The sequence below is a fragment of the Liolophura sinensis genome, chromosome 10, assembly GCF_032854445.1.
Source record: "Liolophura sinensis isolate JHLJ2023 chromosome 10, CUHK_Ljap_v2, whole genome shotgun sequence".
In the NCBI taxonomy this organism is placed as follows: domain Eukaryota; kingdom Metazoa; phylum Mollusca; class Polyplacophora; order Chitonida; family Chitonidae; genus Liolophura; species Liolophura sinensis.
Window position 1 is genome coordinate 5,912,576 of NC_088304.1, and position 71,896 is coordinate 5,984,471.

At 39.2% G+C, this 71,896-nt stretch overlaps 5 protein-coding genes across 6 annotated transcripts; 3 read left to right on the plus strand and 2 right to left on the minus strand.

Annotated features, from left to right (window-relative positions):
- Positions 1–9,457: 9,457 nt before the first annotated feature.
- On the minus strand, positions 9,458–27,083 carry LOC135476303 (uncharacterized). Of its 2 annotated transcripts, none has more exons than XM_064756291.1 (12): positions 26,964–27,083; positions 25,352–26,334; positions 23,757–23,952; positions 22,683–22,889; positions 22,180–22,271; positions 21,621–21,834; positions 19,289–19,585; positions 18,099–18,307; positions 15,749–15,866; positions 14,492–14,674; positions 11,819–11,991; positions 9,458–10,623 (listed from the first exon to the last, which is right to left on the minus strand). In XM_064756291.1, the coding sequence occupies exons 2-12, from the start codon at positions 26,189–26,191 to the stop codon at positions 10,459–10,461; spliced, it is 2,694 nt and encodes an 897-aa protein (XP_064612361.1). In that variant the 5' UTR covers positions 26,192–26,334; positions 26,964–27,083; the 3' UTR covers positions 9,458–10,458. The 2 variants fall into 2 exon arrangements, with proteins under 2 accessions (XP_064612361.1, XP_064612362.1); XM_064756292.1 differs by lacking the exon at positions 9,458–10,623 and adding an exon at positions 13,775–13,817 and having other exon boundaries at positions 11,925–11,991.
- A 201-nt stretch (positions 27,084–27,284) lies between these two features.
- Positions 27,285–31,327, plus strand: LOC135476594 (DNA-directed RNA polymerase II subunit RPB11-a-like). The gene is made up of 4 exons (XM_064756672.1): positions 27,285–27,419; positions 28,928–29,017; positions 30,372–30,546; positions 31,029–31,327. The coding sequence occupies exons 1-4, from the start codon at positions 27,367–27,369 to the stop codon at positions 31,059–31,061; spliced, it is 351 nt and encodes a 116-aa protein (XP_064612742.1). The 5' UTR covers positions 27,285–27,366; the 3' UTR covers positions 31,062–31,327.
- Positions 31,328–36,605: 5,278 nt separating this feature from the next.
- Positions 36,606–43,977, minus strand: LOC135476787 (uncharacterized). The gene is made up of 7 exons (XM_064756919.1): positions 43,843–43,977; positions 42,833–42,937; positions 42,239–42,362; positions 40,954–41,183; positions 40,168–40,232; positions 39,632–39,733; positions 36,606–37,960 (listed from the first exon to the last, which is right to left on the minus strand). The coding sequence occupies exons 1-7, from the start codon at positions 43,975–43,977 to the stop codon at positions 37,729–37,731; spliced, it is 993 nt and encodes a 330-aa protein (XP_064612989.1). The 3' UTR covers positions 36,606–37,728.
- Positions 43,978–44,654: 677 nt separating this feature from the next.
- LOC135476455 (E3 ubiquitin-protein ligase RNF10-like) lies at positions 44,655–59,718 on the plus strand. Its single transcript, XM_064756485.1, has 18 exons — positions 44,655–45,072; positions 47,577–47,746; positions 48,573–48,781; positions 49,174–49,264; positions 49,438–49,495; positions 50,053–50,179; positions 50,583–50,722; positions 51,250–51,365; positions 51,992–52,036; positions 52,756–52,890; positions 53,726–54,041; positions 54,486–54,619; positions 54,731–54,848; positions 55,016–55,117; positions 56,231–56,365; positions 57,551–57,654; positions 58,393–58,603; positions 59,599–59,718. Exons 1-18 carry the CDS (start codon positions 44,970–44,972, stop codon positions 59,700–59,702), a joined length of 2,418 nt encoding a protein of 805 aa, XP_064612555.1. The 5' UTR covers positions 44,655–44,969; the 3' UTR covers positions 59,703–59,718.
- A 7,151-nt stretch (positions 59,719–66,869) lies between these two features.
- LOC135476456 (protein HtrL-like) lies at positions 66,870–68,811 on the plus strand. Its single transcript, XM_064756486.1, has 2 exons — positions 66,870–66,951; positions 67,601–68,811. The coding sequence occupies exons 1-2, from the start codon at positions 66,870–66,872 to the stop codon at positions 68,380–68,382; spliced, it is 864 nt and encodes a 287-aa protein (XP_064612556.1). The 3' UTR covers positions 68,383–68,811.
- Positions 68,812–71,896: the final 3,085 nt, after the last annotated feature.

Consider the following 71,896-nt stretch of genomic DNA (forward strand, 5'->3'; position numbering starts at 1 on the left):
TAATTCCTCATTACTGAGGAGTAAATTATTAATATATTTCTGTGTTATGTATATTTGTAAAAGTATAAATACAATGACCATAATTGTGAATTCAATTCAATAAACAGGCTGTAATAGGTAGTCAGTACTCACTCTACCCAAATTTGTTGAGGTTTTCGATCACTGTGAGGAAGGAAGCCAGCATGAGCTGGACTTGAACTCGCAGCAACCGCATTGGTGGGGGGCTCCTGGGTCATTGCGCCGCATTGGCGTGCTAACCCCCTCACCCAGGGAGAGGTGGGTAATTGCTTTCTTGACTCAGTTAATAGGTTAAACACTCATTGCCATGGGACGGAGATTTGAGGGCTGGGCAGGAGTGAAAGTCGTACCAAGGGTGACCTTTTGCCCATTGTCCCGCTGTTAGACAGACAGTTAAGCAGGAATCCTCTCGCCAAGAAGGTGGCTGTGAACTTCTAACATTGGATAAGGTGTAGTTCATTGCTGTGATGATATGTGCAGTAAAATTTCTGTATTTTAACAGAACCTTGGGATGAGTATGTCAGCAAAATGATTCCAGCCAAGAATACAAATTGCAATACCTTGGGAGACCATAAGGCCTGCTCTAGCATCTATCACAGCCACCACTTGTAAATTTTGTACAGAAATCATGACTAACGCCAAGGTCACTGATGAGGTGGAATATGGTTTACATATTGTTTATTTGTTTAATACTTCATTGATTTGCTTTCTTTTTTTGACCAACATATACATTGGGGGCAAAATGTCAACCTTGGCTGATAATGCACTGTGTAACAAGCACTCTATGTGCTGTCATGGAGCTTGCAATTGCCCTTGATAAGAGAAGCATGACACTTATTGCCACCACAACACGGAGAAGGCAACACCAGGGAAAACTTGAAAATTCCATCTACATATAACGGTTTTGAGCCCAATAATGGTTTTTGGCCACCATCTGCAATCATACAGGTTTATGAAACACTAACACAAACAACTGCTGAAACTTGATAAATAATATGATCCATGTTTATTTATAAACAAATGGTCAATTTAGCATCAGAAAGTCCAAGTGGGATTTCTGCATTATTGTACATGTATGTATAGAGCAGGAGTCTTTACTATAAGACTGGATGTTTATATGCCGTCTTGGTTATTTAGACCAAGCTCATATCCGTACTAAATACTTAAGTCTTGTAAAACCTGGCAATTATGACTTAACAGGCCATGCAATCACAACACTGATAGTAAGTAACCACAGGCAATTTCATGTTTTCACATGTACCAGTAAAATGTATAAACATTTTCACACGTTCTGTAACTTATGGGGGAGACGGCACATTTCGTAATCCCATGTGGTGGCGCTAGTGTGAAAAAGGACTTTGAGTCATTATTACATAAAAAACTGATTATATTTGTAACTTCTACAATATAACAATGTACCGGTACATACTATTTTAAAATAGAAGGAGGGTAACTCTAAATATTGAAATCTATATTTCCCCTACTATTATGTTTGCGCCATCATCAGGAAATGCAAATAGTAAAGAATACATAGGCTTGTACAGATGTAGTTGTGTAGGTATAAAATGCATGCAGGTAATTAAGACAGCACCATTGAGTTAAACATACATGTAGTAGACGACATATATATTGATAATATGACGTCAACGTTCTGAGTTACTTCCCCTCTATTTTATGCAAAACTAATCTGTGGAACCACTGGACATATTAATTTCTACTGTAACTTTCTGTCTTTAATGCAGACCCTATGTGCCTTTTTGGCTTGTGCTTTACAATTTGCTACAGATAAAGTACAGTTGAATCTGAGGGATGTGCAGCTAAGGTCTACTTCAACGTGACATTATGATAAGCTGGGAAAGGCACGCTTGACATAAATATAATGGCATCTACAGTCCTGCCTTGCATTTGCCAGGCCACCATTCTTCTGTTTATAAGAGTTACACATTTCCAATGGCATGTAACACCTGTATGCATGTGCACAAGTTTCACCAAAAGCATACTTTTGATCAGCTTAAAACTCCCGAAAAAAAATGCAAATATAAATTTATGTTCATTGTGGCATAAAGCCATAATAAATCATTCATTCAATGTTTGAAACTGTTACACAATACATCCTGTAAACGGTCCTACTGAGCCATTCTTTTGTAAGCTTCAATAAGTACCGTAGTTTTCATATACAGTGTTAATGGTGATTTTTATACAGCTTCGTTCTCACCTGATTTGGTGTGAACAGATCCTAATTTAAGCACACACCAAATTACAGGCATTGTGCATCGTACATTTACAAAACTGTATTTTGCCTTAAAAATTCGACATAAAAATGTATTTTCACAAGCAATTATTTATTTATTTTATTTGTTTGGTGTTTTATGTCATACTCAAGAATATTTCTCTTATATGACGGCAGCCAGCATTATATGATATGATTATGGCCCAGAGACACACGCAATTAAATAAAGATCATATAGTATTACTTTCAGTGCTGAAATGTATATTTGTCCTGGAGGACACGATCCTACCTTCCACACAAGCCTCAAACCACATTTATAACGTGAAAAGATTTATAACACAACATAATTAGGCGAAATGAGTGACCTGCCGATGGACAAAACTTTCTGACAGACACAGTACAGTGTAATCTATAGCAGTAGGGTCACACATAACGACATAAATACAAACGCATCAGCACTACCTACAAACTACTCCCACATATGTAACAATTATATAAAGCTCTAAATATTTGGATATGGTGGCTTATTCCATTTTTAATGCCTATAGAGGCGGTTATGTTCATAAATAAACGGAATGTACAACAAAAATAAAGCTAACAATGTAAATTATTCATAGGGACATGAATGTGTCTTTGCACACAAAATCTGGACACAAAACACTTTAGATTTCTCATTTGCTTGTTTTCATTTCTCATGGAAGTGAATTCTTATGGACCATCAAGGAATTTTGATCATACCTTTGCACGATTACACCTCTGTTTGTTGGAAACTTTACATCTGGGCTCGTATTTATCAAGCAACTTAAGACTTGAGTCTTAAATTTCCAGTCCTTAAAAGGCCTAACTGAGAAGAGGAAGAACTTCAAATACATTTGCTCTGAATCAGTATTCACATTTCAATCTTTCCAGAGCAAAGAATTTTATTTGTAGCTCTGCTTGAATTTTTCACTTGAGTCTTAAAGTGAAAGACAGCACCTGACTAATGTTTATCTCCACTCGCTGAAAGACAACCACTGAAAGTATCTTAAATCGGCATTAAATATTTTTTTTAGATTTTTTTCAACCGAGTAAAAGTTTATTGAAACTTCGTCTTAACACAGCTTCAGCACATCTCCAATACTGAGAACAAGGTTACCCGGTACTTCACGTTTACTCTAGCTCTCCTAACATCCATGGTAGCCTACGGCAGATAAAAATTATCAAATTTCGCGATGAAAGCCCAAGTGATAAATATAGTATCTCGGAAACTGGACAAGATGGAAGAATATTGCTTCCACTGCTTGAACTGTTGATACTGTAGGCCTACTATATCATTTACAAGGAACAGCAGTGACCCTGTTTTAATATAGCCAAGCTGCAGATAAAAGGCCGGCATACAGGTATTCCTGGTTCAGGTCGTAGCCTCTGGTTGTGCTGGTACTAGTGATTTTTAACCCCTATTAGAATGTTTACAAAATTACAGTAGGATTGTTGTACAGTTAGATTCATGCTCAATACTGAAACAAATGGAAATAAATCCAAGCTCCACTGAGGCTGATCCCAGCATTTGACCGTCGCTGGAGTTTATGCTTCAATTTTGTAGTTGTGGCTCCCAAGATAAAAGCAGTGCTGACCTAGTTGAATATTACATGGCTTGTAAATCAACTGATTACACGTCTGTGCTGGTCCATAAACGATAGGCCTACAGATGTAACTAAATCGTTGTAAACGATCTCAAAATAATGTCTTATGCAGTAGTTCTGTGTTATCGTGTGTCACTTCATGGAGTGAATGGGTAAAGGCTACTTCACAGCTTAGGCCGCACAATCTGATAGCAACATATTTGAATGGATAAAATTCTCAATATGGCTACCTCGACTCACACCAGCCATTTGTGCAGTATTGTCATTTTGATCTACATGTTATTCGGTGAAATCTCATTAAAATAATAAAGTGTGATACTTTTTGAAAAGCTTGAGTATCCTGTTCTCAACTGAAATATGTTTTAGCCAGGTGCTGTCTGGTCCTTTATGATGTTTGGTAAATATGGGCCCTGGTCTGATGTAGCAGAGAGAAGACTATCGCGTAAGCAGCCAACCATACTACACCAGCTATTGATGTAATCGTATTTCAAGAGACTGTAATAAATCCAGTACTAACAGAGGCTATCACACAGATTTTGGGCAAAAAATCAATCTGCACAAATCCAATCAAATTTTACTATTATTTTAGAACAGCCCAAATTATCAAATTTCATAAAATATTTATTTATTTATTTGATTGGTGTTTTACTTATACAACAGTGGTCAGCATTACGGTGAGAGGTAACTCAGCAGAGGCCGAGGTAAACCCATCTGCAGATTGCTGGCAGACGTTCTCACAAACATTTTCATAAAATACTAGCCTCAGCTGTGAAAGCGTTATCATTCAAAATCAGTGACAAACTTCACATGGCTTTTTCAAACTATAGAATCATTTTAGCACTATAATTAGAACAAGTTTGAGTCTGATATTTACTGCAAGACAATAATTTGAGGTATTCTTGGTAATACATAAAATCTGATTAGAATACAGAGTATGAATTTTCCCCCCCAAATCTGTGGCATAGCCGCTTTAGCACCCAGTCCTCGGGGTGATATTACCCGGAATGTTTCGTGACCAGACAAAGCACACAAAGATGTCAATAAGTACAATAACGCCATTGATAATGTAAGTTAATTACACAAGTTATGTGGTGTTAATAGACAAACATAATACACAACTGGCCTACTTATTAGATATCACACAAATGTTTGAAGGACGTCAGTTCTGGATAAGACATTTCAGTTTTCCTCCATTATCAGACGTGGATATTCCTCAGGCGGTAATAGAAGCAGCTTTCCACTACTTACACTAGCTCTAATGGCGGGCTGCTGGATTTACGGGGTGGATATCTGAGGTCAAATGCTAGTGTGGACTTCACTACATAGAAAATTCATTACATTAGAGTCCTTACCAAGATTCCAAGGTCCATGTACATGCTTTATGAATGGCGAAATCTGCCAGCAAAAATCTGATGTCACCTCACTGGTCCTTGTATCGTCCGAAATGTTTTGTATTTTACTAAAATGAAAAAAATTCATCCTATTTTATGCTGGACAGTGTGTTTAATGGTTCTTCATCTGACTTCGCGTTAGTGTTTTCCTTGCCTTTAAAATGCAAATAAAAATCATAAAGTATTACTTTTAGTCCTTGAACTTACAATTTTACAGTAGTACATCATTCTAACTTAAAAAAATAAGTAAAATAAAAAACTTTTCAGAGCAATAAAATTCTCAAAATCCGGGAAAATGAATAACTCTGTCATTGATGAAATTTTAGGAGAAATACAGTAAGTCAAATATAGAACAATAAGCATACATTGTACAAGCTGGGCTCAAATGCTTAGGATGACAAGTCGACTTACACCTGGCTTTACATATTCTTAATCTATTGGTTGAGATCTGATAAACACGACCTAAGGTATGTAATCGGGCATTGTTAAAGTCTTCCCATTAAAATACTATGAGAGTTTTATACTTAAAACATGAGGTAAAATTAATATACAGGAAACTAATTACAAAGGGTAAAAGAATGACTGCAAACAGAGACAGTATGAGTAAGACGAAACAGTGCGTTAATCAATGAACATGTAAGTAAAATGAGCACAAGCATCATTAAAATTTGATGATAACAGGATGATATTAAATGAGGTATGTTTCTGACAAGCGACATTTGATTTTCATTAGTGAGGAATCTTTTAAAAAATACAATTATATACTGCCAGCATTTGCACTACCTAAAATTATTTCAGCCATTCATCTGCAATGCGAATATCTAACAGTGGGATAAAATCAGTTATATTAAATTCAATTGAAATGGCATTAAAAACTTGCCAAAATTCTTCCCAGCTTCCATGGCAACAGATACCACAACAGATACCACAAACACCACCAGGTACACCACAAACAAAATCAACAACAGCAGGATTTGAACTTGCATCATTGCATATTTAAATTGGTGAGAGGGTTGCATGTGACAAATATCAACACCAGGGACTGTTTAACCAGATGAGGTAACACTGTTTTTTGGATTGAAATCAGATCAAAAGGCTGTAAAATTCAGCTGAGACTGCTAGTATTTTTCTAACCTCTAGAAGCCAACACACCTCTCGTGCGTCACACAGGTGGAAATTACCACCACGAATACGTATACTATCAGCCATGAGCAACAACAATAACTGTATAAAAGTCCACACACATGGACAGTTACAACCAGAAATCTGTCAGCACATAAAGTAGATATGCTAAAATATACCATTTCTCCAACATGGAATAAAAAAAATATCTAGTCAGGCAAACTACTTGGAAATGTAAGAAGGCATATAGATATATAAATATATAACATTGCATATCACAGTATATATGTTCTTGGGCAAACAAGATTTCAAGCTTGGGAGATAACTATGGCATGTGGTTAGGCCATCCTTAGAATTCTTGGGGTAAGTTGGGTGGGAATTCTTTAAAGAGATAGAGATTTTTAAACAATTAGAATTAAGAGAAATATATGGATATATATACATATATATAAAGAAATCCCAGCGAAAGTCCACTACAAACTTTAATATAGTAGGCTTAGGCCCTTTTTGTTGCAGGGTTGATCGAGTTATCCTCAACAAATATAATTTTTAATGATCGCCTTGCGTGGAACCAGGTGGAACGCAACAACACAGGTAAAATCCCAAATGGCAAATCTGTTTTGTGTTATGATGTTATCAATGAAAACAGTTAAGTTCCTTAGTTAAGCTTCCTTAGCACTAAGTCACCCTTAGCTAAGTGCAGTTTAAATCTCTACAACATACGTTGTCATGGTAGTTAAGGGCTTACTTAGCTAAGTGAGCTTCATGAAACTGGTCCTGGGGCAATGATCTAACTACACATACATCTAGCGTGTAGACAACGACAAATAGTAGCTAATAACAGCAGGTCTGGCTCCACTATGTGTACATGCATACCATGTATCATGGTATTACATACCAGCTGGGTATGTATTAACATGCACCTACAGTGTTACAAAGGTATTACATACCAGCTGGGTATGTATTAACATGCACCTACAGTGTTACAAAGGTATTACATACCAGCTGGGTATGTATTAACATGCACCTACAGTGTTACAAAGGTATTACATACCAGCTGGGTATGTATTAACATGCACCTACAGTGTTACAAAGGTATTACATACCAGCTGGGATGTATAAACGCCTAGCCTACTGTGGTACCCAGGTATTTTGTAACAGCTGGGATGTATAAACGCGTAACCTACTGTGGTACCCAGGTATTTCTTAACAGCTAGGATGTATAAACACGTAGTCTACTGTGGTACCCATGTATAACATAACAGCTGGGATGTATAAATGCGTAGCCTACTGTGGTACCCAGGTATAACGTAACAGCTGGGATGTATAAACGCCTAGCCTACTGTGGTACCAAGGTATAATGTAACAGCTGGGATGTATAAACGCCTAGCCTACTGTGGTACCCAGGTATAACGTAATTGCTGGGATGTATAAATGTGTAGCCTACTGTGGTACCCAGGTTTAACATAACAGCTGGGATGTATAAACGCGTAGCCTACTGTGGTACCCAGGTATAACGTAACAGCTGGGATGTATAAACGCGTAGCGTACTGTGGTACCCAGGTATAAGATAACAGCTGGGATGTATAAATGTGTAGCCTACTGTGGTACCCAGGTATAACGTAACAGCTGGGATGTATAAACATGTAGCCTACTGTGGTACCGAGGTATAACGTAACAGCTGGGATGTATAAAGGTGTAGCCTACTTTGGTACCCAGGTACAATGTAACAGCAGGGATGTATAAACGCGTAGCCTACTTTGGTACCCAGGTACAACGTAACAGCTGGGATGTATAAAGGCGTAGCCTACTGTGGAACCCAGGTATAACGTAACAGCTGGGATGTATAAACACATAGTCTACTGTGGTACCCCAGGTATAACGTAACAGCTGGAATGTTTAAACGCGTAGCCTACTGTGGTACCGAGGCATTACGTACCAGTTGGGAGTATAGGCATGCAGAATCTTAACACAGAGTCAGGTGTGTAGTGTTATAATTCCCAGCACTTAAATGTACATGTAGTCATACAGTGAGAGGTGTAACATTTACTTACATGTAAAGTAAACTCACAGATTCAATGTTTAGCAAGAGCCAGCGATTGCAAATAAAAGCAAAAAAATAATGAAAGGTCAAATTCTTCAGGCTTTGTTTTATTATCTATGATTTTGCATTTCTGGCCCCGCAATCACAAAGCGATCTTAGACTGAAGTCAAAATTGAAATCACTTTAAAATTGTTATTTCCTACTTAGCGAGGTCAACATATTGCCTGACAACGTAAATTGTGGGTAAGTTATGGGAAATCGAATTTCAGCTATAATAATGGAAAGGAACATACCAAATATAATGACTGAAATTTTGACACTGGGAGTGTAGCCAATCGTACAATGCACTAGATGACCTAAAGATTTGACCACAAAAGAGCAGGTTTGGAGGCAAACAAATGTCAAAAGATATTACTTTTGGTGCTCACATTTACATTTTCCCTGTAGGACATCCTCCCACCTTCCAAACACCTCTCAAGGCATCTTTCTAAAATCAATTGAACTCCTAGAATCTGGAAAAGTGAGCAACTTAGTCATGGACGACATTTTGTAGGTCGTTTAGGGAAGAATGATCACCATCTAACCTGGAGATGTTATCGGAAATATGTAAAATAGTTTTTCGCTGATTATCTTAAAAGGGTACACAACAGCACATCAAAGTGTAGCAGTAGTAGAAATCAATGGGGATTTGGGATGGGTTGGGAACTGTTACTGAGTTCCATCTCTTTTGTCATCAAAGGTAAAAACAGTCCCACTAATGAAAAATGTTAGGCAACCGTCGATATTAATATACCGATCATCTCTCACCAGAGGCACAAATAATAACACCTTTTTCACAAATCTTGAACCTCTCAATTCTCTCCATTGTTGGAGTACTCTAAAATACTTCTTGTGAAACACTTTTCAGATGCTCACTTTCAAGCAAATGTGACTGAATATAGTTGCCAAAAATTTCTTACAGGCCACATGATACAATAGCACTTCTGTTACCTTTTTGTTAACGATAAAAAGAATTCATACTCCGAAGTCCAAACTCCTCTACTGTAGAGAGCTACAAGAATATTGCATAGTTTACAATGTGTGCAGACATATGGTGTACTCAGAGCGTGCTAACAGGGAGAAACGTTTAAAAGTGTCAATAGTAACTCAAAAAAACTGACTAACATTTACACATGGTAACGTAACAACCAATAAAGCAAGGCCTACAGTCAACGCACCATAAAGCTAGGCCAGACCATTTTGTAGTGACTTATGAGAACAAATACCATTGAAACTCCTTAAATGTTACGGATTCAAAAATGAGCTGAAAATTGCACGTGCATGCGAACAATGCAACATTTCTCTACACGGGTAAAAATAAACACCGAATTGTGATTATCAAAAACAAGCAGCAGATAACAGTTCATAGTGCCCAAGTGACAAGTATCACCGCACCTAAAATATAATCCACAACAACACTGTATTTGGCAAAGCAGATGTAGTCATAACGCATATTGTACGCCTGGTTTCTTCTTGTAACTTCACCAACCCAAAAGCATTCCTAATAATTCATATAAATAGATATCTTTGGTGATTAAAACTCAAGGAGACTGATCAACTCCAGTATAAAAATATTTTTAAAAATCTTCAGAAGGCTTCACACCTTGAAGTCTTAAAGCAGAGATGTATAACACACACACACACACAGACTGCCCAGAAAATAACAATACCTCAGTCACGCAGGTAGCCTCAAATTCCAGCCACATCCTGTGGCGTCCCTATCAGCGATATTTTTAAAGGCTTTGTTGTCAAACCTCCAGCTGCAACAGATGCAGAAGCTTTTCACAGTAGTCCTTTTATCAGCTACTAGAGAAGTTTTCAATAAAATGGCTCTATTTGGGAGTGTTCCCTTCATGTATGTATAATTTTTCTTCACTTTTTGCTGAAAGAATATATTCCTTGAGGGTTTGATGTTATTTATCACTGTAAAACACACCTGCTTCTTGTCAGCAATACAGGGGTGTTTAACGAGAATAAGACAGGTCTAGATGTCTAATAGAGCACTTCATCCTTGGAGAAGAGCCGGGCGCACTTGTCCATGATGGCCAGAAGACGCGAGGCAGAATTGTTTATGATGGTTTCCAGTTCCTGTGCCGTCTTGTTCGCAACCTTGGCTTTTACAGAAGACAAGTCACCGGGCCACAAAAGGCCTAATACCTGAGGATACAGAAAACACTCCTCAGTATCTTATAATGTAAGTAACAGTTTATCATTATTGAGGATTGCACTATCTCGACACAGCACCAATTCTGATAACTGCTGATAACTGGTTCTCCAACCTCTCAGGATCTGAATCGGTTCTATATACAGAAAGTACCATTACCCAACAATGACAAACCTGTTACTACAAATCCACTTTCTACATTACATCTACCAACCTGACCTTTAAATTGGTTTCATTATTTTTATATTATTTCTTCACCAGCTTCTAGATGCTTTAAAAGCCATCCTGTACTACTTTCATTCTATTTGATCATGCTTTCCACAGAGGAAGTCTATGGTCATTTTCAAAGGGTGGAGAAACCGACGTCTAACACCACTGAATCAATGCGGGCCTTCCATACATTTGATTACTGTTCAATGCAATACTCAAAAATGTTTTATATAAGCAATGATACGCAGTGTATTATGAGTGAAAGAAACCAGAGTGCCATTAGTAAAGGCAATCAGTACTGTTGGTATTACGTTGTCAAGGTAATTACGTAAACCTAGCAATACGTGTGCTTTGTGAAATGGGGCCATGTCACTTTCATATCACACTGGTGGAAGGCAAATGGTTGCCAGCAAACTTTGTGTAACACTACACCAGAGCACCATTTGAAATAATATAGACTTGTATACAACAAGAATATATAAATGTAATTCTGAACTTCCAAATCTGCTTTCAAGGAATATTTGAATAATATTTTCACGTGGGTTATGCAATGTTTTGTACAAATCTACATAATTTATTTATTTATTTGATTGTTCTTGCCAGAATAAATTTTTTTTATTTATTACAATGTCAGTTTTACAAGTGGAGGAAAATGGGGTGCCGAGGGAAACTACTGACCTTTGGCACGTTACTTAGGAACCTTCCCACATGTGACATACAGGTATGCTCACCACATTGGTTAGACTGCATAACTGCTTACGGGTCCTGACAAGCTGTTAATGTCACAAAGATCACACAAACAGCGTGAGTGCGGGATACAAATTCCCTTTCCAAGGTTAGGTTTGAACCTACATCTCTTAAGCCCTAGCGACTTAAAAGTCAAGCACTTTCATGTAAAACAGTACACTATCATCTGACATGTTCTCTAGTTTTAGATTTCCATGATCTGCATGTTGGACAGACGGGATTGTCTCTCACCTCTTGTCCGAAGGTACAGATGCGGTTGACCTTGCGGGTGCCCTCAACACACCTGAAGCATCCTAGGAGTTGAGCGACAGAGCGTGGGAATTGACAGTTGTAAAAGTAGTTGAGGATCCAGCTCATGGATAGGTTTAGGAAACCCTGGCTGGTCTCAAAGTGAACCAGGTGACCTGCGAGACAAACACAAACAGGGAAACACTTTATACGTAGACTGATTAATTGGCTGACTGTTCAGCTCTGAGACAGGATCAGGAAACTCTGGCTGGTCTTAAAGTGAACCAGGTGACCTGAGGGGCAAACACACACAGGTAAACACTTTATATGTAGACTGATTAACTGGATGACAGTTCAGCTCTGAGACAGGATCAGGAAACCCTGGCTGGTCTTAAAGTGAACCAGGTGACCTGAGGGGCAAACACACACAGGTAAACACCTTATACGTAGACTGATAAATCTGCTGACTGTTCAGCTCTGAGACAGGATCAGGAAACCATGGCTGGTCTCAAAGTGAACCAGGTGACCTGCGAGACAAACACACACAGGTAAACACTGTATATGTAGACTGATTAATTGGATGACTGTTCAGCTCTGAGACAGGATCAGGAAACACCGGCTGGTCTTAAAGTGAACCAGGTGACCTGTGAGTCAAACACACACAGGTAAACACCTTATAAGTAGACTGATTAATTGGCTGACTGTTCAGCCCTGAGACAGGATCAGGAAACCCTGGCTGGTCTCAAAGTGAACCAGGTGACCTGAGGGGCAAACACACACAGGTAAACACTTTATATGTAGACTGATTAACTGGATGACTGTTCAGCTCTGAGACAGGATCAGGAAATCCTGGCTGGTCTCAAAGTGAACCAGGTGACCTGAGGGGCAAACACACACAGGTAAACACCTTATACCTAGACTGATTAATTGGCTGACTGTTCAGCCCTGAGACAGGATCAGGAAACCCTGGCTGGTCTCAAAATGAACCAGGTGACCTGAGGGGCAAACACACACAGGTAAACACTTTATATGTAGACTGATTAACTGGATGACTGTTCAGCTCTGAGACAGGATCAGGAAACCCTGGCTGGTCTCAAAATGAACCAGGTGACCTGAGGGGCAAACACACACAGGTAAACACTTTATATGTAGACTGATTAACTGGATGACAGTTCAGCTCTGAGACAGGATCAGGAAATCCTGGCTGGTCTCAAAGTGAACCAGGTGACCTGAGGGGCAAACACACACAGGTAAACACCTTATACGTAGACTGATTAATTGGCTGACTGTTCAGCCCTGAGACAGGATCAAGAAACCCTGGCTGGTCTCAAAATGAACCAGGTGACCTGAGGGACAAACAGATAAACGCAGATTGATTGACTGTCCAGTTCATGGACAGTTTCGCAGTAAACCAAGTTACCTGGGCACAAAAATGTAAATTTTATTCAGTTATTTAAACAAATTTAATCATTGTTTAATGCCATACTAAAGAATTTTCCGCTTAAATGATGGCTGTCAGTTTTCAGACAATTTGGGACAGATTTCTGCTGTACATGGGGAATTTACTGACCAGTGTGATAATCAAGTCTGGCCAGGATGCCTGTGTTAAACAGAAACAGCCTGGTAAATAGTGGATAATATTTACTTTAAATTATTACAGTGTATTACAATCATCTTTCTTGCATAACAAACAACTGCTCTGTCATTAGTCTTTAGAGTGGAATAATCCAAACTATCAGTTAATGACTCATAGAGGTACTCATAAGGATTGAATACTTGGGGTTGAATGTCATACTTATCAATTTTCACTCAACCGACAATGAGGAGTCACTGGATGTGTGTACAGACACTGTGTCTCCTGGTGGCAGGGCGAGTCCATGCCGCCAAAATTTTGCAGCCACTGAAGTATTGCGCCAAAGACACCAGACATGACACCCCACCCAGTCACATTATACTTACCCCAGGCCGACCAATCCTGTTTCCTTGCTCTAACCTCTAAGCGCTGTATGAACATACAGAAGTCACACAGTAATTACACCAGGAGTGTTATTGCATGTTTTGAGTCCTACAGCTGAAAGATTCACACAGTGGGTAACACCGGGTTTGAACTCAGATTTCCACATCCAAAGTCAGGCGTTCCACAAAGTTAACAGGGAGTTAACAGGGAAATTCCCCTTTAGATACTGCTAGTATAAGTGTTGTATTGTGAATGTTAGCAGGCCTTACACATAATCTGTTTTAATCTGGTCTTGCAGTGGAACTGTAGGCTTGGTGACCACCTACTGTTTAATCCACCGCAACGCTGCATATCAGGACCAGTCATGTACGTTATTGTTAGAATTATATGTCTGTAAACCTTGTTAAAACTTATTTGTTACTATGCTGTATGTTTTTGTATAAAAATGTACTGTCACTTGTCAAGTGTACCCAGAGCCCCGGAACCACCGACTCTGCGATACAATTGTGCCATAGCTGAAGTTACACCAGCTAGTGTGAATCTGTCTAATTTATATGTGCATGTTTTCCTATCGTTCATGAAGTGTTCAGTAGATAAGTAAATCCTGCCTTGAGTGTTCCTGATTACAAATTGTGACCGGCATCACAATATTGGGACTATAGACCTGCTGTTGTTGTACATGTGTAACAGCGGATGATACATCGTTGTTCACTACTTACCCTTATAACCGACATGCCCTAGCTTAGGGTGGGGCATGCGTGTGAGCCACATCACTATGAAGTACTCTAGCTGTATACGCTGTTTCTTGCTGAGAGAGGTGATTTGTCGCACGTAGCTCTCGGGGCGAGGCAGAATGACCTCCTGTGGGGTGATGGTCTTTGGCTTGGGGACAGTCATTAGAGCTGTGGAGAGAAAGTTTGCTGTCAGATAACACCAATTTATGGGTACAGGTACCTGTTCAGCAGTAAACTAGAAGATTTGTACATATGTATGTATGCCTGGGGTTTTACATTGTACTAAGCAAATTTTCAGTCATATGACAACGAGGAGTCATCTGGTGTGGGTACATATACTTTGTCTTCCTGTGGACAGGCGAGTCCACGTGCCACCACTGCACCACTGAAGACACCAGACATGACACACTACCCAGTCACACTATACTGACACCTGGCCGAGCAGTCCTATTTCCTTGCTCTAACCTCTCAGTGCTGAGCACAAAATGAGGCAGCAACATGAACCATTTTTAAAGTCTTCGGTATGACCCACCCAGGTTTGGTCCCAGGTCTCCTTTCTTTGAGGTGGGTGCTCTCAACTGTTAGACTTTAAGAAGATTTGTAAGGTGTCCTGACCAAACAATGGTGACCTATGTCTATATAGACATTACAGCAGCACAGGACATTCATAGCTTACAACTTAGAGCTCAACATAAAAGATGCTCATTGTGGAGGTCAATCTTAATTGACAGCCACCTTTTTCTGATGTATCTGTTATCAGGTGCACACATACACATTCTTGAATCAATGAATCAATTGAGGTGAATCAATTCTTTGAGCCGACAATAATATATTACCACTCAAGGATGTCTCTCTTATGAAAGAGAGGCCTACTTCATGGATGTAGGGTGGCGTCCAGAGTAAATCAACACTTCCTGACATCCATTACTGAGGTGAATTTCACATTTATGCAGTACTGAGGTGAATTTTACTGTCAGCCATTACTGTGGTAAATTTTACAGTTATCCATTACCGAGGTGAATTTTACAGCTATCCATTACTGAGATGAAATTTTCACTTATCCATTACTGAGGTGTATTTTACAGTTATCCATTACTGATGTGAACTCACCTGACAGATATCCATTACTGAGGTGAATCTTACCTGACAGGTATCCATTACTGAGGTGAATCTTACCTGACAGATATCCATTACTGAGGTAAATCTTACCTGACAGATATCCATTACTGAGGTGAATCTTACCTGACAGATATCCATTACTAATGTGTGCCTTGTATGGTTTGAACCAGGGTTCTACCCAGGCTGTGGTCAGAGACCTTGTGGGAAGCTGAACCAGGGTGGTGGGAGGTACGTGGTAAAGCTACAACATCACCACAGCAACATGTATAAGTTACTCTGCCAGTAAACATGACATATTTCATTTGATGGATTAGTGTTCAGTACAGAACACAAGAACACACTTTACTATACTGTAGCTTCATAGGATGTCTAAACCCACCAGCCTTCTGGCAAGTAACTGACAAACTTAACTACATAACAGGCACAAGTTTTCACCTACCGAACAAGACCACTGCCATATTGTTAAGTTTGTTCCTCACTCAATGTTCCTTCACAATGTCCAAGTTTAAGAGTAGACATACATAAACTGCTCCATAAACTCCCACTAATGACTTTCTCTTCACTTTTTTTTTGTGTATTCAAGAACACAGTATTCAAGAAGTACATGTAACATACAGAACATATGTCATTAAAAACTAGTTCAAAAAAATATGTTCATTCAGACCAGAGTTCAGAGTTCAAATTCAAGGTCGTACCAAAGACCAACAAGAGTTAACACAACCATGCCACAACAAATGCATTTGTTTGAAATGTATGAAAGAATACCAGCAGCATTGTGGTGAGAACAACCCCTGAGGGGAATCTTCATGGGTGTTGATGATAGGTATGTGGTTACCATGACAACCGTGCAAGTGGACAAATGTGTCCACCACAAATGAAAAATAAGGCGGAACATAGTTGGAGTTGTAGCCCGGACACGAAATCACTTCTATTTATGTAGTGTATATAAGGAAAACAGCTACCCGGTTACCATGATAACTGCAAAAATGAACAAATGTAAGTCGTGACACATCATCCTTCGTGTATCTTTGTATCCACCATAAATTAACACTCTATGTGGAAAACTGTTGGAGTTATAGCCCAGACATGAAATCATATCTATTTATATACTGTGAAGTATTTAATTTTTGTGTGGAACTAATTTTCGTGGATTTCGCAGTCAATAATTTACCGCAAAAAAATAATTCCAGCAAAATATCTTGGAAGATTTTAAGATTTGTTTTTCAGTATTCTCTTAAAAAAATTAATTCCTGCGAACATATTTTTGGAGAAAATCCGCGAAAATAAATTCCAGTGAATAATAAGTACTTTACAGTAGTATACATGGGGAAAATGGGAATCTGGTAACAATGACAACCGCGTAAATGGACAAATGTCAGTCGCGACACATCCTCATCTGTTCATGCATGCATCCACCAAAAATGAAAACTCTACGGGAAAAACAGTTGGACCCTGAGCCTGGACAAGAAATTATATCTATAGATAGATATAGTATATACAAGGAAACTGGCGATCTGGTAACCATGACAACCGTGGAAATGAACACATGTGAGTCGCAATACATCATCATCTGTGTATGTATATATCCACGGAAATGAAAACTCTACACAGAAAACAGTTGGAGTTATAGCCCGAACAGGAAATCACATCTATTTATATAGTAAATATAAGGAATATGGCTATCTGGTTACCACGACAACCGTGAAAATGGACAAATTTGAGACACAGCATCATCTGTTTATGTATGTAACCACCAAAAACGAGTTATAGCCCGGACACAAAATCATAAATATCTTCATAGTATATATAGGGAAACTGGTGATCTGGTAACCATGACAACCGTGAAAAATGGACAAATGTGAGTGAAGACATAAAGTCATCTGTGTATCCATGAATCCAACAAAAATTAAAACTCTATGTTGAAAACTGTTGGAGTTACAGCCCGGACACGAATATGGACAGACGGACAAAATCACTATAACATAAAACACTCAACCTATTGGTGGGATGTATAAAAATGGTTGTTGCCTCGCTTGGTGCTAAGCACTGAGAGGTTAGAACAAGGAAATAGGATTGGTTGGCCCGATGTTAGTATAATGTGACTGGGTGGGGTATCGTATCTGGTGTCTTTGGCATGACGTGCCTCTTCATCGTCAAATCACTGAAAAACTGTTAAGTGCGATGTTGAGCCCAAGCCTTCATTCATTCATTCAAATGGCCAAAATGAGCAGATCTGCAGAAGTCTTTCTCATGCAGCAATTTCCGGCAGAGTTTCTGTACACCAAGCCCAAACTTCAATCTAAGTTGGCCACTACATGAGAATGGTCTCCAGGCTGAATTAGACAGAAAGTGAGGCTCGGTATACAAATTCACTTCATGCGATTGCTCCTTGAAAAAGGCCTAAGGGGTGTACAAAAAACATTTAGATAACAAGTTGTTTTATTTCAAACAACCTGGCCAACGTTCTTCTCACCCCTAGAAGTCTGTCAATGTAGAAAGCGAGGGCCTGAGCAAGATAGTGCTGGTCGGGTCCAGTCTGTGTCATGACCATGGCACTGTCCACTCCGTCCACCCGGTCAGTGTCAAAGGTCACCATGAACTGACTGTCCGTATCCAGTAGTGGGTAGGAGCCAGATATCTCACTACCTTTCACCTCGCTCAGCCAGGTCTTCTCATCCACACCTGCGGCACAATTCACATCAAATATGCACGTGTAATAAAGAGTACTCAACAATATTACAAAACATTCCATAGGCAGTATACTGTCAGTTCTTTGCTCACGTCCAACAGAGACTGTGTTTCTTAGCAAAACTTGAATCAAGCGCTGAAATTAAATTTTGTTTGCTTAAACAATACATGAAATGTTTAGTTCTTATTCCCAGTACTGAGGACATGATATGATCTAACATATAAAACTACAAATCAGCTTCTCAGCTTACTTCTGGGATTATTAGAGGACTCTACAGTTTTCAAAACAACTTTGTTTGAGCAAGAGCCCGAATTGGAGATGCTTAGCTGTTCATGCATTTCCATTATGTTCATCAATGGTGTTATCTTCCGAACTCTGATGCAAAACATACATAAAATATAGGGGTTATTAAGAAACTAAAAATATGTCTTAAAACCCAAATTTTATATTCTTAATTCTTATTTCTTCATTTTCTTAAAACCACACTCTTAGTTTTATAGCACCTTTTCATGTATTCTTTAAACAAAAACAAAAAAAATCATTTAGTTTGGTCCAGAGCGCTCAGTGCAAGACACCAGGCTTTGGCAAGTAACTGAGAAAACAGTCCCACACATTTTCACATGTGTTTCATACTAGTGGAAGGTAAGTGATCTCCAACTAGCGTCATGTAAGAATACCTGAACACTTATGCTTTACTGCAACTGAGAAATGTTGGTACCGGTAGTTTACAAGAAGCAAGTCTTAGTCAGACTGAAGACTTTCGCCTGAATATGCCGACTACTTTGAATGACAGGCTCTTTAGGAATGTAGGCTACGTTAATGTGAAGAATTGATTTGTTCCAAAACACAAGGTCATGAAGGTGACCATGAAATACCACAAACAAAGGTTACCAATCCTTAAATCTTGTAACAGAAAAATTTGAGTTTGCATAGTAATACATCTCGTATGATTTTCCTTCCTCCCAAGATCTTACCTTTCATTCCCAAATGAGTCATCAGTCGTTTCTCAGCTGACCGCCGTGACTTTTTCTGCTCTCTGAACAATGCCTGGCTACACTGTTTGTGCTCCGCCTGCATCTGTTCTTTCACCGCCACCTCCTCCTCCTCCACAACATCCTCTGGAATAGGCCCCTTCCTTATGTGCATTATGTCATTTTCACTGAGCTTCTGTCCATCACCTGGCGATGAGGTCTCTTTGATGAACAGTGTCACACCATCCTGAACCACTGGTTCTGAATGCACGCCACTCTTGAGCACAATTGTAAACAGCCCTGGATGTGAACGGAAAAACAGACAAAGCTTTACTACATAGAGGATATACAATGAGTGATCCATTATATTAAATTTATTAAACAAGTGGTGTAATTTTCATTTGTATACAAATGAACTAGATCTACATGTAAAAGACAACTTCTTGCTGCTCTACAAAGTTGTAAGGTAAGTTTGTAGGTGTTTAATTTCATGAAAATCTGATACTGAGGCATGCTGCTGCCGTTGACGACTGAACTTATGTTTGTGAGTAACTTGTTTTAGGTGTACTGGTACAGCATCAAGCGCTTCTTTTCCTTTTGCCAACCTTTGCTATTTTCACATTTCAAGAAGATAAATTTTAGGCCTATCCAGCATCCCAAAAACTTAACCATTTGGTTCTAAGAAAGTGCTGTCGCGTTGTAGTAAGTGATGACTGGCTGGCTTTGTTTTTTCTTAATGGCAACAAAGAACAGAAGTAGTCTCGCGGACAATTGTACTTTCATTGGATAAGCTTGGTGAGTTCAGGTTCAGGTGACCAATCAAAGTTTGGGGTTATTTATATACTGTTATGTGAACAACTGCCGTCAGCTTCTAAATTTAGCTTGCCACTGTTTACATATGCTGAGCTCAGGGCCTGCTGTCTGCCTCTGCCTTAGAATGTTCCATAATACGCTCAGTTCGGGGCCTGTTTGTTTACAACAAGTCTTCAGTAATTTTCTTATTCTAGAAAACTCCACCAGTCTATATAAGATGTATGAAAGCAGGTCAAAGAAGGAGAACGGAGAATTATTGAGAGTTTTGGATGCTTTCACTGTGTGTTACTTTAGTAGGCCTTTTGTGCTGAATTTTGGTGTCTTTATAGCCTCTGGCTTTGTTATATTTTCACCGAGCACTTGTTCAGTCTGAACTTGTATATTTAATTTGTGTTCTTGTGTACACAGTGCTTATTAGTACACGGACCCTGTCTGTGGAATTTTGTGTATATTTCATCATACACTCAGTTATACTGTGGATTTTCCCTCTTATTTGCGCATTTATGCCTGTATTGTTTTCAGCATTGTGGAATATATGCGTCCGTTTGGACTTGACACCGTTGTACATGTAAGTACTTTAGTATTTGTATAGATACTGCTATCCTTTCTTGTTAAACTTAAGTACTTTAGTATTTGTAAAAGTTTTGTTATCTGTTCTTGTTAAACCTAATAAACTGTTGTAAAATAAAATCTGCTGGTTTTGGTTACTTTTTTGTGCGGCTAAACTGTCATGTATTTCGAACAAGCCATCTCTTTATAATGCAGACAGTTTGGGTCGCAACAATATCAAGCAGAATATTGAAAATTATGGGGTAATACATGTATATAGTAGATGAAGTGAACAGAACACTATAGATGTTCTAGATGTTCACAAGGCATCACAATCAGGACACAATGCTCAAACAGAGTGGTGTCAAAAACTTGAAAAACTGTTTGACGGCATGAGTGAGTCTGTCAACATAATTCTTCACATAGAATAATTACAGCCTGAGCGATTCTGACTCAATGAGGAGACAAACTGCACAACAAACGAGCAAGGTTTCTGGAAGCATGCGAATATCAACGTTGTCCCAGTAGTAATCTTATAAGACAAAGCCACCTGACTGGCTGATTATTGATATTAAACTAAACATGCCCTTGTTTTTCATGAAATTTTCATTCCTGTCATGGTTTGAGTGAAAAACATGTATAGTTTATACTTGACCTATTCATGTTATGGGCCATAGGTTGAAGCAACACGATGATCCTCAGGCTAGTTGTACATGGCTTACATGTACCCTATACACTGTTCACTCTTTTACATAAGATCTTTTACAATGAAATCCGGCTAACCACTCCTTCCTTTTTTCCATACAGATAACATGGGAACACCTGGCTAAGGACCGAGTCCTGAAAACGTACCAATAAGCTGGTCACTTTTAATGAGACCACTCTAAATGTGCTCTCAAGTGACAATCTAAGCGACCGAGTGGGTGGTTTTTATGATAGAAATGAGCAAAAAAAAAAAGAAAATTCAACTTACTGTTGACTTCTGGGAACTTTGAGAAGGCAACAAAGGACTTGCACTGAGGTAAAGCATCACACTTTCTCTTAGCATCATCCAGCCCCACAGCATCATAGACACACCCCCAGGTGACACGAGACTTCGTACACAGGAAGTCAAACATGTTCGGGAAGTTTGACATGTCCACACGTCTGTAACGCGGTCTCGCATGCATCTCACCTTCGTCTCCCTCCTGATAAAAGTGCAATAATAACACATATATTGGAAAAGATAATAACAAGACTATGTAATAATGCAATATTCAAGGATCCATCAGTTATACACAAAAATTAAAGGATACATGGCTTTATTTCGTGACACAGAGCATATGATGTGGCCTAACGTGAAGAAAGTGTAAAATTTCTTCTTGGCAGTGCACAATGTGTAAAATGCACATATCAAATCTATCAACTAAGTCATCTGTTAAATGTCATTAAACCTGTAACGGAAAGATACCTAGGAATTATCTCAGCAAGACAACAATTAACAAGGAAGAGCCCACGAACTTTGAGAAAGCTGGAAAAAGACTGTTTGCTACCTGCATTGGGTGGTGGCCAGGTCGCTCCCCTTGTTCATCTCTTCTGTTCTCATTGTTTCCATCTCCGACATCCAAATATTCTACATTTTTAACTGTAAACAACAAAATACAAATGATCATTATACAAATTTACAAAGGCCCAGCCATGGCCGAATAGGTCAATGAGTAGAATCCAACTGTCAGTGATTTTGCTGTGGCTTTCATTCAGGAAACTTCTCAGACAATAGTTAACATGTGATGGGTTTCAACCAGTACCCCAAATTACTGCATGTAGCAGTTACTTTTGAGCTCCACACTTCAAAGTCTGCACTTCAATTTGTATCTATTCTCTAGCACTGACTACCGGTGAAGTTTATTTATTCATGACAATGCTATAAATACTCTTCTGCAGGGGTTAAAATTATGGGAGGTCGGGTGAGAACGAATGATCACGGCTTAATGCCATTAAGTAGCTTCAAACTAGCTCTTAAAATGATGTGTGGGTAAGTGGCCTAATCTCTCACCCCTGATGTTGGCCATTCGCTTGACGGTGGTGAGTAATCCCTCAGGTGTCACTCTCACGGCTTTACAATCCTGTATCAGCTTGGACACATCCTTCGACAACTCTCGGGGAAGGCTCCGTAACAGTGGTCCTATGATCACATCATAGATCTTCTTCACGTTGGATCTAGCGTTGAATCCTGTACACTGTCCAGATCCGCAAGGAATACCTGCAACGAAAGTCATCAGTGAAAATACAGTGTCTCAAGCAAAACAGTGATGTTTTTATTAAAAGATAAAGGAAACAAATAAAATAACTTCAGGAGTTCTTAAGGAAGAGGGGTGGACCTATATACATAAAACCATTTTTTCTGAGGTACTTAGTAACTCAAATATATCAAGTTTTAATCCAGAATTCCGATGAGGCCATGGAATGTGCCATGTTACGGCAGCCAGAAACACCATGTCACTCCACCTACCCCATGCACATATGGTTACAAGGAAAACCACAGTTTGGCTGCCATCAGCTGAAACATCTGCGTTCTCAGATTATGCAGAAAACAGATTAATCTCTGATTAATCAAAATTGATAAAGTGGTGCATTAGATTTTTTCAATTTTTGTGTGGTTTTGCTGTGATGTTGCATAGCCAAAATATCACAGTTCAAAATGGGTTAAGCTTTGTAAACTAATTCATGTTGGATAACTTATGTGCCTTTAGTCAGGTGTTGTTTTTTCTTTTAATATATTTCTGTGATAACACTGTGAGTACATGTATTTTGGCCAACACCAAATTTAAAAATATATTCCGACAAAGCTCTCAATATAAATAATAAATAGAATTTAAATTTTCTTCCACCTATGGGAAAAATTATTCTAAATATTTTCAGAGCATATTTTGCTTTGCTTTGAATATTTTCCATTTTCTTAACATTTAGAATTTGGGACATTTCATATCAATGCATTCTTACTTTATTTACTAGGGGCAAATGATACTTACAACGAGTTTATCATAACTAACATAATAAGGAAATACTGAAATTACCATCAGTCCAGCACGGTTTATTGAAGTAAAAGATACATTTGAACACACATTACCAATATCAAAACCAGCATAGAAACAATCTTTCTTGTCAGAACACTTCAATTCCCCCAGTCTAAGCTCATCCAGGTCAACCAGCTTAACAGTGTCCTTCACACAGACAAAGTCCTTGGAGGTCACCTTAGTCAATCTCAAGTTTCCTAAGGGGGATGACTCTAGGTAGATGAGGAGGTTAGCGAGTGACTGAATAATCTAAAAAAAAAAAATAAAGCAACACATTTATTAAAAACTAATGCAACTGATAATGAACACAAAAGATAACCACAGCTTGTGCATAGCAGCATGTATATCTGTAAGGAAAAAGTAATTGGTTTCACAAGTCTTTGAATTTTTCCAGAGGTAGTTATGGAGGCTATACTGAAGACATGGAGTAAAAATTCCACACTAGCTAATGAAATCAAATTTTCTTTGCTTGCAAAGAATATGTCAAATTATTGCCATTCAGAATATATGGTAGCATCATAGGTTTTTCATTCTTTAGACATGGCTGATATTTTGTGAAAGGTAATTATATGGGCTATTCTAACATAGTAGCAAAAATCCATTGGATTTGCTGTTCTGAATTTTTTCCAAAAATCTCCAATATAGTCTCTTTAACATGTTAGAACTTTAGTGGCATCTGTATCATGATGCAAAATTGATTGACGTTTAATACTGTACTCTGGAATATTTCACTCATTGCATAGGCAGCTTTACCCTACTCCCTAGAAGGCGCCTCCGTGCTCTAGTGATTAGCCTACTAGAACAGCTCAATGACCCACCAGCTTCTAGCCAATGCAGTTGCAGTGAGTTCAAGTCCAGCTGGATGCTGAAATCTGCTCCGGTGATACCAGCAACCTGCGGCTGGTTGTGGGTTTCCTCTGGAGTCTACTAGGTTTCCTCCCACCATAATGCTGGCGACTGTCATGTAAATGAAATATTCTTCAAGAGTATGGAATAAAACACCAATCAAATAAATAAATCGTATAACTAGTCATTTTCATTTAATTTGAAATGCCTGAAGTAACCCTCCAGCCTTTGGCCAAGTAACAACTTTCCTGCATATGACAGACAGTGATCAAAATATACTGGTCCTACTGAAACTCTAGAGTTTTTCCTACATCCACTATTGCTGTCATTAACCAATGGTTTGTCTTTTTCTCATAACCCAATGTTAATTATCAGGTGTTCTGATTCTTTCCACACTTTCCAGTTTCACCCTACACTTTCCAGTTTCACCCTACACTTTCCAGTTTCACCCACACTTCCCAGTTTCACCTCACACTTTCCCCACACGGAAGAGTGGGGATGAATAGACATTACTACCTTTATTGTTTTCTGGCCAATATCAACATTTCACCCTGAATTATTTCAACCACCCTTAAAAAATTCTTCATCTAGTGTAAACCCAATCCAGTGAGAAAAAACAGGGTCAGCGGGTTGAAAATAATTTTTTTTATTTTATTTTGCTTAATAAATAACATATGAATTTTAAAGAAATAATTTTTTTCTATCAGAATTCCGATAAAAAAACTTAGACTAAAGCCTTTTGTGCACTGTTGGTCAGATTACACCCAACTACCTTAAAAAGTTAATGCTGGCCTTACTGTACCTGTAATTTTTGCTTGACCTTCATTCTGGAGAGGAACTCCGCATGACAGGGCATTCCCATTTCTGTGACCATAATAACACCGTTACCACCGATGTAATTCATCACTGCGTCTCCACGGATACAGTATCCTAGCAACTTCGCGATGTTCGCGTGGTGCAATACACTGTGCAGGAGTATTTCCCGCACCACCTGGAAGTTCATCTCCGCGGTGCACCGATCAAAATTATTGTGGAACTCCTGCAGGCAGCGGGCTTTTGTTGTGAGGTCTCGCCATGGCACCTTCATAGCGACTTCTACCTCGTGATGCAGTCCTTTGTAAACAAGCTTCTTACTGGATGTATCTATCTCTTGATCTACCTGTATGCTATCTATGTCTCTACAAGAAAGTGGACTTTTCACATCCAAGCCATGCAGCATTTCGGATGTGTCAACAATAAAATCCTCAATGTCCGGAATCAGTGATGACATATGCGGAGACATCTTAAGCAAAGTGCTTTTGATTTGAACTAGGGCAGATTCAGACAGTAAGGAGTGGCCGATGTGATGTCTTTTCTGGTTGAACATATTATTTCCTGCCTCCTGTTCGCTCATGTCTTCGTTCAGGTATGGGTCCAGAAGACCGATTTCCCGATCCAGCATGTTAGCTTGCCGGTCAGGATAATGTGGAAATGTGTCTGACATATCGTCTTCTTGCATAGCTAACTTAGTCTTGCTCTTATCCTCTTTCTGAGAAATGCTGAACAACACATACACAACAAACACGAACACAGTGCCAATGAGTATCAAGCGCTGTTTGATGCTTAACTTTATACATCTTCTTCTGAATGCCATCGTGTTCATTTCATTCTGTCAACTACACTTCAAGCATGTCAAAGGGAAGGTTACCCAATCATTCCTGTAGCCACCAGATTAGCACTAGGATTGACAACTAGCTCTTTTTTGGACCATACACATATTAATTCCTGGCTTAGTTGTGCCCTTATCTGAAACACAGAAAAATGAACATAATACATTTGAAATCTTCTGTTTTCTGTTCAAAAGATACATGTAAATATAATCCAGGGCTCTAAATTAGAGGAAAATGTTCTTTTTTTTTTTCAATCTGTGCTATTTTCATGGACTATTTTTGGTTAGGCCAACCAAAGAACTGGTTGCTGGTTACTGGGTATGAACATTTACTTATGCTAGGTAATATTTAATGCACGTGAGAGCAGCGGTAAATGTTTCTTGTCGCCAGTCTCACATATCTGAGGCGGTTTCCCTTCGTAACTCTCGCAAATGTTTTGAGAAACACAGGGAAGATAGAGATCTATGTATGAGGAGAAGGTTATGCATGACTGAAATAAAATTATTCAAGAAATCATGAGGTGTACTTCTTTCAAGTATCAGAGTGCTGTCACACATTTGCTCCTATTTGTTCCTGTCTACCTTGGCAGCAAGTCTGGGTTTAACAAACTGCACAGAATTCTTGGCAACAGAAATGATGGTAAAACTTGCCAAAACTTGAACTGAAGTTCAGTTAATGGTCACCAAATAGATCAAGTTGCTCGCAGATTTTGGCGGATTTTGAATACATTTTGAACTCATTCAAAGTGAGTACCTATCTATTTACCCTGTCATTCCTATTGACCAAGAAATGCCTGTCTGCCATTTATTACGGAATGGTGTCACTATCGAAGACAACTTTCAAAACAAAGGTGACATAGAACCGCATTTTCGTCTGCTTCCTTCCGATGCCGTTGGTCTATTTTTAGCCACAGGTGCCCTCGTTTTGGAAGTGTAGGACGCCAATTGTTTTTATTGGTGGAAATATTGTTGATTATTATTCTGGCAAGAAAAGTAGCTACATCAGTAACAAAAGATGAAAATATTTTCGATAAATATTTTAGTCAGCAATAATTGTGTCGTGCTTTCTGTTACTTCCGGTGTAAGCTAACAAAATTAATGTGTCGAAAAAGAAAGCAAGTATTAAATTAATCAGTAAATGCTAGTAAGGACAACGAAACACCTAAGCAATGAATGCGCCGCCTACGTTTGAGAGTTTTCTTCTATTTGAGGGCGAAAATAAGTAAGTACTAATACATCAAAGCAGAAGAATTCAACTACGCAGTTTGATCCCGTGTGTAGTTAGGTGTCATCATTGAAAGACCACTTTCCGTGACCTCAACACCTTACGTGTTACTCACTATTATCATTCAGCAAAATCGATGGATTTATAAAGATTAGGTGGCTGTTTTCTTTTTGGCCTCCACGTGACTATAGAGGTCATTGTTTTCCCATATTCACGTGTTTTACTGATTTTTTTTTGTTGATTAAACAAATGAATGTTCAATATCTCCATCTCGCAGGAGCTCTCATGATACACAGTCATATATGTTCTACCAACACTAGTCACACATGACCGCTTGGTCCATCTTGGGTGCCATTTTAAAATTCTCACATTCATTGTAATGTTGAGTCCATCCCTGCCTCTCAAAAGACATGGCACAGATTTCTATGTCATTTTTATGGAATTGAAATTCTGGAATGTCGAATACTGTCATCTTAATTTACTTAATTATTGCCCCACTGACGAAAGTAATTAACTCTTGCTTTGTGCTTTGTGCCTTGTGCCCTTACAAAGGTGTACTGGAGGTATAGTTCAGCTATACCGGAGGTGTACCATTGTCTAGCTGGCCACATTAACTGACACCAAGCTCCTTGTCGTGGACAGCCATTTTGAAATGTCACACAGCGTCCTTGTGGTTTCAAAATACAGCTTAATTCTGGCATTGAAATCCTCCAGATAACTGTCTTCTTTTTGACTATACTTTTATAACAAACTAATATTGTTAGTGCAAGTAAGCTGGGTACCACCAGCACAGACCTCATTGTAATTCAGAAATTTGTGGTGATTTTTTTGGAGACGTAGTGATTTACTTAGTGTTACGACAAATCAGCATCTATACCAGAAGATGATTGATGATTTAATGTGGCAGAAAGTGTTTGTTCGACGTAGTTGTGGCCAATGAATGTGGTAAGAGTTAAATGGGGATGTGCATGTGTCACATGCTTCTGTCACGTGCACATTATTTGAAAAGGGTCTCCTCCAAATTTTTCTTGGTTCGCCTTGAAAAAGTCAGTGAATAATCACAGCAGGCTCCCAGGATATCTCTTCTGTGAATCTATATTATGGAAACATGCTGAATTGCAGTGCTACCATATGGCTAATTAAAGACTTTGGGACATAGTATTAACAGTGTAACGTTTGAAAATGATTTGTCTAATCTTACTCTAATTCCTCAACCTTTTCGTGTGTGAAAGAGCATCTTTTAGTGCAGTTTATGCAGACTTATAATTTGATTTTGGAGACAATAGTACATTGATTGAATGGGCCAATTTCAGGGCTACACAAAAAGTGTAATTTTATCAGTCTGCACAGAATAATGCCTTCAGAATATGCCTGAATAAACACCTTGCAAATCTGTGAAAAGGTTGAAGAAATACAGTACATTTTTCTGACAGGGATATTTTAGGTGTTTCAGTGGTTTTCCTAAGATTTTATAAACATGTGTGGTTTCTTATTTTTGTTTGCAGAATAACAATTGAGAAGGATACAAAAGTACCAAATGCAGCTTTATTTACTGTGAATAAAGAAGATCACACCTTGGGCAATATGATTACAACGTAAGTAGCTTGTTAAGAATACCTTGTTGACACCAGTCAAAAGAAATTAACAAAATTGCCACTTTGAAAAACATGTTTCCTCACCAAGCTGATTCTGGAGGTGAGGTACTTTTAAACTTGGTATTAAGATTGGTGTACATAATTTTCAGCTGTTGTTTTTCAGGTTTTTAACATTCTATCTTTGAACATTCACCATTCACTTAATTAGGGTTCCAAGACAAGACAAACCCCTTTCAGGTCCGGCTTTTTGCAGAATGTTGGAGGTATTGAAAATTTCCGGTTGTGGAACAGTATTTTAACGTCTGTTTATTTATGTGATTTATATTTCATTCCTCAAGACAGTAATATTTCACACACAACAGAGCCAACAAGTTAAAGTTGAAGAAACCAGGCTGACCTTGGAGGATTTACTGTACACAAAATCTTCCCAAGGGCTAACAGTTAGTCTGACACTGCCCATTCTGCTGGGTCTAGATTGGAACACTCCATCAGGGTCATTTCAGGGGGCAAAATGTGAGACATTTCTAGCTCTTGAGAATCATAACCTCAATAAAAACAGAGGTGATTCATTATGATTTAAAGATGTGAAATACATCAGACTCCATTTAGAGACATTGTAAAATAACAAGGAAGTGGATAATACAACGTACAATCATTTATGTGACTGAAATTATCATTTTTTACTTGATTCAAAGTCATATCCATGATGACCTTGGCTCATTTTGAGGTCATCATGTCTACACCTCAGCCAGTATTGGGCAAGGGGTAAAGTGGGTATTGTCGCAGTGGTAGCCTTCTGTTCATTTTCTTGTTAACACCCTGAACAGTTTACCTAAAGTTCACCAAACTTACACCAAATGTAACACTTTATCATGAGGCAGAACCCAAAGTTTCAACATCCTTGACTTATCTTTCAAAGCCATTATTGTCATTACAGTTAAATTTTATGAAAGGCTTGTTAACTTCGTACCTCTTGAAATTTGTAATCAAAGTTTACAAAACATACATACAAAACCTAGACCTGTAGATAAACCCTATTTACATATGATATCAGTGTTTGCTATCCAGTCATTAGTCATTCCTGTTATTTCCCAGTAAACACAAAGCCACAACACACTTTGTCATGAAAATGAACGCACTTGATTTTAAAAACTTCACCTCAGTGTATTGGTCACATGTCCAGTCCTTAAAGGCGCGAGAGTTTTTTTCCATGCATTGCACTATATTTTCTATCCCAAGCTCTTAAAAACATGGTAATGACCAAGCATTTTGACCCCTGGTAGATGATTAGCTGGTGATCTGAATTGATTGACATCCTGTATAATGAGATGGAATGGTATGTACATGTCTACAGGCAGCTACTGAAAGACCCCCAAGTGGTGTTCGCTGGCTATAAGAACCCCCACCCGTTGGAGCACAAGTTTGTGGTGAGAATACAGACTACATCAGACTACAATCCTAAGGATGCCATGACAAATGCCATCACAGATCTGATCAGCGAAGTTTCACTGCTGGAGGAGAGGTTCAAGGTGTGCAAGAATTCTGGGCCCTTAAGGCCATCATTAAAATGTGTATGTTTGGGGTAACCTCATTTATTTTTTCATTTAAAAAAATAAATAAATAAAAAAATTAAGTGGGTGTGACCTTAGTGTTAATTATTTTAAAATCCCTACACTAATTTTTCTCTCAGAGGGTTGTGTTACCTCAAACAAAGAATTTTTTAAGAATTCCATTGTGTTTATGTATGGACATCAGTGAGGTATCAACGCTGGAAAAGAGGTTCGGTGTTAGTAGAAGGTGTGGGCCTGTTCGTGTTTTTCCTGTTCATATGTGTTTGCATTACCTGTATTTGTCATAAACATACAGCATGAAGTTTTATTCATTTTTTTTTTTTTGGCAGCGTATCACCGTTGAATTTATTACTTACACGTACGTGTATGAAAAAAAGAAAAATTTTCTCCTCATCTGTAAACTTGAGTGTTTCTCTAAATGCCGACTTTAAATTTGACAGGAGGCTGTGAAGGAGAAGCAGGAAGGAGAATGATGGGTTTGTGTGAGCGGAATAATGCCGAGAAACCAACAGTGGTTACGAACACTTCATTCCATACCAGGAATGTTCCAACGTGAAGGATCTTCTACGGAATTTCACAGATTGAATTTGTGTCATTATCAGACCAACATGAGGGCCATGCTCGTGGCATTAAACAGACAGCTGGGTCATGTGATCCACCTGTTGTGGACAGGCTTTGGCTTGTGAGAAATTGGTGGACATTTATTCAAATTCGAAAATGAAGTACCCCTAGCATAATTACACCGTTTTCTAGTGATGCTTTGGATACTTCAGCCTGGACTGTTAGGTCTTTCCGTCGATCATAACTTAACCTGTTGTGGTCATCGTTTAGGTTATGAGAAATTTGTGCACATTGACAGAAACTCCAAATCAAGTTAACACTCGTATAGTTACCCTGTTTGCCAACGATGTTATGTCAGGTGGCCTTAGACAACATATTTCAGCTGAACTGTTTAGTCTTGCTGCAGACCTGACCATGACTTAACATGTTCTGAACATCCATTTGTGGTGAGAAATTTATGGTCACCACTTATTTCTGTGTGATAATAATTCTCATTTTACTAACGATCTATTTTTTTACCAAAAAAATGTTATTGAAACTTCAGGAGGGCATTTATTTGAACCCCAGGAAACTGCATTGAATATGAATTTCTTTGCCATCAGCATTAGTTGCAGCTGCATTTTAGTTGTGTACTTGGAAAATCAGTTTGCGTGATAAGCTTCATTGTACTCTAAAAGTCGTGTACATGGTTGACAAGGAGCTGGAAGACATACTTTTGTTTTTGTTCTTTTTTTTATGTTCTTATTTAAACATGGGGTAGATGTTAAGGTACTTTAAATACTAATGCAGGAGTTACGGGTTTGAAATCTTGAGGAGCTGAAAATTTACGAACTTTAGAAGCTCCTGAAGAAAAGAGGTGTCATTTACACATTGAGATATATGTAAACTGTTACCTAATTTCAGCAAATGATCCCTAACCTTTTTTTTACAAGACACAAGAGACAGTTTGACCATTTTTACCATCAGTGACAAAAGAGTTCAAACTCGAAACTCCCCTAGTGTGTTATATTTATTTTTTAAAGAATGGTATTTGTGCTATAGAATAGAAACAGACCCCCTGATAATTTGAATTCCTTTATCAGAATGTGTACACCTCACTGTCAACCATTTAGTCATTGTCATCATATTTAAAGATCATATAAACATATGCAATGTGTCATTTTATCTGTGTACCCTAATTCATCAACCTATTTACATATGAAAGAGCAACTTTCAGTGCATTTTATGCACATTTATAATTAGATCAGATCCAACTACATTGGTTCAATTGGCCAATTTCAGGCCTTCATAATATGCTTGAATGAACACCTTGCAAACATGCGAAAAGATTGAAGAATATTACATATAGGATATGAGTAAACAAAACATATTTTCGTTTTCTCTCATACTTGTTGTTTTGGCCTTCACTTGTATACAATATCATAATATCTCCAAGTCTTCCTCGTGGTACCATATAGCACGCCCACATTATGCCCAATCATCTTCAAGCTAAAGGAATTTAAACAACCATTCAAACCTACATTTTGATTAAAGGACACATGAAACATTTTGGTTTTATTTCTTAATGTGCAGATTATCATGCATAATAACACATAACAGTACAAATAAACCGTGTTTATGGAGTAAAAATCAACGATGACGTAATTTCTGAAAAAAAAAAAAGACTTGACAGAAAATATGCATAATATAGAGGGGTAATTAAGAGGTATAAAAATACCCATAAAAGGAAAATTTTTAAACAAATTCCCAGGGCATAGTTTTCTTCATTTGACATAGAAACATAATCCTTGTTTTAAAGTTCCTTTTCATGTATCCTTTAAGTGGAGAAACAAAAGAATATTTCTCTCTGATTTGAATTGTTGCGACCTGTCCTCAGTGAAACTTTCGTGTGTGGAAACCACAGGATTCATATAATTATTGAAACCTCTACTTACTTCCTTGCAAGTGACAGAACTATTTTCTCATGTTGTGCGTCATATTTGGCTTATAACGATATTAAGTGCTGAGCCATGGGTTTCTCCGGGCTCTGCCCAGTTTTCTCCCGCCATAATGCTGGCCGCCAAATATTCTTAAGTGAAATATTCTTGAGTACGGTGTTGAACACCATTCCAGTCTCAATAATTAAATCTAAAACTGCTCAGCCAAATATAATGATTTCTCACACAGAATCATCACTCAACCCCATTTTTATTTTTGACCTTTCCCAGGTGAGGTCAAAGTTCACATTTACTTGTTTATTTGATGTACAGAACAGATATACAGAACAGTATTAACTTTAATGGCTGACAATGCACGATTCTTTTATTTATTTGATTGGTGTTATATGCAATACTCATGCAATGTATTACTTATACAATGGCAACCATAATTATAGTGGGAGGAAACCAGACTGCCTGAGAGAAACCCACGCCATGACCATCCGCAGGTTGCTGACGGACCTTTCCACACACGGCCAGAGAGGAAGCCAGCATAAGACGAGTTCATATTTACCTTGTTACTATCATTCATGTATAGGGACATATCTAGAGTTCCAGAAAATGTTTGTGCTCTAAAACTATTGGATGGTTTATCAACAAAAAGATCAAGTTTTTCTCATTCACAGACTTAACAGCACTAAGAAAACATCATGTTGAGTTTCATTTAATAATATGCATGGCATAAGACGAGTCAGTTTGTTCCTAGATATGGCCCTGATGTACCTGCAAAACTACCGAGTCAGAGCAATGGAACTTACGGGTTGGAGTCACCCATTCCTGATCAGATTGGAAACAAATGACCTTTGACCCAATTTCTCAGGTTACAAGGTAATATTTGGCTGTTTTGCTAAATATTATGAACACAGATTCCCCAACAGTATGGTGGGCAATAATTGATCCAATCAGTGGTTTGGGAAGAGTTGTAAATCAGAAGGACTGCTTCGTTACTGGTGTACCTGTAAAACTAGTGATGATCCATTCTGTGCACCAGACAGTGCTGTTTTCAAATATTAGGCCTACCCAAGATGATTCAGTTTCACAAGGTGACTGCAATGTCAGTTTGTTTGGCACAAGGCTCTGCCAATGTCTCCCTACAGGATATTATATCATTTGCACAAGGACATATTCTGCTGGATGAGTTAAAACAAGCTTATATATAACGGAAGTTACCTCTTTGTGTGTTTGAAAAGTTGTAAATACTTGTACTTTAGAATTAATTAATTTCAAAAGTTTACTTTAAGCTGGTTCCCCCAGGGGAAACTGGTTCCAAGGTTTGCTGACATAATTCTCACTGTGATGAAGTTACCATATCAAGTCAATAAGAGTACACCAAAAGATACACTAACAGCCTTGTGCAAATGACCTACAGTACATTACCACCACTCCCCCCTCCCAAGTATCCCAATGTGTGCCTTGTTTTATCCTTCAAGGAGCTAATCTGCTGCGTGCAGGCTAAAGTGGGATGTAGACACGTACACATAAAATCATGGTTGCTTTTAGCCTCTGATTTATGATATACTCAGGTCTACCACGATTTGTGAGTGGAAGTTACCAGGAGTAAACTATTCCACTCCAGATGTAAAGCTACAGCAAAACCTCGAGAGCTGGATTTGAACTCAACCTTATAGATAGTAACTGATGGTATTTACTTGATTGGTATTTAATGCCATACTCAACAATTTTCACTTATTTCAAGGTCAGGTTTATGGATTGAGGACAAATGTCCAGATTTTAAGTCGAAGCCGCAACAGCTGGATGTGAACATGCGACCTCTTTGGTCGTTTACTTGATTCAGGTTTTATGCCCTATTACAAAATATTTAAATTATGCGATATCAGCCTGCATTATGGTAGGAGGCAGAGCCCAGAGGAATCCCACAACCATCCTCTAGTTTCTGGCAGACTGTCCCACATACGACCGTAGAGGAAGCCAGCTTGAGCTACACATTAACTCAACTGTGACTGCATTGGTGTGAGGCTCCTGGGTCCTTGTGCTATGCTAGCACTTGGGGCACAGTTATCCAAAGAAGCAAGGTATTAACTTTAGTCCTTACTAATATCCGACAGATTTGTATTTGGATGCGGCTGGTATTTAGATTTAAGACTGGCTGAATTTTAATACTCTTCTGAAAACCTGGCCCCTGAATCTCTCACAAGAAAATTGACAATTCAACCACATTCAGATTTAAACTTATGCTATTTACAGTGATAAGAAACTGAAAATTGGTGACAATTATAAGAGAAACAACAAAATTATGGATACTACATGTAGGATTTAAATGACTAACATTCATTTGTGTTTATCCAGAATAATACAATTAAATAAACTATTTAAAATGCTAAAATTTACGCAAAAATTTTACATTTACAAAATGCATAATATATTGACACAGTATGTTTTTTTTATTTCTCAAGTAACATCTTGAAAATAATCAGCTATTAATAAGAGTTCACCGTCATAACTAAAATTCCAGAATAATTTAAATATAAACAGACATAAAATAAAGAGTATCTACAATACCCACTTTTTTTTTTCAACAAAATATTTCCAGTGTATGACTCAAACCCAGTTCGTAAACCCTATATATGCCCTATACCTATATAGCCTCCTACATTTACCACTTCCTATGTGTATGCAGGAAGCTGGTTTATGGCATATATAAAGTTTACAGATTGGATTCAAGCACCTGGGGATGATACATAAAAATTGATAAGACCAAAAAGAAATAATAATAAAATACTAAAATCTAAAAAATAAACCTGCCAATAAAAGAAATAAAAGTTAAGGGGATTTTTAAATGCAAAAATACTACTTATTGTTTAACTCAAGACAATTTTCCTATTATATGATGGTGGTTGCATTTTATGGGTAAAGGAAGAGAGGGTCCATAATAAACCACCAACCTTTGGCATGTTACTGACAAACCCACATGGATGGATAAATTTCACACCCGCTTCGTTGAAGTTAAGTGATCGTCTACAAATGAAAGATTATACAAATGGCCCCAGAAGTGGCTAATGTCACTACGACCCTGCAAACACGGAGAGCAAAAGAATCAATACAGAAATTCTCTTCCCAAGGTTTGAATGAACTTGTTTAATTTGCTCCACCATGACCACTGGAGGAGGAAGTGGCCACTGACATTCGTTCCGTTCACCACTGCTGCCACCAAGTCTGACGCCGGTGAATTGGTGGCATGTATTGCGGCGCCTTAACTCACACGATTTCCGGAACATTGGGACGTCACACTGTGTCGTCTGATGGCCACTGAATCTGCCACCAGCGACGGTCAGATGGACGAATGGAACGTACCCGAAGTGAAACATTCCTGAGGATAGCTCAGTAAAACAGGAATCATTTGAACAAATGAGCCATGTCCTGCTCCTTACTTTGTAACGTGTATTCAGATTCATGCAACATTCATGTTAAACTAAAATACGACATATCTATTTCTACAAACCAACAGTTTCTATGTTTAATACTGTATGAGGCTCAGGGTAATAGATTGGCTTATAATGATACCCATTTGCCTGATTAATAGATTGGTTACTACCTGAGTGTAAGTTATAGATCAATGTGTGCAAAAAATCTACAAGAAAATCTGACCAACCAACTCATAACATGGCCTGGTCACACATGAAAAAAGGACTTCATCGTTTTTACACCATATCCTTCTTTACAAGTTGTAAAACTTTGAGCAATGAGCAGCTCTTTTGCTTGTTCGGTCCGTCAATCTGTTGGATAAATTTCTGACATCCTCTTTTTTAACATGGGCTGTTCACAAAGGGAGCACGAACGCAAGATGATACAAAATCCTATGCATGGCATATGTCAACTACCTGAACTGCAAATCTGCACTTGTTTCTTAAAGAGATGTTGTTCATTGCAAATATCTGTCTTGTCACGAACAATCAGAAGAAAATGACACAACTGTACTATGATTTCTTCAGTTACATCATAATTTACAGCAAACAGAACATGCATAATAACATATAAACAAAATGACCTCTAACATACGTCTAAATTTTAATACACATTTTTTTTCTACAAGTTAAGTTTGCTATTGTACAACCGGTAGAAATGTGTTCAAAATCATTGATGAGGACAACAGATGCGCTCGTATCTCCCTGTTATTGCACAATGACAGTCTGACATAAATATATATTATTATTATTAAGATGCTGGAAAATGACTGTACTTGATGTAAGAATACATGAATAAATGAATGAATCTTCTAATGAGAAGAGTTATTGGCCTTTGTGGCATCAAATTGACATTATGTACATAAATTTACATTTTCAATAGATTTAAGTTGGCAAGTCCAGTAAATCACCTACAAGTTCATGGAATTTTATTATCCAGTTAATTATCTTGCTGTATGAGTAGTACAGAAGGATGGTCAGTTTGTGAAAAACCATGTGACATGATGCTATTTACGGTAAAACAATAACATGCCAATTCATATAATTTTTGCATCAACTTTGGTGATTTGTTGGTTGAAATTCCACAAAATCATGGGTGATCTACTGCGCCAGAGAACTTGAATTTATATTTTGAACTTTATCATTTTATCAAACAATTACAAAGCACAGTCTCTTGCAAATTAAGGAGTAAATCCCTGGCTGTTGATGAAAGAAGTGGCCGGGCTGGTGGCATTGTTAAATCTGCCCACGGGACTTGGCGACCGCACATTGCGGAATTTTTGCTCCAGGATGTTCTGGAAACACAAATGAAGCGGGTCGTCCAAATTAAACGATGCAAGACTTGAGCCTGATCCGTGACGAGCCAGCCTCCTGCGGTGGACAGGGGTTCTGGCAGGGGTTCCCCCAGGGGATCTGCAGACATAAAGAATGAATGAATGAATGCAATGTTTCAACCATATCGTGGGGAGAACAAGTTGAAAACATGAGATGGTAATTAGTTTTCAATATCATGGCGAACATCAAAAATGGAATAAAAATGTTCACACATGTTTAAAAGCAGATAAGAAAATTCAAAACAGATAAAACTCGAAACCTACAAGGTTTTTAAAACAGTTTATCCAGAAAACTATACATGTATAAATCTGTCTGTCTGTCTGTCTGTCTCTCTCTCTATATATATATTAAAATTTATATTTTATGATATTGGCCAATGGACGTCAGTATTTTATGACAGCATAGCCAGCTATGCTATGCTATCCAACAGTACATAATATCTTTACCTCTTTCAATTAGCTTTCTATGATTCCCAAATTTATTATGCTGTATAGACAAAAGGCAGAAGAGTGAGTTACTAGATATCACTGTCTTCTGGGCATGCCCAGAAGAAATATGATCAGGCCAGGAGTATAGCTCTGGCTTCGGCTGAGAAGATTGAAGTAGAGGTTTGAAGGCGAAGAGAAGAAACTCTCTGTTCCAAGACAGCCACAGATGCAACTCAGTCCCCATCCTTTGACCCATCAGCATATATAAATTTGTAATCCGGATAATTAGCCTTGATTTCAGCAAAACATTGCTGAATTATCAGAGGATTTGTATCTGATTTTTTACGTTTACGTAATCAAATATTAGTTTGGGTTGTGGAAGAAGCACAATATTCCACAATATGGTCGCATATATGAAGACCAAACGGAGGAATCTTGTTAGGGCACAAATTTATCTACATATAACGGATTGAAAACACAGTTGTAGGCAGACTTTGTTGGATAAGCTTTAAGCTTTGTTGCATATTTAAGGCCGAGTTTGATACGTCTGTTATATAAAGAAGGTTTGTTAGCTTCTACGTATAAACTCTTTACTGGCGAGGTTGCTGGCAGACCTTCCCACTTACGGCCGGAGAGGAAGCCAGCATGAGCTGGAGTTGAACTCACAGTGACCGCATTGGTGAGAGGCTCCTGGGTCATAACGCTGCGCTAGCACGCTAACCGACTGAGCCACGGAGGCCCCATGAATGAAGGATGATGACTTTTTATCACACAGCTGAGGCAATGTGACAAAATGAAATCGAGATTAAAAACTGTCTCAAACCCACAAGATTTAGTAATATAACAGCCATATATCAGCAATAGGAAATTTCTAGTTCATCTTAAAAACTATGCCTGAAAACTGCCTAAAATCCACAGGATTAGCAATCAGCAATTTTAGCAACTTCAGAATAGCAGAAGAAAATTTTTCGGTCAACTTAAATCATACATGAATCCTCTTACAGCATTTCTGACAAAGTCAAACTCACCAGCTGTAATAACAACAAAGTTGCCAAATGACTGATAAATTTATTAAACATGTAAGAAACAAGGCCCTACAGATCAAATCACTGTCAGAATCTCACAGTATTTACCTTAAAAATTAAACCGAAAAAAAACATGTTACACGCTAATAAAGGTCACAAAATATTACTTTTGGTATTGAAAATTTTTCCAGTTGCATGTCATCTATCTTTCCAGAACGTCCTAAAAATACCTTGTCATAATCTGGCAATGTGGATAATTTAGCCATGGACAAAATTTTAGGTCAAAGAGTACTCACTTATCCAAACCTGTAGCTCTCAGTCGTTTCAGAGGATTGGAGGAGTTGAGTTCACTGTTCAGCGAGGAGAGAGATGAAGTGGAATTCCCACCCATATTAGACCTGAAACAATCATGACACTCAAACACTATTCACCTTAAAGGGGTCCAGATTGTCTACGAAATGTCAACAGACCGAGATCTTCTGCTTCTTTCTAATAGATGAATGGCTGTTTATAAATATAGGTACAGTGACTTGTAACTGAATTAAATGTTGATAAATTACAAGCCAATCAGACCTAAGTTGGCTTAATTCTACTGGTGCAACCATAATTTCAGTTGCAGCAGTCCAATGTTAAATTTCTATCTCTAACTTTAATACAAACATCAGGGGGAAAAAAACATATCATGTTCGGTAGAAATTAGGATTTAGCTCCAGGCTTTGAAATTAAGATGTCTCATTTACTTTTCCCTTTTTGTTCACATCCTGTCCAAGTTAAAATATGAACAGAACAGTTAAATGTACTCATGTAAGACGGTTCCCGACATTGGACTTACCTTAGGGCTCTTGTTACATGGGTTTTCTTTGCTTGACTAGAACTGTTAGAGGAAGCTGTGCACATCTGAAATCAGACACCCAAAGCATGTCCAGGAACATTTAACCTTATCAATAATCAGATTCACTCACTTTTACTAATCCCAAACGGTTGAGTTTCACAAGTTTACCTTTATAAGTAGTACAAAGAATAATGCTCTCATAAACCTGAATGTCTTAAATAATTAGATTATCATTAAAACTGTGTGAAAACGGCCCTCCTCTTAAAGATTTTGACAGTAGTTTCTTTTCTTTTTTCCTGTCAATGAATGAATAAATTTTTAACAATTAACAATTTTTAAGTCATATGACGAAGAGAAATTATTAAGTGTGTGTACATATACTGTGTCTTCTTGTGGTATGGCGAGTCCATGCTGCCAAAGTGCTGACACCACTGATGTATCACGCCGATGACACCACACCTGACACCCCACCCAGTCCAGTTTTCTTAGTCTAACCTCTCAGTGCTGAGCACGAGGCAGTAACAAGAACCATTTTTAAAGTCTTTGGTATGATCCACCCAGGTATGATCCCAGGTCTCCTTTCTTTGAGGTGGGTGCTCTCAACTTTAAGGCTTTAAGAAGATTTATCTTCTTCTTCGACGAGGACACTCCAACCGTTGGGCCATCGAATTTCCTGTCAATGTTAATTTCTTCACATTCACTATCATTTTTATTACCTAGAATAAAAGGTAAGTTCAACCATGGATTTTTTAAGCAGGGCCTTACACTGATGAGAAAGCCCCTTACCTGAGCATTTTTGTCTCTGAGGGGTGTCCTAATAAGACGTGATACAGGGGTGAGAGACGGGCTGCCCTCTGGGAGGCAGGGAGGGGGAGGAGGGGGTGGGGGTGGGACAGGCTGCTGAGTGTTGGTCGGGAAAATGTGAGCTACAGGAATAGGACAATTCTCATCCTGCTGAACTCCAGCATGGCCTCGCTTCTCTGCCAGCCGCTTTGATGTCCGACGACCTTTTGTTTCTGAAGTAATAAGGTGATTTCTGACTTAAGGAAAGATTCAGTGAAAAAAAGTCCATTGATTTTCATTTCATAGATTTTCATGTGGACAGACACAATAATTATTAATATTTATTTGATCGGTGTTTTACGCCATACTCAAGAATGTTTCACTTATACGACAGCAGCCAGCATTATGGTGGGAGGAAACTGGGCAAAGCTCAGGGAAACCCATGACCATCTGCAATATGCTGACAGACATTCCCACATACCACCGGAGAAGAAGCAAGCATGAACTGGACTTGAACTCACAGCGACCGCGTTGGTGAGGGGCTCCTGGGTCATAGCGCCATGCAGGCATGCACACCCCCAAGGCTACGAATTATTATTTTTAACAAACGTTTTGAAACCAGTGGGTATTCATGCTTAGAACTACACAGTATAAAATCAAAACAGCAGCATCACAGCCTGCTTTTTAGTTTTTCTTTCAGGTCTATTCCCGGAATGTTACCTGATGAAAAGAAAATGGCTTCATGTCTACATGCAACCTTCATGTAAGATTCATGTGATTCCTCATCCATGATACACTTAAATAGCCAGTGAAATATTTACTTTCTTTGCAACCTCAACGAGAGGAGTCAGGGAACTTTTTTTTAAACTCCGTGATCTCTGTGAAACTACACACATCATTTGGTACACACCAAATACATTCCACACTAAGCCACATTTTTGGAACGTGCCACAAGGACTTTTCAAAGGAATTGATTCATCATAATGTTCCACCTGGCTTGCTGACACTATGCCGACCCAAACTTGGGTGATCAGGCCATAATCTTAGCGTGGAAGGGGAGGTATGCCTTTTTTTGTTTCCAAAGGGCACATTAAATGGCTCCACTGGCTGTCATTTTTTGCCTGAGCACCAAAAGAGCAAGTACGATTATCACCTGTAAATTCTTACACTGTCACATGACCTAACTGAAGAAAGCCCCCCAGGTGGCAAGAAAAATGCTCTAAATTCCTGACAACCAGTGTGACTCCAGGATTTAAAGTAAAGGCAGGTGAATAAAATAATGACTTACCTTGAGAATAGTTGAAGACTTTTGTCATGGATGTTTTGAGCTTGGCGACCTTATGGTTAAGTTCCTCGGAGGTTACCTCACTGCCTGGGTACACACCCCCAGTAAACATGGACACCATCTTCACCTGAGTAAAGTCAAACCATACCAATCAACTAAGGCCAACCATGAACACTTGATACCAGACTCAATCATCCATCATAAAATGAGAACTGCTAACACTTTCAATACAGCGCTTTCAAGTCATGACATTCCGATAGCGTGGCGATGTCCTTTTGTGATCTGATGTTGTTGCATTTTAACATAGGCGGGTGAATAAAATAATTAATGATTTCCATAACCAATGAATTTTATTACCTGAAATTTTTTTTAGAGAATTTGCAAGGTAAGTCAGATTATTAAAGACATCACATGGCTTTCAGTTTTGGCTTACTACATTTAAAAAGAGGATGTACCATTTCATTATACATGTGCTGATGCCTAAGTAAGACAGCAGGCCGCACAGTTCTGACCCATGTCCTGAACTCTGAAACAAACCTTAGACACTTTTTGATAGTAGACCTGAAGCAGAATGTGTTTGTTAAGAATCTCCCTGACCTTCAAATAAGACAGAACTCCTGCCTCCTCCTGCTCATCTTGCTTGCGTTTTTGTAGAACTTTGCCATAAGCTTCAGGATTTCTCTCAATGTATGCCATTAATTCCTGCAACAAGAACAATGCATATAAATGCTCAGGTATTTTTCCTCATTTTCTCACATGTAAATGGAATCTTCGAAATAAAATTAATACTGTTTGTATGTCTGATAACAATTAATCTGATAATCCAAATCAGTAGAACTGTGATGTGAAATGTTTCAATTTGGCTATGTGTTAAGCTGTAAAGCCATCCTTAAAAAAATGTTTTTTTCACCTAGCGTGATCCTATATGGAAAATAAAGGTAGGTCAACTGGGAGTTACTTCTTTTCCTTTTAAATTTTTCAATTCATTCAGTTTTTAGAGGCAAACTACACCATGGATTCCATCTAAGTTACACATTTTGCCTGACCCTGAAAAATCTATGGCTTGCTTGAAAGGTTGAGTGATATTCTACTGAAAAAATCTAGCTTTTGGCACATAAAAAACATTTTTAGATCTCTATCTGCCTCTAAAAAGTGATCAAAAAGAGTACTTATAAAGTAAGGCTCAATATTAATACTAATCCGGGCCAATGGAGTTTTGGCAGGGTCAGTAGAGTTAACCAAGTACAGGTCAGAGTTAGACTGGCCTGTGAGATATCAATATTTAATTCAGTTACGAGTTATCATCAGGCCTACAGTTATAAACTAACAAGCATCTATACATGAATGATGTACAGTCTTAAAACAGCTTAATCATGATTTCCTTCATTTATCTAACAGACCATGATGATGCAATATATGGGAGAACCAATAGATCTTACAGCCCACCATTCTGTAAACACTGACTCTCGTCTATAGTGTACACTGTGCATGAAGTTTAAATTACGGATAGGGTATTTGTGAATAGAGTGTAAACTGTTAATGGAGTGTAAATTGTGAGTGACAAGTAAATTGTGAATTCATGGTGTGTACTTTTCTGATTTTTATACCTCAAGTGCTTTCTCCGTTTCTGTGGCTGTTTGCTCTTCATATTCCTCCTCTGATAGTTTGGCACAGAAAGTCTGAGTGAGTTGGGCAGGCTCATCAAACTCATCAATACTGATTATTGAATGGTTTTCTGACATGATGCTGTTAAACACACACAAAAACACCCAGATTAAGTAACTAGAATTTGAAAGGAAATCATAATCAGTTTTCATATGTGGAAATTTTGTTGGATATCAATGAGGCCAAAACGGCCATTATATACAGGTTCCTCTAGGGGAACTGTAAGCCTTTTTCAAGTGGTACTAGATTGATGAAACTAGTCCTATACCATTATGTGTGTTTCACTGACCTGGAATACCCAGCTCTAGCTTACTCAGTTTCAAATGGGTATATTCATCAGCTATTATTTGAAGTTGGGAGGTAAATCATCCATCTTCCTGCCAGATGTGTCTACTGAGGTATTTTCACGGTGGAATTCCCTTCCCAGTCCTGACATACATAGTATAAATAAACATTCACGAGAATTGGATCCTGGGTGATGTATTATAAGTTCATGAACCACAGGAACAAAAAGCTCAACTATTTCTCAGTCAACAGGCCAGGGAACACAACACAATCATCTGTATATTCAGTTAATTAGGTAGCTGTAAGCAGTTTTGACACCAATGGAATAAAAGTATAACCTGGACAACTACAGGGGCCCAAAATCCAAACAAAGTTTTCGATCCAAAACTTTTTCAAATTTCGCTGTTCTCGCGATCTCTCGACAAATCACGCATCACCCTGACATCCGGGGAACTCGTGAACGGTATCGCCATATTGAGCAATTTCTCAGGGAAGTGTCCCTGGGTGCTACTTGGCGACTTTTAAAAAGTGATATTCAGGGCGCTTGGGGGAAGAAACCCCCCGAACGCTATTGCTTTCCAAGCATCAAAACTTTCTGAACTTTGCCATAGGCGTAAAAAAAGTCTGTTGTTTAGTAATATTTTTTATTTGGTCGTGTGAAATCATGGAGTGCTGAAAATGTCGGTGAAGACGTGTGATTGTTGCTTTTCTACTTGCGGGTCGACCGTTTTGGTTGGTGCACACGACAATTTTGAGGCCGGGGGACGGTTGAGGGTGGTGGTGGATGATAGAGGAAGAGACATCTGCAGAAATGGACAGGAAAAACTCGAGTCGAACATCATCAGTTCCGCCCAAATCCAATGGGTGTCAAGAACCTAAAAAATCAGGTATAAAAACGTCATGTGAAATATAAAACGCTAGTCTGAAAATATGCAGTTAGCCGAAATTAAGAAAAATAAGACTAACAATTTGATTAGAACCTGTGAACAAAAACATTTATTACAATAGTTGCAGACATTGCCACTGTCAGTCTGTTAATGGTCAAATTCTAACCCAAGACAAGGTGTAACGGTGGCTTATGTATACTGAAATGCGGGGATCGCAGACCGCATACTTAGCCTGAGAGTCGTGGACCCAATTGTGGTATGATGCTTACAAAGAGCTAGCCCCTCGTTCAGTTCTGATGCATGCATGTTAGATTTGTCCAGAGTACACATGTAGCACAGCAATTCTGAAAACTAAAGTATTTACGCACATTTTGTCACAAAATCACTACTTGCTTTTACATCACCATTCTCCTGTACATCATAGCCTAAGTCAAAAATAGGCTTGTATGTAGCAGATCATCGCGCACTGCCATATGGTTAAAATCTGGGTCATCGAAGCGCACATGGACAGCAGCAGTTTATCTTTCCATGAAATTTAGAATGGAACAGTTTCCGAAGAGAATCCCCCCCCCCCACTTTTTTTGTTGCAAACTTAATTTGACATTTCGCACAAATTGTAGGGTCCGTCATTTTGCTCCTTGGCTTTCAGACAATTGCAAATTTGTTCCTCTGTAGTAACATGGCTTTCTGCCTGTCAGAACTGACAGCCAGCTGATCAAAACAGAGAGACGCGGTGAAAGGTCAAGCGTGGTGAGCAACAACCTGATTTATTAGCTCATGATTTAGACACGACATGTGAGAATAAGTCATAACTGTGGATTATCTTGGATTTACTGGCCTTAAAGGCTACAAAATGTGGCAGACATTGGTAGAGGAACAGAGAATGCCTTGGTGAACATAATTTATTGGAGTTTTGCCTGGTAAATGCATGTTTTGATTCATTTTGCTCGGATTTTTGTGGCGTGGAGTTTCTATGCACTAAGCCGTTTTCAAATACCGCTGTTTTAACCCGGAAGTCTCCTCGGCTGTGATGTATGCCTAACCTCATATTAAAAGATCACAGCCGAGATCCTTGGCTAGTCAGATATGTGAAGCTTTAGGAAAAACAAAACAAAGCAAAAAAAAAATGCGTGGTGACAGCTAGGTTTGATGAAAACTGAGGACTCTGCTGGTCCAGAGACCCATGTCTCGATCTCCTCTGTTTTCTATGCCAGGCTTGATCACACTGAGAAACAACATGGCTCCTGAAGAGAGCAATTGCTGTCGCCTAGCATCATGGCAATGAATTTACATACCAAATGTGAGTGGGACCGCAAGCTGGCAAATCTGCCGCTTGACCAAGACTTTGTCAAGGATCAAATCTCATCTCGTCAGGCACAAACTGTTGCCTGACAAACTTCACATGTAAATTACATAGGGAATCTTCAGAGCAAACAAAAAAATCTGGTTGGATTGAATAGGATTTGAAATTTGACATACAAGTTTCACAAGTAATGTGTAGACCTTGGGACAGCCAACAGTCTTACAGAGCTTGCCGTTTCCCTCTTGAAATGGTGGAGGTTTGTGACAGTTGTACCGATTGTTCACTTAACAACAATAAAGCCTGCATGGAAGCATCACCCTTTAAAAAATGTACATTCACCCTTCTGAATGCCTACGTGGCAACCAGATTTAAGTGCTCAGATGATCATTCAAGCTAGCATCCTGTTAATGGGACATATCACTGAAAGAAATTCAGAATTTTTGAGGTGGTTCAGATAAAAACAAAATATGAGTGGCATTTGACTCCTAACTAAACCTTAATTAAGACAATTAAAAGGGGAAATCCGTAACTGGTCTAAACTGTCCACCCGACAAGATTACTTGCAAGTAAGGCAGCACAAAGATTCCCACAATGCAATGTTCGATTGTGGATCACACATGTAAACTTTACAATGGATTGAAAGCAAATTAGAAGTCTAGTAAATCAGATACGATCTTTGCAAATCACAAATGTACCATTATTCTCAAATTGTTTGCGGGAATGAACCCGGGTTGGGTCATACCAAAGACTTTAAAAATGGTACTTGTTTACTGCCTCGCTTGGCACTCAGCACTGAGAGGTTGGAGCAAGTAAACAGGAATGGCTTGTCTGGTGTCAGTATAATGTGACAGGGTGGAGTGTCATGTCTGGTATCTTTGGCGTGATACTTCATTGGCGAGGACACTTTGGGCAGAATGGACTCGCCCAGCCATGAGAAGACACAGTATATGTACACACACCTAATGACTCCTCGTCATATGACTGAAAAATTGCGACCTAAATTCCCAATCATCCATTCATTCAAAGTGTTTATACTGGTACTCCTGATGGCAAACATAGCTTGGTGAATATACAAGCCTAGTCACTTGTGCTGTCCATGGAAACCTGGTAAGTATATGACTTTTCTGTACACCTTCATGTATCGAGGAAGGTACGATATCATAGCAGCCCATAACGCGAGTGTTTTTCTCTCTTGTTTCAGAGAATGGCAATGGTGGCCGGTTTACTCGCCACAAGAAGCGAGAGCCCACGGTGGCACGTCCCAGACAAGACAATGGGGTGGTACGCAAGCCGACTCCGCAAAAGAGTCGAGCCTCGACTGATAAGAGACCTAGATCTAGAGGGCTTTTCGGTGATAGGCAAAGGGAAGAGGTGAGCATTTTAGTTATATATTTAGTTGTGTGCAAGTACAGAACAGAAAGGACTGTTTGGTGTGGATGTTGTTCCTGCCCAGAAGTGCTCAACCAATTGTAGTTCATGGCTGCTCATTTGTGTTTTGCGGTAAATTCTTATTCGGGTTTACATAAGGTGCAACAGTTTCTTACAGGATATGCCAGTTTCCTTTATTATACTGAGTGCCTTGTTTTAATTTATTAAATGGAAGTTGGTATACAATACTTGTATTTTTCCCCCCACAATTTTGACAGGTGTCGTTGACTTTGGCTTATTCTGGAGAGATGTACAGAACACCGATCAAATAAAGAAAAAATATAACATGACAGCTGTTTTCATTGTAAAGATCTGAGAATTGAAGTGTTTGTCTTTCAGTTTTTTATCATTAGTGCTGAAAGGGCTTTATCCCCTGCTAACCTTGGGTTCAAATTTGTATTAGTATGTGTAAGTTGAAGGTCAGTGGCAGTCACTGAAAAGGGAATTCCCCCAATGAATCAGAACGCCTAAAATATATTTTGTTGGTCCATACAATATGTAAAGGGTTGTCTCCCCTTGTGTCACTGAGTGGTGCAATATATGAGTAGGCTTTAACATTGAATGTTAGGTTTCCGTAACAGTCCAGTTTAGGACTAGGGCTTGTAACTGTTCTTGTTCAAGAGTTTGTCAGGATGTTGACGTACAGGTACACCTGTTGTAGATGCCTTTGTACATACCTTAGTTCTCCCATTAGAATATGGGATCCTTGTGTGGTTATGATGAAGACTGTCTTTGTGGTGAACACCTGTTCAATTCCCTCATGTATCAGGTGAGTCCAGGTGAGGAAAGGGTTGAGTACGGCACAGCCCTGCAGAAAGGATCCCGAAAAGGAAACCTCAACCACCTACTGAACTTCACGTACGCCCCTCGCGATACCGGTGATGGTGTGAGCGGGCAGGGACGAAGCTCCCATGGAAGATGGCCACGTAGGGGTCACTACAAAACCAAGTACAACAAGGAACAGTTCCTTCAGGCAAAGTAAGTTCTGATTTACAGAATTACCAGAACTTGATGCAGCTGAACAGTTTCGGCACCCTTTTGATTGGCCAGGCTGGCAGTTTCCACCATTTTTTTTTTTATATATACAGAGAATAGAAAATATTATTACAAAATATTAACCCAAATTTTGACCCGCCAAACTCTTTTCACAGGTTTGAAATTGCCCTGGATCAGACCCTGATGACAGTTTGAAGTTTGCATTCAGAATAAAGTAAAGTTTTCATCTGCCCTTCATATTGTTTATTCAACACTTAAACCACATATTTTTTCAGTGCATTCAAAATGTGTGGTATCGGGCATGTTGTATGTAATTAGTGCAGAAGACTAGTACTGGTGATCTGTTTGGTGATGTATGTATATCACTGTTTCAGCTGTCAGTTTATTGTGAGGGAAGGGGAAGACTACTCTGTACATAGTGCTGACCCAGACAAACTAGTAGACTGGGACCTTGTCGAGCAAGTGGTGAGACTTTTGCTCTAGTTTATCCTCGTGGCGTAAGATAATCAGATTTACCATAAATAGCACTCTCATTGATGGATTAGTAAAGGCAACAGTGAAAGCACAAATCTTTGACTTGGTCTAATTCTGTATGCAACAGCAGTAATCCTAACCATCTTGTTTTTTCTTGCTTCCAGAGAGTGTGCAGCTCAGAGTTGCCATCCTGCCCAATCTGTTTGTATCCACCTGTGGCAGGTACGTTAGAGTTTAGTGAGAGTATGATTGTGTTGAATCTGTTCCAGAGAAAGGAAAGCCTAGACCAATATGATTCAGGATTTAAGATGCTGGTTGCCGTTGTATATGAGGAACCTAACCTAAGAAGAAAATGTTCTTATTGCCATTTTATATCATAAAGAAGTCTTCCAACTTAAAAACTTTGGTGGCATTCCTGGTGAGGTGTGTAAACATTTAACTCTTGTTAAAAAAGATGATGGGTGATAAACTGAATTTTTGTAGCAGTATCATCTGTTGTATTTTTTCATAGTTACCCTATTTCTTCAGCCTTTGGCATATTTTTAATTTGATTTTGGATACAAAACGGCATTGGTTGGGTTGGCCAATGTCAGGGGTTTATAAATATGATATCAGTGTACACAGAATAATGCCTGCGGACTATGCTTGAATGCCTTGCAAACATGCCACAAGGTTGCAGGATTAGAGTTTAACAGTAATCAGCTTTCATAATCTGCTCATGATGATATTGTAAGTTTTGCTACATTCTTGGCTCTAACTTGTGTTATTTGGTCTGACAGCTAAGATAACGCGCTGTGGTCACATCTACTGCTCAGCCTGTATGCTGCACTACTTGGCCCTGGGAGAGAAGAACTGGAGAAAGTGCCCCATCTGTTACGAGGCTATCCACAAGGGGCATCTGAAAAGGTGAGGCTGTGTGATTATAGGTAGGAAACTTAGGACAAGAATAGTTCTCAATGACATCACCACAATTTTTGGTAACTAGTTATGTGAAATCCAGTAAGCTTATGGTGTATTGTGCTAGCACAGCGCAGCAATGCGATCGCTGTGAATTTCAGTCCAGTTCATTCTGGCTTCCACTCCAGTCATACATGGAAAGGTCTTCCAGTAACTTCCTGATGGTCATGGGTTTCTCCAGCTTTGATTCCTCCTAACATGATGCAGACTGCTGTTGTATAACATGACAAGTTTTGTATATGTTAAAAAAAAAAAAAAAATGTTGTGAGTAGGGCATTATCAATTAGAGAAATAAAAGACAATTTCTAATAGGGCCATGATGTGACTAACTTCACTGTTATTTGGTTTACAGTGTGCAGACCAAATGTGCCCACAGCTATAAAGTGGGTGAAGAGATCACGTTTCAGCTGATGAAGAAGGAAAAGGGTAGCACCATGGCTTTGCCAAAGTCCTACTGGACACAAAGGGGTGGTAAACCTCTCTCACTTAATGGTAACTTTGACTTGCTTTCACTGTATCAGTTTTTGGGCAGTTTACAACTTCATCTTCCCCTTTTCAAGAAATTTGCTAGTCTCAATTACGTGTAATGCCTTTCTTAAATATTTGTGAGAAATTTGAGTGAACTTACATACTCGAAATTTGTAGGCTGGTATCTAGGAATCATTATGAGAAGGGCTAAATGTACACTCCCTAAAAAAAAAAAGAAAGATGGACAGGGTGGCAATTTACAATTTGATCTTTAAAAAAAAAAAAAACTCTTTCATCTGGTCGTGATTTTCATTCATCCTGAGGTGTTGACTCAGAATTGCCAGTGTTTGATATGTGGTTTTGGTGATATAGCTTAGAAATTGTGAAATGTTTGTGAAACTGCCCAGAGGCTATTTTTCAGCAGGTTTCCTGATTCCGTATGCGTGGTATTTCTGAAGTAGCAGAGTTGTGCTGTGTGCTAAGTTTTATGACCATGGCAGAAAATAGGAAGCAGATAAAGGATTTCACACCTCTGTGTGTGTGTTTGTCAGATGAGCTGGTGAGCCTGACGACAAGCCTGGTAGTGGCCACTGAGGAGGAAGTGAGACAGCTGATCATAGAGCCAGAGAGACGGGCCCTGGAGAAGCAGCTATCAGCAGACACTGAGGTGAGGCTCAAGTTGTCTTATAAATCAAGATAACACAAACTGTGATCTCTTTACAAAGTTAGCAGAAAGACTATCCTACTATTATTAGTGTACTGGTACTGATGAGTACTCTGAAGTTTACCAGTCACCAGTTATTCTGCCATTAAACAGTTTCATAACATTATTTCACAACAATTTATTGTACTAAACTGAAACTTGGTAAATAATTGCACCATGATGAGTTACAGGTCAAGGTGAAGTTTTGGGTCGTTTTGTCCATTTTCCACAAACTTGTGTTAGTTTTCGCCCTGTTTTGGAATTTAACAGTGTTCTGGACTTTTTATCAAAGCTGTGCCTATCATATTGAATGTGAAACCTTGTGCATGACTACACTGGGTTCCAGCATATTTCATTCATGTGTGACAAAATTATATTGAATTTGTGATATTCTTTTTGTTCTGCTGTGTGATATAGCTATTACTCTGGCGGCCCAAACCAGTACAGGGCTTGTATTGCAGAGTGCCTCTTACATGTAATGTTGCTTCATTGCATATGATACTATAGGAAAGCATGATATGGTTTGGCTTTCTTCATTAGATGTATTAAGCTACTACAAAGCTTTTGTTGCTTTCTTGATCTTTTGACAGGAATCAGAGACCTGCTTTATTGAATCAGCCTTGGCTTTACTGAAGGTAAGGTAGCATTCTTGTGTCTCACCTGTCGCCTGATGAAGTGTTCATTGTGGAATTCTAGGACATTTTGATACCCTTTAGAGATGCCCAAATTACAGCAAAGCATAAAAAAACCTTTTAAAACAAAAAGCCTATAATCATGGGCACTAACAGGACAAAGATGTAAAAGTAATTCTGCCTCTGTAATTTGGTATATAAAAGCTATTTGCCCAGGTTTCTAATATCTGAAAATATTTTGTACCAAATTAAGCTGCTAAACGGATGTCTGAATTAAGAATCTGTATTTAGCATTGATGTTACAAGCATGGTTTACAGAAGTATACGTAGCAATTGTAAGAAAGCCTTCTTATAGCTGAAACAGGGGGCTCTGTGGCTCAGTTGGTTAGCGCCCTAGCGCAGCGTAATGACCCAGGAATCTATCACCAATGCAGCCTCTGTGCGTTCAACTCCAGTTTATGCTGGCTTTCTCTCTGGGCGTACGTGGGAAGGTCTAGCAGTAACCTGTGGATGGTTGTGGTTTTCCCCCGGGCTCTGCCTGGTTTCCACCCACCATAATGCTGGCCGCCATCGTATAAGTGAAATAGTCTTGAGTACGGGGTAGAAAACCCATCAAGTAAGTAAATAAATAAATATAGCTGAAACATAAAAGCATCCATTTCTCAGGGAAAGTTGTGATTACCAGAAGTTAATTTGTGAAACCCTTATTTGTTCTTGGCTAGGAAAGAGTTGATGAGCTGAAGGGAAATAGAATGATCAAGGAGGAAGTAAAGAAGACTTTACAGCCCGTCTTGGAGTTCAAAGATTCTGATGAGGCTACCCCAGTCACTTCACCAAAGAAGGGGATACTCAATGAGGTAAATATGACCTGTTGTAGGAAGTTTGTGTGATTATGCATCAATTCAGTAATGGGTAATGGCTATCAATACTGATTGCTGGAGTAGGCCTTGGCCTAGTGGTTACAGGTGCTGGCTGGTGCATGGCTAAAACATTCAGAGTTCAGACCCAGTCTCGGACAAGGAATTTGTAGATTCCCTGGCTCTCTGATAATGATAAATGGTCTATTTTCCCAGTTTTAATGTCTCTTGGGGAATACTTGATACGTGGCAATGTTTTGCCAGATACAAAGTTGGGTGGTATGTTACACAGGACGCTCCACTTTCCCATAAAACTGTTGGTCATTGTATTGGTTAAAAATTCTTGAGAGTGGCATTGAGTAATAATCATAATAAAACTTATTACCTGTAAGTGGTTTAATTTTGTGAAGTTCTACCAGTCTGCTTAAGTCTGATCTGCTGTCTGATTTTGATTGTGTTATACACATCAATATTTCCCTCATGCGATGCCAGTCAGATAATCAACAAGGTAAGGGATCTAGAGTTGATTAATCTGATATACTTCAGTCGCCGTTTTAAGGCAGTTTCCTCTGCCCACTCAAGCCTGGAAATAAGCTACAGGACAAGGACAAGACCCTGTACACAACTGTTTGGTAGAGAGCAAAACTGCCATGAGAATAAGGTCAACTTTTTTAAGAACATGGCTGGCTGGTTTGTCATGTGCCAACTAAAATTATTTCCAGTGTTGCCAAAGTATCAGTGAAAAGCTTCTTGAGTATGGCATTATAATAAAGCTACTATGGGTCATTATGTGGTGACAGGAAAATTGAATATGTTACCCTGATTTCTTTTCTAGAGCATTGTGCAGTATTCCGATGCATTCCTTGATGAGGAAGCTGTAAAGCAAGAGGCAGAAGTGACAGGAGAGCTTCATCAAGGGGAGGAAACCAGCGGATCTGAGACAGTTGTACAGGAGACTGAGGAGAATGGGAACAATGATGAGACACCAGGGACGAGCCCTAATTTAGTTGCTGAAGGATCCCCAGAGGTCACAATGCTGAGTGGGGAGCAGTCATTACCTGTAGAGGAGGCCCTAGAATACCTAGCTGTAGAGGAAGAGGCCAAGCCAGAAGAGCGTCGCTCGGGGAATACATTCTATTATTTCTATCAGGGTGAGTACAAATGCGTTTTTAGCTTGCCTGTACAGACCCCGAGCGTCGGTATAGGCGTCCAGTAACAGAGAAAGCAATGTCAGACAAAATATTAAGGGTGGTATCTTTAAAAAGTACTGGATGTATTGAGCTCAGGTTTTGTACAGATGTAGAGAAAGTACACCTGCTGTGTTTGGGTTAGGCCCTTCGTGTATGTGAAGTGTGAGAGAAAGTTATTAAAAATCAATATGCTAATGATGTTAATTTGATTTTGTCATCTTAAGACAAATCCGTCCTTTAGAAGCAGTCACATTATTAGTTCCCTCGAGCAGAAATCTCATAGAATTAAATGGAAGAAGATAATATCTGTGTATCCAGAAATCTCTATACCTGACTGCTATCGTGAAGAATTCTGGATGACAGCATTTATCACCAGTGAAATAAATTGGTCAATTTGTGTTATAGCCAAGGATGGACAGCATATCTACATCCATGCTGTGAATGCAAGGTGTCTGGTAAGGGAATACGGGAGCCTGGAGAACTGCCCGGAAACTCTGACAGCCACTGTGGTGGAGATAGAGAGCGTGTTTATGACAGAGGTGAGCATAGCACCGTTAGGAGTTCAAACCCAGACCTTGTCAATTTGCTGAAAACTAAAATGCTGTTAGTTAAAAAGGAATTTTATTGGGTGAATATTGTTTGTTGTGCAGGAGCTGAGAAGACGGTTACGTTACCTGTGTCACCTACCCCTCACCTGTGAGTTCCAGGTGGCCGAGGTTCTCCTGAAGCCTCCTGTCGTCTCCAGAGACACGCTTAACTGCTTTGCAGGTGAGTATATTGTACTTATACTTCAATAAGGTGATAAATAATGAAGAAAACCTTTCATTGACTATGGATGTTTACATCCAATTTTACAAACATTTCAATTGGCCTGAATCTGAGATCCATGGCTTTTTGTGCAGTTTGTTCTCATATCCCAATGGTTTATCTTTCAGGTGAAATTGAGAGGAGGCAACGATTGAGACAAAAGAAGACCCGAGATGAAAGAAAACATACGAAGAAAATTGAAGCACAAGAAAAGCTAAAGCATGGCTTTTGTAAGTTTTTCACATGTGTTGATATACAAAGTGAGATATACAGATAAGAAATCAAGACAAATGTGCAAAGTATCTTAAATGACCTGAAATTTTGTCCACAGAAGTGCATTTTTAGAGGCAAATGTTACAAGATATTAGTTTAGAAGTTGAAACTTACAATTTTCCAGTGGAAAATCATCCCATGTACCTAGCAAACCTCAAAACACCTTTCTAAAATCAACAGATCTCTCAGAATAAGGAAAAATGAGCAAGTTAGTCGTGGACAAAATTTATGGTCATGTAGGGTAATTGAAAGGGCAGCCAGGAAATGGTAATTTTTAACAGACTCACCACCATGTGTAGTAAGTGTTGACAGATTTAATCAAGGATTTGCACTGAATAGTTATGTACATGATACAGCTTATGATACAGTAAATAACCCAACATTTTTAAGGACAAATAAATGTCATAAATTTTTACTTTTAGTGCTGAATTCACAGTTAGCCAGTAGGATATCCAACCTTCGCAACAAACCTGAAAACAGTTAAGATTAACAAAACTCTCTAAATGGGACAAATGTGTCGAGTTATCAGGGGATAAATTTTAGGTCATTTACCATATATCCCCACATATTGCTAGATTTGCTCCCCTGTGTAGCGCTCCTTTTTCTTTACGTCCAAACTAGGAGAGTCCTGCGATATTCTTTTCATAGTGTTATGCCTAGAAAAAATCAGGTAAATCTGTTTCTGGTAACAGACCAGGCAAAGATATAAAGTACTGCTATAGTGTTGAGGATGGATGTGTCCATCACTATATTATACCATAAGAGTTTGTGTTCATGCCTCCGTGGCCGAGGGGGTTAACATGCCAGTGCGCTGCGATGACATAGGAGCCTCTCATCAAAGTGGCTGCTGTGAGTTCAAGTCCAGCTCATGCTGGCTTCCTCTCCGGCATTACGTGGGAAGGTCTGTCAGCAACATGCGGATGGTCGTGGGTTTTCCCCGGGCTCTGCCCACCATAATGCTGGCCGCTGTCGTATAAGTGAAATATTCTTGAGTACGGCGTAAAACACCAATTACATAAATAAATAAAATAGTTACGTTGAACTGATCAATGTCTGTGTTTTGTTCGTAGATCCAGAGTTGCGTATCCCACTGAACAGCTCTGCACAGTTTCCTACCACCACAGGAGAGCGTGAGCTGGGATCTAGCTCCCCCTCTTCTACATCTTCACACTCCACACCGGTCACAAGTCCTACGAGTGCTAAAGGTGAGCACAGACAGTGTGCACCAAGCGTTTGGTCAGATTGGTTTTAATATGTAACCCTTTCGGCAGGGGAAAGAAGTAACGGTTTTTTAAGTTGGTGTCCAGTGATGCTTTCCATATTTGAGATTTTTTCAAAATTTCTGCTGTGTTTATATGTTTTTGTTCTGAAAAGTGTTTTTGATGGTTACTTCTTGCCACTAGAAATCAGGGTGTTTCATTTGCAGTTTTTTTTCTCTTATTTGCCCCTATCTCACCCATGTTAATTTCAGCAAAATAGGGCGTCTCAGTCTCTCCTACGTTGGTTTAGATTTATTTATCTTTTTAAGGACTGTCCCCATAAATGGTTTGCATTTATTTTGTTTTTTTCTCCAAAAAACCAAATCCAAACTACACCCTTTGTTTGCCCATTCTGTTTAAACGATTTAAAGGAATCAAACGAATCTCCGTATTGGTTGGCCACTGCTTAGTGATGCGTTTAAACATCGTTGTGTAAGCCGACTGTTAGTGCGAGTCTACACTGGATAACAAATCCAAAGAAAAAACAGTGGTTCCACAAGCCATGGGTAAATGCGAGACATACAGGGTAAAGCGTTCCGAGTAAATCATACCACTTTACAATTGACTCTTACGATACATACCAGCTTCTTGAACCAAGGAAGTGAAAGGTGAGAAAGCTAAAATAAAAAGTGATTCGTAATTTTAATTTAATTTACTGCGTTGTGCAGTGTCATTTAGGAAAGATAAACAAGCTGAAGCATGCAGTTGTCATGGTAAACACTCCCAACTGTGCTAGTGGGAGTACTTTCATCAGACCTGCTCTCTCTGCAGCTCTTTCTAATAATTGGCTGCAAGGGAAAAAAAACGAACGAACTCGACTCACATTGTTTGAGCCTTTGTTCGTTTCATTCATTTTAACCGAGTCCGAACAAACGATTTGTGGGGATGATCCCTTAATTCATTGGAGTTTTACGCCATACTTAAGAATATTTCACTTCTACGACTGGTGGGAGGAAACCAGGCGGAGCTAGGGGGAAACCCACGGCCATCTGTAGGTTGCTGGCAGACCTTCCCTCATATGACTGAAGAGTAAGCCAGCATTAGCTGGAATTGAACTCGCAGCTACTGTGTTGGTGAGAGGCTCTTGGGTCTCAATGGTTAAGAGCTGTTGTGTATTTTTTCACATTACAGGGTTGAATGTATTTGCTAGTGAGTTTGTACCAGTGGGAGGAGGAACCAGCTCCTCTAGCCCTGCCAGCTGGGGAAGAGACTCAGGCACCAGGTCCTTTGCTACGGTAAGCTACTTACAGTGTTCTCTAACACTTCAACAACTTCTCTGTGAAGAATGGTGGAAAAAAGCCCTAAAACATAATTTACTTAATTGTTTATCACAAGGCATTTTTGGTGAAGGTTGCATTCACACCTCATTACTGAGCTATCAGGCATCAGCTCTCCAAGTGTCTGCTGGATTAAGAGTTTAAAATTGTACCTACCTGATCTTTGCGCAGACTAAAATTTCCATGATTAGCTGTCATGTGGCATGTGAACAGTGAATTTAAGGAGCCCCTGAAAACCACATGTATAAAGCAGAACAACAGCGAAAGTTTTTAAAGGAAAGCAGATAACTTTTCTTTTGTTTAAGAAGTAGAATAATCGATCTAGAGATGTTTTACAACTTGATTCATATTCTTCAGGACCTCTTATTTGTAGTAATATTGATTTTTCAAAATGGTTTATCCAATAATTAGGTTTTGCACCAGGTGATGAAAACTGGACCCCATATGGTACATGTAGCTTAGACATACAGAACAGAAGTCTGATTTTTAGCACCCCTGAATAAAGTACAGGCGTAGCTTCAGTCATACCCTGAGCATCAGCTTCAAGTAATAGAGAAAGCAATATTAAACAGAATGTTAGAGGTGATATCTTAAAAATATGAAGTTTTGCAGTCATGTCCCTCGTGCAGAGGAGCTCTTTGGTAGCCTTGTCGTAAGTGTTTTAGTGCTTTTCCATCCTTTGTGTTCTGTTCCCAGATGCTGAAGGAAGGGAAGGCCATGCCTAAAGTCTGGCCTAAGTCCAACACCTCGGCTGACTCTACAGTCAGACCTGGGGTTGAGAAACCTATCCAGCGTCGTCTAGACAGCGATGAGAGTGACCCTGAGGACAAGGTTCCCGTCCCAGAGTTCCACTCGGCTTTTGAAGATGCCATCCAGCAGGCATTTGATAACCTGTCCAAGTCAAAAGGTATGCAAAGTATAAGTGACGATAGGCAATTTCACAAAGCCTGTTTTAATTGAAGTCAATAATCAGTTTGGTATCATCCTTGGTGTTTAAATTTTGTTCGCTTCACACCTATTGAAGACAGATGTACATGTGTGTATCCAAATCTAACCTTTTTGTTCAGACTTAAACTATACACCGTAAATCGCTGTTACAGATTTTAACAGTGGTTTCGGCCCATGTTATCAAAATTCAAGTCTTCAGAAGAGTAGTCAGTAATCTTTTACATACTGGGATATCATGATATCCCAGTATGTCAGATTTTCGTGTGTTTCAATGTTATGTACGTGTGTCATTTGGAGATATTCTCTCGGCAGACATAATGTAAATGTAAATCTTCAACCTTTTCGACTTTGAAAGGACACTTTTCTGTGGAATCTGTGGTTACAGTTATTATGAAAATGACACAAAAATAATTTGCTTGTGTCACAGAAGATGCAAGCTTCATAAAATGGTGCAGATTATTTCTGTATGCACTGTTGCTCTATCAGAATGTTACAAAATGTTGGTTGTTTATATGGTTGAACAGGTTGAAGAATTAGGGTAGTTTATGATTCTATAAAATTTAGGAGAATACATTGCAGGCACAGTTGTTTTGATGGGATGCACAAAAAGATCCAAATTGCAGTAGGTACACATACTTTGCTGGCGTAACATTAGAGTACTTGTGTACTAATTAAGTGTTTTGTGAACACACATTAACCAAAATTTTGGCATTCTGAGGGAAAGAACAAAAGAGTGCTTACCTGTGGACCTCTTTGTTAAGGGCAGGAAGGGATTTAGGATGGTAATATATCTGATGATCCATGGGTACCAGGATAAAAGTATGTAATATTTTCGTTACCCAGTGCATTGTTTCTTTGCGTGACCCCATCTTTTCACTGGATCTGATAACACAATTGTTCTTGCAAATTTAATTAAGTTTGATTTCTGAGCCAGAAATTTTTGTTCTCTTTTAGGGGTGTTAACTGAGACAGAAAAAGCCATAGATAATGGGCCAGGACGGAAAAAGAAAAAGCAGAAGAAGTTATTGTTTACAACAACCATGACAAGAGGAAAATAGTCTGTCTCTGTGACTGTGTCACTTGAGGATAGCTTACAGTGTCGGGGTCATGTGATTTGTGGCGCTTCCCTAGCAATAATTCGCTTTCTTGCAGACGTTTTTCAGAAACTGTTTTGTTTGCTTGTGTCATTGTTTGTGTGCATGCCCAAGGAGACGAGATGAGATACAAATCATCCCTTGTCAGTGGAAGATATGGTCTTCTAGCAGCAGAACTACCCAGATGTATCATGGCATTTCCAGCAAGCATGCGCTTTCTTGCAGACATTTATCTAAAGATGTTTTCTGTGGTTTCATCATTATTTGCGTGCATGCTCTTTCTAAGTGATGATACAAGAGCTTATGTATATTAAGGAGTGCCACTTGATTTCTTGTCAAATGGTGACTTGTGTACTTTCTCATTGTGTTGTTGATAAAAAAAAAACTGATTTTTCCGTTGATTTTATATTGGCTTGGTTGTTAGGGCAAAAAGGCTTTGTTGTTATGCTTCATTAGAACTTTACGTTTTTGAACTTTACAAGTACATCAATGTTAGCCCTTTTTGACCAGTGATATTTTGTTTGTGTTGGGTATTAATTTGCACTGAAAAACTTTCCAATTACATTACCTGCCTAGACCTCTGCTTAGTACCAAGAACATGTGGTGGTTGTGCTGATTTACATTTGCATGTGACACTTCAGTGTAGTATAGACTGACACGCGCATGCCAGCATTTGAATTAATTCTACCTTACATTACCAGGCGTGCAGGTATTTCATGAGAGTGAATTTTTTTCAAAGTATTTCTAATTCTAGAAAAATAAGTGTTATGAATAGGAGCAAAGGATATGACAGGACCGTGTCCAACATATTTGTCACATTGTGGCATATAGCACATTTACTGTGTTGATGTATGTCATCATTAATTTCAAATGTTTTGGAAAGTAAACCAGGTGCAAAATGGGCCCCAGAAATCTTACGGGTGATTTTTGTACTAATAACCTTATATGACTGTTTTGGTCTTGAAAGAAACCATTGACCAGTTTGATTTGTATATTGACAAACCTGCGGTTACCATAGTTATGAAGGCTTGAGCCTAGCGTCAATAACAGTCGAGTATCAGACAAAATATCGACTGAAGAATAATGGGGTAAGGATTGTGAGAGATATATCCAGGTGAAGCAGCGATATTATGTGCTGTTTATTCTGATCACGGTGATACTTTGTGCATCCTCAGAAATTTGACCAAATATCCTTAGATCACAAGTACGTGATAGTTGTTTTCGTTACTATTTCAAAGATTTGGTAGGTTCAGAGGATGACTGGTTTACTCGGCAAGGTATTAGCGCAGTGATTCAGAGAGGTATTGCCTGACCTTTCTTTACCTCGCCTTTAATGTGTCTGTTTAGAGGGTATTGCCTCTATGGGTTTGTTAACTGGCAGTGAGAGTGATTAGTCCTCTGAAGTTCATTTCTTAGCCATTAGATTTTGTTCACTAGCAAAGCATTTTATTTGTTTGGCCACTGTTGGTTTAATTGGGCTTTAGATTCAATTCACTGGTCAGGTGTATTATATATAGACCTGCATATGGCCATGGCGTCATTTAAGGCCCTTGATAGTTTATTGGCCAAGACAATTCGTGAACTGCCGTAGTCTTATATATTGCACAGTTTCTGCTTTGGCCACTGTTGGTTTAATTGGGCGTTAGATTCAATTCACTGGTCAGGTGTATTATATATAGACCTGCATTTGGTCATGTTGTCATTTAAGGCCCTTGTTAGTTTATTTATTGGTCTAGACGATTCGTGAACTGCCATAGTGTTATATATTGCGCAGTTTCTTCTTTGGCCACTGTTGGTTTAATTGGGCTTAATAAATGGTTTATTGATTGGAATTAATCGCCTTAGCGGTTGACTGTTCCTTTGTATTGGCGTTTGCAGTTATTTGGCTGTGACATTTGGTGTTATAACGTTGACACCTGGTTAACAAGCTTCGCAGACATCCAGCTTTGTCGGCGCTTATGTGAAATTCAACCCGGAACCAGGACGGTTATTCGTATCAGGCATTTATAAAGCCATACTGGTTCATTGTGATTGAAGTTCAGTATGATATCCAGGGATGACGATTTGTAAATTCTAGGGTGCCGCCCTGTTACAGTCGGAAAACGTACAGTCGTGTGTCCGTAATTTGTTGCATTACAAATTAGTGATGTTGAAGGTATGTTACATGTATTTTACCATGACGATTTTTTTATCCAGAATCCTGCAATTGTTGACCTGGTTAACACAAGTACCATTCTTCAGCGCTAATGCAAAGAGTTATATATACAACGTTGTTTGTAAGCTGAAATCTTGGGAGATTTGTAATTCTAAAAATCCATGTGGGCGGTAATGGTATATTCAATCTTGTCACACCAGGATCGAATCTATTGTCACTTGTCACTACTATCTCCTTCTGCTATTTCCCTCAAAATCCTCTTGCATGAACTAAGGCATCTGCACAGCGTGCTTGGTGGCACTATTGTTGGGCTGCATTTCTGCAATTATTATTTATGTTACTTGGACACGCAATTATTACTTCAGTTTTTAGTTTTAACACCGGTAACTTCAGTTATCAGCTAAGACTGTGATTAATACATAGGTGAAGATCACTTGATTGAAGGCATATTTAAGATGTTGGATATTTGATTTTGTACATGTGTAAATGCGGCTTATTTTGAAGAGTAAACCTGCTTTCTTCCAGACCTTAAGCATTTGTTTGCGTTTTGGTGATACTTAAAGTATAGACAGCGAACGTTGCCTGAAAGATGAATCGCTATTATGGTATTTTGGGCCAACCCTTAAGGTCGTCTAAGCTGATCTGCTGTATTACAGCTAAAGTTTAACATGTTTCAGGGAGGACGCTTGACATTTGATTTATTCGTCAGCCTTATATGGCCACTAAAGGGGCCTCCGTGGCTCAGTTGGTTCGCGCGCTAGCGCAGCGTAATAACCCAGGAGCCTCTCACCAATGCGGTCCTTGTGAGTTAAAGTGCAGCTTATGCTGGCTTTTTCTTCGGCCGAAATATTCTTGAGTATGGCGTAAAACACCATTCAAATAAATAAATATATGGCCACTTAAGATAGTTTTGTGATGGTTGATTAATTTCTTATAGATGACTGAAATGTTGGCCTTTTTGTGCGTCTGAAAGGGCATTTTTATATACCAAACATAAACTGAAATACAATAGGCTAGACTCCGTGTTTTGAAATTTCACCCCTACAGACCTGGCTATAGCTTACGTTAGGAGGTTTCCCAAATTCTTGTGCGGTGGTTTCATGTGTGCCATGAAATGGTTTCCCTGCACATAAGCCTGTCTTTCAAGTGAAATGCTCCGCGTGACATAATGCATCAATACTGAAAGACCGTGTCTATGTCAATTTTGTGGATTGTTACCAAATGTGACAGAACAGTTGCTCGGCCTACTCCACAAAGCCACTTCTGTCAAAAGTTAAAACCTTGTTTCATTTATAGTGCTGGGAGATGAAAAGATTACATATAGATGTGGTAAAAATTTGCATTTCTACGATCCCAAAAAGTGGGCTCTTAAAAATCCTTTTACGAATTTTGACTTTAGTCATAAATGGCTTTGTGGAATCGGCCCCAAGATATCTAATTCGTGGCGGTGTTTAATCCAAACGTTGTTTCCCACCAAATCCGACGCTCTATGGACTTGGGTCCAGTAACTTTGTCTTCAAGTTTCGTCCACCAGTATTTAAACATGACTGTTGTAGACACTGCTGGGCCTCCATGGCCGAGGAGGTTAGCAGGCCAGCGCGAAGAAATGACACAGGAACATCTCCAATGCCGTCGCTGTGAGTTAAGTCCAGTACATGCTGGCTTCCTCTCCAACCGTGTGTGGGAAGGTCTGCTAGCAATTTGCAGATGGTCGTGGGTTCCTCCAGGTGCTTCCCGGTTTTCTCCCACCATAACACTGGCCACGGTCGTACAAGTGAAATATTCTTGAGCACGTAATAAATATATATGTGCCATCACAAAGCTGTGTTGAAAAAGAAAATGTTCATGCTGTAAAGAAACACTGTTATAGATGTACAGCCTGGATGACCTGTTGGTCGACCCTATTTGGCTGAGATATTGCTGAGATGGAGTTGCTGAGAAGTCATAATAACTCATTCATGACTTGCTTCTTTATTTCGCTTAGCCCATCATGGTGCTAATGCTATATTCACTGCCATGCAATTCATTCCGGCATTACACTTCAGTATGCATGCACCAAATATTTATGCAACACGACTTCACTTGTATGAAGGTGGTAAGCCACGATAATTTATTCACTAGTATGATCGGCACTCAGGTTAACACATGGGGAGAGCATGCCGCACGTCACAAAATTCCTGATGTAAAGCCAGTTAGAACACGTGACTTAATTGCTCAAGGTACGTGATAGGTCTTGCGGTCTTAATACAGAAGTATGCACCGTCATGATTTGGCCGATTTTCAGCAGCTGACACGCTCAGCTCTGGAATCAGTTGAATTGGTTACTATGGATACGTATTTTCTTACGCGGGTTGCCATGCATGACGGATGTTACGTCACCTATTGGTGCCGAAGGGTCGGCCAGGCCCTTTGATCTTTACTGCCGCAATTCTGTGTCGACTATAATTTAATTAATTAGCGCCGATGTATTGGAACGCCAGAGAGAATGGTAGCACATGCAGTAGTGATTCTCTAACCGATGCCGATCGATCTACATTACCGAAATTACCAACATACCTAGCCATTCGTTGTGCCAGCGATTCAAATCATAGTTAATGATGTCATCCACCGTTTGACATCGTTCTTTTGATTTACTCAGTCCACCACGTTATCAGTATTATAATTATTGGAGTTAGTATACATATTCCTTTCTCTACGTATTGACACAAGGTCTAGGTGTTCAGTTTGGCCCTGGGTATACCTGTGTACAGAAACGATTTATAAACTACTTAGCCACTGTCAACTGAAGGTCGGACGAACGCGAAGGCGAGATAGGACGATGCCCTCTCTGCGACGTAAAGCGACGGTAGGGGCAGCGTTCGGCTGTGTGCTGGTTGCGAGTGTATACTTGACTGTGTACCACGGGTCGTCACGTTATCATGTCCGACCCCTGAACCATATACGTGCCTGCAGGCAGTCACGAGCAAGCAGTAAGTACCCAGATATAATAATATATAAACCCTGTGTCCGGCATGAGTCGAACTGACTATTTAAAATGACCGAAGAGCTGTACTATGTACGTATCATACTTGTATGTTGCAGCTACATGTATAAAAATGTTTTCCTATTTTTTTTAGTATTCTTACTGAAATCCGTAGGTGCGAAGGTCTGTCAGCAACCTCAGTGCGATGGTCGTGGGTTTTGTCCGGTTTCCTCCCACTGAAATGCAGGTCGCCGTCGTATAAATGAAGATTTTTTTTCTTTTATGTACGGTGTAAATTTCCAATCAAATTAATAGATATTGAAATAATATGCCAAGAGAGCAGAATCTTCAAAAATCAATTTTTTTAACTGAACTGACTTTTCCTCAGTTAAACGCTTTCTTAGGTGGATGTTCCTCAAGGTGGACTTTTCCTCATGTATACATCCTACCATGTGGATATTCCTCTAGGTAGACTTTCCTTCATGTGTATAGTCTACCATGTGGCAATTCCTCATTGTGGACTTTTCCTCATGCGTACATCCTACCATGTGGATATTCCTCAAGGTGGACTTTTCTTCATGTATACATTCTACCATGTGGATATTCCTCAAGGTGGACTTTTCCTCATGTATACATTCTACCATGTGGATATTCCTCAATGTGGACTTTTCCTCATGTGTACATCCTACCATGTGGCCATTCCTCAAGGCAGACTTTTCCTCATGTACACATCCTACATTTGGATATTACACGAGGTGGACTTTTCCTCATGTGTACATCCTATCATGTGGATATTCCTCTGGGTGGACTTTTCCTCATGTACACATCCTACCATGTGGATATTCCTCAAGGTGGACTTTTCTTCATGTGTACAGTCTACCATGCGGCAATTCCTCAAGGTGGACTTGTCCTCATGCGTACATCCTACCATGTGGATATTCCTCAAGGTGGACTTTTCCTCGTGTACATTCTATCATGTGGATATTACTCATGGTGGAATTTTCTTCATGTATACATCCTACCATGTGGATATTCCTCCAGGTGGACTTTCCCTCATGTACCCATCCTACCATGTGGCTATTCCTCAAGGTGGACTTTCCCTCATGTACCCATCCTACATGTGGATATTACACAAGGTGGACTTTTCCTCATGTGTACATCCTACCATGTGGATATTCCTCTGGGTGGACTTTTCCTCATGTACCCATCCTACCATGTGGCTTTTCCTCAAGGCAGACTTTTCCTCATGTACACATTCTACCATGTGGATATTCCTCAAGGTGGACTTTTCCTCATGTATACATTCTACTAAGTGGATATTCCTCAAGGTGGACTTTTCCTCGTGTATACATTCTACTAAGTGGATATTTCTCAAGGTGGACTTTTCATCATGTATACATCCTACCATGTGGATATTCCTCTAGGTGGACTTTTCCTCATGTGTACATCCTACCATGTGGATATTCCTCTGGGTGGACTTTTCCTCATGTGTACATCCTACCATGTGGCTTTTCCTCAAGGCAGACTTTTCCTCATGTACACATTCTACTAAGTGGATATTTCTCAAGGTGGACTTTTCCTCATGCATACATCCTACCATGTGAATATTCCTCAAGGTGGACTTTTCCTCATGTATACATTCTACTAAGTGGATATTTCTCAAGGTGGACTTTTCATCATGTATACATCCTACCATGTGGATATTCCTCTAGGTGGACTTTTCCTCATGTGTACATCCTACCATGTGGCTTTTCCTCAAGGCAGACTTTTCCTCATGTACACATTCTACCATGTGGATATTCCTCAAGGTGGACTTTTCCTCATGTATACATCCTACCATGTGGATATTCCTCTAGGTGGACTTTTCTTCATGTGTACAGTCTAACATGTGGCAATTCCTCAATGTGGACTTTTCCTCATGCGTACATCCTACCATGTGAATATTCCTCAAGGTGGACTTTTCCTCATGTATACATTCTACTAAGTGGATATTTCTCAAGGTGGACTTTTCATCATGTATACATCCTACCATGTGGCTATTGCTCAGGGTGAACTTTTCTTCATGCGTACATCCTACCATGTGGCCATTCCTCAAGGTGGGCTTTTCCTCATGTATACATCCTACCATGTGGATATTCCTTAAGCCGAATTTTTCCTCATGTGGATATTCCTCAAGGTGGACTTTTCCTCATGTGTACATCCTACCATGTGGATATTCCTCCAGGTGGACTTTTCCTCGTGTGTACACCATACCATGTGGATATTACTCAAGGTTTACTTTTCTTCATGTGTACATTCCTCAAGGTGGACTTTTCCTGTGCCGTTATTTTCTCAGTTTAACATAGGCTTCTTCCATTGCAGATAGTTTTCTAGTTGACATTTGTTAAGGCTGACTTATTTCACAATCAAAAAGTTTCCAAGGCGTCTATACATTTTATGCATTACACTTTCACTTATTTGATGGTGGTCGGTCTTTAGGGCGGAAAAACTCGCTTTATTGCGGGCTGCGCCAACAAATTTGTATCTCTTCCCTTATCGACGGCACTATAAAAAGTAGTGTTTTTTTTTTAAAGAAAGTACTCTTGTGCCTTTGCAACAGTTCAGGCGTCAACTGTACGTGGTTTCTTTAAAATTCCCAAAACTCACTGAAGAACTAGACGCTCAAGTACACGTACCGTATGACATCTTCACTTGGATTTCTTTACTCTCTATACTGCAGTAACTATATTTCTCTTTTTTTTTCAGATAAGCTTAACTTTACTGTGGTGACGGCCCTGTTTGACATTGGCCGCGGTCAATGGCGGAGACAGACCCGGCCATTCTCGCAATATCTCGACTTTTCTCTTCAGTTGCTCAGTTTGGATGTGAACATGGTTGTGTTCGTCGACCCGAAAGCTTTGGATTTCGTTCGGAAACATCGCGTGGCCTGTCAAGACAGGACAGTGATAATCCCAACAAAACTTGGGCAGTTGGAATATTACAAATATCGTTCTCGGATGAAGATGATTATGTCGTCTGACGAGTTTCAAAAAGACAATCAGCTATTGAATAATGCTGAGGGGTTTTCTCCAGACTACGATATCGTCATGAATTCAAAGTTTTATCTCTTGAACAATGTCACGTACTCGAATCCGTTTAACTCTTCTCACTTTATGTGGGTCGACTCCGGTTACGGCCATGGACAAGATATTGGCTTTCCCGAAAATGGCGTTTGGATTCCAAAGAGGTTCCTGGCGACCAAAAACACAGTGACCGTTATACAGATGAACAATCCCAAAGATTTTCAAAATGTTCCTCAGCTTTATAAACTCGACACGGAGCCGGCGTTTGTCGGGGGATGTTTTGGTGGGGATAAAAATGCCGTAAGGCGGTTACATGTCATTCATAACTACTTGTTCAAAAAGGCCATGAATAATGGCTGGGTGGACGATGACCAGACGTTTTTATTACTCAGTTACTATAACAGTCCGGAGCTCTTCAATCCCGTCAAAGGAGGTTACTGGTCTGTTTTTGATGTACTGGCATAACCATAATAACCGTGACGTTGTCGCTACAGACCACATTATGAATAGCTCTCTATCATCGCTGAGAGGTCGAATAAAGGTGACTCGATTCGTTTCTGTTAGGCATTTGGCATCGTGCTGTAGTTTCTAATTGTCCGAAAGCAAAAAATTAATTATGGCTGGATTTCACTGGTGTTTCATCCTTGGAAGAAACCATAGGAAACCAAATTAAACCACTGCCCTTCGCAAAGTACGTGACAAATGACCGGACCTAAACCCGCATCAGAAGTGCAAGGACGGCTGGATCAGAGTCTACCACCGCTGATGTGGTTCCGATCTGGTGCGGTACGACACCAAGGTTTTAAACGGATGAAACACGGATTTCTGATAAATTAGGCCTACCTATAATATAGAATGACCAACAAAGTATTTGAAAATCAACAAAACTGTAGAAATTCTCCTGTTAGCTACTTTTAGCGGCAAATTTAGAAGTTGAAGGGCTAATAGATCAACAAGTTTTATAGATTTGTTGCAGGTTTGAATCCACCTCTCGCTCTTTCGACTACAGCTCCAAGTCAGTCGGTTTGTGAGGTATAGGTACCTGAAGAAGGGCGATTGTTTACTCGCAAAACCGACCGTCATCGTAGAAGTGAAAAATTCTTGAGCACGGTGTTCAATATCAGTAATTCAGCTTGTACTATTTGTATGGCCTTCTTGTTCAACGAAATAAAGAACTGGTATAAGTAATACCTGTGGGCCAATATCATTTAACTAGGTCAATTAATTTTAAACTATCACTTTTGCAAAAGAATCAGTCTCTTTGGAGCAGACGACAGTTATGATCTAGGGTCACGTGATGACCCTTAGAGATAGTCTGTACACGACGCTGAATGTTCGACGCTGATTGACTGACAGGGAAGATAGGAGACCTTGGGCTAAATTGTTCATCTTTGGGCACGTCATGGAATAGGTATATGGTAGACTTGCCTTAAACTGAGGACCGCTTCGGTGGCCTAATGGTTATAACGTCTCGAAGTCTGGAAACTCAGGATCAGACCCGGGTCGGATCAAACCTAAGACTTCAAAAATGGTGCCTGTTGCTGCCTGGCGTGGCGCTCAGCACTGAGAGATTAGAGCTAGGAATCAGGCCTGGTTAGCCCGGTGTCTGATAATGTGACTGGGTGGGGTGTCATGTCAGGTGTCAGTATGATGTGACTGGGTGTGGTGTCATGTTTAGAATGTTCGGCATGATACATTAGTAGCGGGAACACTTTGGCGACATGGACTCGCCCTGCCACAAGAACACACCGTATGAAAGAAAAATTGTTAAGTACGACGTTAAACCCCAAGCAAACACACAAACTTACATACAAACATACATACTTTATAATGAGCAATAACCTATCTCGCAGTCCAGCCAATCAAATGAAATTCTATATATTCTTTCACCGATGTGATGCATGTCTACTACACACGCTGTTCAAGAACTAAAAATATGTCCGCTAAAATAATGTTCAGCGCAGCACATCTTCTTATGCCGAATTACAACTGAACCGATTTTCAGTGACCTTGTCGCTGTTGGACTTTGTCTTCTCAATTGCGCGGAAGTCGCTCCACACTTGGCCAAGGAAGTCGAGAGCTCGAATCCAGCTGCAATTTCCTTTTTTTAACGTTGCAAGTTTCGGTACAAACTTGGATATAGCCATATTGTTGTCTTTTCGTGTAAGGCAAAATTGTATAGGCCTACATACGTGTCAATAATACAGACTAACGTATATTATAACGGGATGCGGTCTATAGGTGCACAGATGTGTAAATGTCTCTAATTGAATGGTGAACTCTAAAACGAGACTCAACAAACAAAAAAAACATGGAACATTTTCAAATTCATCCTTGGAGAAGATTGGACAATCCAACCCATGGGCTCGGTAAAGTCATTTTGGAGATTAACATTTTGAAATGATAATATGAAAATCTGTATCATTCATGATAAGATCATGTTTTTATTTTTCTAGAAAAACAAAATACCGGTACTGGTAACGTTTGTGCATAAAAGAAACTGTGTGCAATGTATTTTGATATAAACTTGTATACGTTTAACATTATTTACAAACGTTGTGTAAGACAGAAACAAAGAATAGAGCCTATTCCGGATCAAATGTCATGAGGGATTAGTGTCACTTGCATGATTCAATTTAACGGGATTTATATGATTCAGTCAATTAACAGCCCAGGAACCCGGATGTAGATGAAGACTTTAATTGTTCTTCCAGCTATATATTTGAACTATTTGTCTCATAATTGCCTCTAATCCCTTCTAATCCGTAAATCTACAGAATTTAATGGAAGATGTAATGTACATACACAACGGGTATGCGGAAACATATCCCATGAAGATATCCTTAAGGTGAAAACTTTAAAAAGGCAGGAATATATTCCGAGGAAATATGTATATATAGAAAATGACAAATAGCCCTCACCCCTGGCACAAATCGATCGTAGGCTAAGTTGATTGTAACTACCATGGCGATGTATGTTGTTAACATGTTCCGCCATGGTTGTTAGGCGTGAAATGTTCGTGCGGGAGCCTTGGTGGAGCCTTACATGGCGACATCACTTATATGATCGTTTTAACAGTATAATTGTGGCTTAAGACCACTGTATACAATTGAAAACTTCCTAAGTATGTTCTTTTTGATTCCTACACAAGTCACAATGTCATAAAATGCTGTTGTAACCTGTTGTATGGTGAGAGAAATCAGCGGTGAAGATTGAAGATAGGTTAACCTCTCTGATGCAGACGGCAGCTATATGAAATGGTCGAGTATTTGTTTATTTCATAGGTGTTTTATGCCTTACTCAAGAATATTTCTCTTATACGACGGCAGCCAGCATTGTGGAAGAGAAACCCACGACATTCCGTAGGTTGCTGAAAGACCTTCTCACTTACGGAATAAAAGCCAGCAGGAGGTTGACTTGAAGAAAGGACCACGTAATAACCTTAAACCAGTTCGAAATACACTATGATTAAAGATAACATAAAGTCTGCCACTGTATATACATAGAAAAAGGGATATAGGACAGAGTTATCACAGAAGATATGTAAAACATTCTATAGAGTTTTAAAAGCGTCACATGATAACTGGTTGTCACGTCAAAAAAGCAATGGCCTATATCGATATAGTGTGGTTTCCAAAATTGGATAGCTCCTAGGTTTTGTGACGTCACTCTAGATAGCTATAACATGGCAAAATGGCGTCATCAATGAATGGCGAGGTACTGACGATTGTTTGCTATTTATTTTGTTGATAAGCTCTGTAGAATTTTGAGAATATTTTTGGAACATTTCTGGAATACTACTTTATTATTTAATTCAGATTTAATGGCTGACATTATGTTCACTTTCAAGAGTTTATCTTTACAATCGTCTTCTTGCCAATTGCTTTTCTAAGTGTAAATAATTTTCATGTAGGATGAAATTAAAAGAAAACAAAAACTGAAACACAAAAGTCTTTTCCGGAACAAACGTCAAGAGGGA

Coding starts and splice junctions, on each gene's coding strand:
- LOC135476303 (XM_064756291.1), bottom strand. CDS start 26,191: ATGAACACGATGGCATTCAGAAGAAGATGTATAAAGTTAAGCATCAAA. Junction 23,953..25,351: donor AGGTCAAGCAAAAATTACAG/GTACAGTAAGGC, acceptor TTTTTTTTTTAG/ATTATTCAGTCACTCGCTAA. Junction 10,624..11,818: donor TCTGTACCTTCGGACAAGAG/GTGAGAGACAAT, acceptor CTGTATCCTCAG/GTATTAGGCCTTTTGTGGCC.
- LOC135476594 (XM_064756672.1), top strand. CDS start 27,367: ATGAATGCGCCGCCTACGTTTGAGAGTTTTCTTCTATTTGAGGGCGAA. Junction 27,420..28,927: donor CTATTTGAGGGCGAAAATAA/GTAAGTACTAAT, acceptor TTTTGTTTGCAG/AATAACAATTGAGAAGGATA. Junction 30,547..31,028: donor TGCTGGAGGAGAGGTTCAAG/GTGTGCAAGAAT, acceptor TAAATTTGACAG/GAGGCTGTGAAGGAGAAGCA.
- LOC135476787 (XM_064756919.1), bottom strand. CDS start 43,977: ATGTCAGAAAACCATTCAATAATCAGTATTGATGAGTTTGATGAGCCT. Junction 39,734..40,167: donor CATGTAACAAGAGCCCTAAG/GTAAGTCCAATG, acceptor TGATTGTTTCAG/GTCTAATATGGGTGGGAATT. Junction 37,961..39,631: donor AGAGCTACAGGTTTGGATAA/GTGAGTACTCTT, acceptor TTATGTCTGCAG/ATCCCCTGGGGGAACCCCTG.
- LOC135476455 (XM_064756485.1), top strand. CDS start 44,970: ATGATAGAGGAAGAGACATCTGCAGAAATGGACAGGAAAAACTCGAGT. Junction 52,891..53,725: donor AGAAGGGGATACTCAATGAG/GTAAATATGACC, acceptor TTTCTTTTCTAG/AGCATTGTGCAGTATTCCGA. Junction 54,849..55,015: donor CACGCTTAACTGCTTTGCAG/GTGAGTATATTG, acceptor TTTATCTTTCAG/GTGAAATTGAGAGGAGGCAA.
- LOC135476456 (XM_064756486.1), top strand. CDS start 66,870: ATGTATACATCCTACCATGTGGCTATTGCTCAGGGTGAACTTTTCTTC. Junction 66,952..67,600: donor CCATGTGGCCATTCCTCAAG/GTGGGCTTTTCC, acceptor TTTTTTTTTCAG/ATAAGCTTAACTTTACTGTG.